Source organism: Triticum aestivum, chromosome 3B (genome assembly GCF_018294505.1).
Source record: "Triticum aestivum cultivar Chinese Spring chromosome 3B, IWGSC CS RefSeq v2.1, whole genome shotgun sequence".
In the NCBI taxonomy this organism is placed as follows: domain Eukaryota; kingdom Viridiplantae; phylum Streptophyta; class Magnoliopsida; order Poales; family Poaceae; genus Triticum; species Triticum aestivum.
The window spans coordinates 198,969,034-199,041,122 of NC_057801.1; the positions used below are offsets into that span (position 1 = coordinate 198,969,034).

A 72,089-nucleotide genomic window follows, 5' to 3' on the forward strand; every position below is an offset into this window, starting at 1 on the left:
AATATCATCCAAACTGCCTCATGATCAAGATATGCAAGCTCAAAGCAATGTTGTATCTGCGCTCCAGACACAAGTCCATTCCCTAACAGAGGCCCTTTGTGAAACAAGGAGAAACATTGCTCAATGTTGTCAAGATATGCATGGTTTTGAAACCAGACTATCAGACATTTGCTATGTTGTTCAGGAGCCTAGGGGAAATGAAGGCGAGGGTTATGGTGTTCCATAGGACAATACAGCATGAAAACATAACAGTCAGGTCAAATGAACTGAGCTTCTGAACTTCTGGTGGTGCATTTATCTGCTAGACTGTTAAGTTTTATGCCAACCTTCCTTTTGTTATATAGTTGTAATTTGTTTTGGTGCGATACAGAATTTATTCTTAACGTGCAGCCACCGGCTGAAGAAAATAGCAAGCCATTTTTGTATAGCGTAGGGTGTTCCCTATATTTGCACTGGTGGCGATCTTTGATGCCGAGTGGATGTAATCTGTGCAATCGCCTTAATAGCCTAGCGTTAGTTTGGGCCTTATTTATTTCCTAGTCTTCTTTTTCCCTGGTTTGCTAGTGGCCTCAACTACCCATGGGCCATATACGGGCCGTAGGATCCATGGGTCTCCTACGGGCCGTCGATAAATGGGCCTGTAATCGGTGGGCCTCGGGCCGTCGATAAATGGGCCTAGGGCCGTCGGATAAATGGGTCTACATGGGCCGTAATCGGGCGTAATTGGTATCGGCCCAAAACGATAACGAGCCGTTAACAGGCCATAGGACTGCAAAAGCTTAATTCTGTCACAGGCATAACGGGTCGTTAATGGGCCAGAATATAGGACGGGCTGGCCAGAAACGGGTCGACTCTTGCCATGGGCCAAATTTAGCCCATTAGGGTAACAGGCCAGTAACGGGCCGACTCTTGCCATGGGCCGAATTTGGCCCATTTGGGGAACATGCCAGTAACGGGCCGACTCTTGCCATGGGCCAAATTTGGCCCATTAGGGGAACAGGTCAGTAACGGGCCGGAAGTAATCGAGGGCCGAAAAGGAGCCCAAGAATGTATGGGCCGTCAATAGGCCGAAAGCTAACATGAGCTAGAAACGGCCCATGTAAATCACGGGCCGTTAACGGGTACAAAGAAAATTACTCTTCATTATGGGCTAGAGTCACCGTGGGCCTGTAAAGGGCCGAAAGATACGAAGGCCTCATATGGGCCGAAAGACATCGTGGGCCATACATGGGCCGAAAGTGAAATGGGTTGGTGTTATATTCGACGGGCCACATGACGTTGTTGGGCCGATTTCCTTTAGTGCCTAACGGGCCATAAAATGGGCTATTTGCAAAGAGATGGTTAACAGGCTTTTCATGGGCCAGCCCGTTAACTTTTGACAAAGTCAAATGGGCCGGCTTTGTAAGCTAAATGGGCCAATGGTGGGCCGTGGCATGTGTCGACATATCATAGGCGCCTATCTGACCCACTGACGAGCTGACACGTGTTTCGTCCGGCCAATAAAAAATTTACACGTGGAAATTTCCCATTGGTCGGGGCTGTTAACGGGTTATCGGATCCAAAGCCCGACCCGCGTGTTCTGTTATGGTGGATGCCACGTGTCGGGCACCCTTGACGAAAGCACTTCTGTGACGCGTGATTTATCGTCATGGAAGTGGACACTTCTGTGATGATAATTTTGGTAATGTCATGGAACACTTCTACGACAGCATAGATATGACTATCTTGATTCTGTCATAAATTTGTCATGGATGTACATGCATAACAAAAAACGCAACCTGCTGTGACAAACACGTATCATCACGGAAGTGTATTTTTTTTTGTAGTGCGACCTTCGTCATTTCTCTCTCTTCTGCCGTGGTCAGGTCTTGAGTCTTTACTCAATACTCACACCTTATAACACAACCAAGAACTCCTTCTTTAGTGATCTATTTTGAACTCCTTCAAATCTTGTCACGGTGCGGTCTCATTTGAAAGTACTATCAAGCGATTTTGATCTATCCTTATAGATTTTGATGCTCAATGTTCAAGTAGCTTAATCCAGGTTTTCCATTGAAAAACACTTTTCAAATAACCCTATATGCTTTCCAGAAATTCTACATCATTTCCGATCAATAATATGTCAACAACATATACTCATCAGAAATGCTATAGTGCTCCCACTCACTTCTTTGGAAATACAAGTTTCTCATGAACTTTATATAAACCCAAAATCTTTGATCATCTCATCAAAGCGTATATTCCAACTCCGAGATGCTTACTCCAGTCCTTAGAAGGATTGCTGGAGCTTTGCATACTTGTTAGCATCTTTTAGGATTGACGAAACCCTTCTAGTTGTATCACATGCAACCTTTCCTCAAGAAAATTGTCGAGGAAACAATGTTTTGACATCCTATCTGCAAGATTTCATAAATAATGCAGTAATTGCTAATACAATTCCAACAGGCTCTTAGCATCGCTACGAGTGAGAAAGTCTCACCGTAGTCAACTCCTTGAACTTGTCGGTAAACATCTTAGCGACAAGTCGAGCTTTCTTAATGGTGACACATACCATCATTGTATGTCTTCCCTTTTAGAATCCATCTGTACCCAACAGCCTTACGACCATCAAGTAGTTCTTCCAAAGTCTACACTTTGTTTTCATACATGGATCCTCTCTCGGATTTTATGGCCTCGAGCCATTTGTTGGAATCCGGGCCCACCATCGCCTCTCCATAGCTCGTAGGTTCATTGTTGTCTAGCAACATGACCTCCTAAGACAGGATTACGTACCACTCTGAAGCAGTACACATCCTTGTCGACCTACGAGGTTTGGTAGTGACTTGATCCGAAGTTTCATGATCAATATCATCAGCTTCCACTTCAATTGGTGTAGGCGCCACGGGAACAATCTTCATGTGTCCTGCTACACACTAGTTGAAGTGACGGTTCAATAACCTCATCAAGTCCCCACCATCCTCCCACTCAATTCTTTCGAGAGAAACTTTTCCTCAAGAACGGACCCGATGTTAGAAACAATCCCTTTTGCTTTCGGATCTGAGACAGGAGGTATACCCAACTGTTTTGGGTGTCCTATGAAGATGCATTTATCCGTTTTGGGTTCGAGCTTATCAACCTGAAACCTTTTTCACATAAGCGTCGCATCCCCAAACTTTTAAGAAACGATAACTTAGGTTTCTCCAAACCATAGTTCATATGGTGTCGTCTCAACGGAATTGCATGGTGCCCTATTTAAAGTGAATGTGGTTGTCTTTAATGTCTAACCCATAAACGATAGTGGTAATTCGATAAGAGACATCATGGTATGCGCCATATCCAATAGGGTGCAGTTATGACGTTCGGACACACCATCACACTATGGTGTTCCAGGCGGTATTAGTTGTGAAACAATTTCCACAATGTCTTAATTGTGTGCCAAACTCGTAACTCAGATATTCATCTCTATGATCATATCATAGACATCTTATCCTCTTGTCACGATGATCTTCAACTTCACTCTGAAATTACTTGAACCTTTCAATAATTCAGACTTGTGTTTCATCAAGTAAATATGCATAGCATCTACTCAAATCATCTGTGAAGCAAGAACATAACGATATTCACTGCGTGCCTCGGCACTCATTGGACTGCATACATCAAAATGTATTACTTCCAACAAGTTGCTTTCTTGTTCCATCTCACTGAAAACGAGGCCTTTCAGTCATCTTGCCCATGTGGTATGATTTGCATGTCTCAAGTGATTCAAAATCAAGTGAGTCCAAATGATCCATCTGCATGGAGTTTCTTCATGCATATACACCAATAGGCATGGTTCGCATGTCTCAAACTTTTCAAAAACGAGTGAGTCCAAAGATCCATCAACATGGAGCTTCTTCATGCGTTTTTATACCAATATGACTCAAATGCCAGTGCCACAAGTAGGTGGTACTATCATTACTATCTTATATCTTTTGGCATGAACATGTGTATCACTACGATCGAGATTCAATAAACCATTCATTTTAGGTGCAAGACCATTGAAGGTATTATTCAAATAAACAGAGTAACTATTATTCTCCTTAAATGAATGACCGTATTGAGATAGACATAATCCAATCATGTCTATGCTCAACGCAAACACCAATTAACAATTATCTAGGTTTAACACCAATCTCGATGGTAGAGGGAGCATGCGATGCTTGATCACATCAAGCTTGGAAACGATTCCAACACATATCGTCATCTCACCTTTAGCTAGTCTCTGTTTATTCCGCAGCTTTTATTTCGAGTTACCAACACTTAGCAACCGAACCGGTATCTAATACCCTGGTGCTACTAGGAGTACTAGTAAAGTACACATTAATATAATGTATATCCAATATACTTCTATCGACCTTGCCAGCCTTCTCATCTACCAAGTATCTAGGGTAGTCCTGCTTCAGTGACTGTTCCCCTCATTACAGAAGCACTTAGTCTCGGGTTTGGTCTCAACCTTGGGTTTCTTCACTAGAGCAGCAACTGATTTGCCATTTCATGAAGTATCCCTTCTTGCCCTTGCCCTTCTTGAAACTAGTGGTTTCACTAACCATCAACAATTGATGCTCCTTCTTGATTTCTACTTTCGCAGCGTCAAATATCGCGAATATTTCAAGGATCATCATATCTATCCCTAATATGTTATAGTTCATCACGAAGCTCTAGCAGCTTGGTGGCAATGACTTTGGAGAAACATCACTATCTCATCTGGAAGATTAACTCCCACTCGATTCAAGTGATTGTTGTACTCAGACAATCTGAGCACAAGCTCAACGATTGAGCTTTTCTCCCTTAGTTTGTAGGCTAAGAAACTCGTCGGAGGTCTTATACCTCTTGACGTGGGCACGAGCCTGAAATACCAATTTCAGCCCTCGAAACATCTCATATGTTCCGTGACATTTCGAAATCGTCTTCGGTGCCTCAATTCTAAACCGTTTAACATTACTGAACTATCACGTAGTTATCAAAACGTGTATGTCAGATGTTCACAACATCCACAGACGACGTTCGAGGTTCAGCACACCGAGCGGTGCATTAAGGACATAAGCCTTCTACACGGCAATGAGGACAATCCTCATTTTACGGACCCAGTCCGCACAATTGCTACTATCAACTTTCAACTAAATTTTCTCTATGAACATATCTAAAACAGTAGAACTAAAGCGCGAGCTACGACATAATTTGCAAAAACCTTTTGACTATGTTCATGATAATTAAGTTCATCTTATGAACTCCCACTCAGATAGACATCCCTCTAGTCATCTAAGTGATACATGATCCGAGTCAACTAGGCCGTGTCCGATCATCACGTGAGACGGACTAGTCATCATCGGTGAACATCTTCATGTTGATCGTATCCACTATACGACTCATGTTCGACCTTTCGGTCTCTTGTGTTCCGAGGCCATGTCTATACATGCTAGGCTCGTCAAGTCAACCTAAGTGTTTCGCGTGTGTAAATCTGGCTTACACCCGTTGTATGTGAACGTTAGAATCTATCACACCCGATCATCACGTGGTGCTTCGAAACAACGAACTTTCGCAACGGTGCACAGTTAGGGGGAACACTTTCTTGAAATTATTATGAGGGATCATCTTATTTACTACCGTCGTTCTAAGCAGATAAGATGCATAAACATGATAAACATCACATGCAATCAAATAGTGACATGATATGGCCAATATCATTTTGCTCCATTTGATCTCCATCTTCGGGGCTCCATGATCATCATCGTTACCGGCATGACACCATGATCTCCATCATCATGATCTCCATCATCGTGTCTCCATGAAGTTTCTCGCCAACTATTACTTCTACTACTATGGCTAACGGTTTAGCAAAGTAAAGTAATTACATGGCGTTATTCAGTGACACGCAGGTCATACAATAAATAAAGACAACTCCTATGGCTCCTGCCGGTTGTCATACTCATCGACATGCAAGTCATGATTCCTATTACAAGAATATGATCAATCTCATACATCACATATATTTCATTCGTCACATCCTTCTTGGCCATATCACATAGACGACATATGCTACAAAAACAAGTTAGACGTCCTCTAATTGTTGTTGCAAAATTTTACGTGGCTGCTACGGGTTTCTAGCAAGAACGTTTCTTACCTACGCCAAAACCACAACATGATATGCCAATTGCTATTTACCCTTCATAAGGACCCTTTTCATCGAATCCGATCCGACTAAAGTGGGAGAGACTGGCACCCGCTAGCCACCTTATGCAACAAGTGCATGTCAGTCGGTGGAAACTGTCTCACGTAAGTGTACATGTAAGGTCGGTCCGGGCCGCTTCATCCCACAATACCATCGAAACAAGATAGGACTAGTAATGGTAAGCGTATTGAACAAAATCAACGCCCACAACAACTTGTGCTCTACTCGTGCATAGAATCTACGCAATAGACCTAGCTCATGATGCCACTGTTGGGGAACGTAGCAAAAATTCAAAATTTTCTACGCATCACCAAGATCAATCTATGGAGATACTAGCAACGAGAGAGAGGGGAGTGCATCTTCATACCCTTGAAGATCGCGACGCGGAAGTGTTACAAGAACGCGGTCGGTGGAGTCGTTCACGAAGCGATTCAGATCGCGGCCAAATCCGATCTAAGCACCGAAGAACGGTGCCTCCGCGTTCAACACACGTGCAGCCCGGTGACGTCTCCCGTGCCTTGATCCAGCAAGGAGAGAGGGAGAGGTTGGGGAAGACTCCGTCCAGCAGCAGCACAATGGCGTGGTGGTGATGGAGGAGCGTGGCACTCCAGCAGGGCTTCGCCAAGCACTGCGAGAGACGAGGAGGGAGAGGGGTAGGGCTGCGCCAGGAGAGAGGGAAACTCATGTTCTTGGCAGCCCCAAAACCCCCACTATATATAGGGGAAGCGGAGAGGGGTCCGGCCCCCTCGAGATCCCATCTAGAGGGGAGGGGCGGCGGCCAGGAGGGGAGGCTTGCCCCCCAAGCAAGGTGGAGGCGCCCCCTCCCCTAGGGTTTTCAACCCTAGGCGCCTTGGGCCCTTGGGGAGGGGCGCACCAGCCCACTAGGGGCTGGTTCCCTCCCATATCCAGCCCATCAAGCCCCCCGGGGCAGGTGGCCCCACCCGGTGGACCTCTGGACACCTTTCGGTGGTCCCGGTACAATACCGATAACCCCCGAACTATTCCGGTGACTGAAACTGGACTTCCCATATATAAATCTTTACCTCCGGACCATTCCGGAACTCCTCGTGATGTCCGGGATCTCATCCGGGACTCCGAACAACATTCGGTAACCACATACAAACTTCCTTTATAACCCTAGCGTCATCGAACCTTAAGTGTGTAGACCCTACGGGTTCGGGAATCATGCAGACATGACCGAGACAGCTCTCTGGCCAATAACCAACAGCGGGATCTGGATACCCATGTTGGCTCCCACATGTTCCACGATGATCTCATCAGATCAACCACGATGTCAAGGATTCAAGCAATCCCTTGTCAATCGGTATGTTACTTGCCCGAGATTCGATCGTCGGTATCCCAATACCTCGTTCAATCTCGTTACCGGCAAGTCACTTTACTCATTCCGTAATGCATGATCCCGTGACTAACTACTTAGTCACATTGACCTCATTATGATGATGCATTACTGAGTGGGCCCAGAGATACCTCTCCGTCATATGGAGTGACAAATCCCAGTCTCGATTCGTGCCAACCCAACAGACACTTTCGGAGATACCTGTAGCGCACCTTTATAGCCACCCAATTACATTGTGACATTTGGTACACCCAAGGCATTCCTACGGCATCCGGGAGTTGCACAATCTCATGGTCTAAGGCAATGATACTTGACATTAGAAAAGCTTTAGCAAACGAACTACACGATCTTGTGCTATGCTTAGGATTGGGTCTTGTCCATCACATCATTCTCCTAATGATGTGATCCCGTTATCAATGACATCCAATGTCCATGGTTAGGAAACCATAACCATCTATTGATCAATGAGCTAGTCAACTAGAGGCTCACTAGGGACATGTTGTGGTCTATGTATTCACACATGTATTACGGTTTCCAGTTAATACAATTATAGCATGAACAATAGACAATTATCATGAACAAGGAAATATAATAATAACCATTTTATTATTGCCTCTAGGGCATATTTCCAACACATTCATGGCTGCATCCACTCTGGTCGGTATATGTGATAGAACCTCTTCCATACCTATAGTTCCCTCTGAAGCATACAGATTAGCATAAAAAGAACCAGTCATATCTGCCAGTTTGACTAGGTCCGTACACATCGATCCATCTTGGCGCTGCAATTGCGTAATATTATTTTATTTCTCTCCTAGAACTAGCTTTCTTTTGAAAATACTGGGTGTTAATGTCCCTCGCTGAAAGCCACCGAATGCGCGATATCTGTTGCATCATGATCTCCTCTCGGTAAGATACTTCAACTATGCGATTTTGGATCCTTTTCTCCTCCTTGCTTGGACGAACTCGAAGAGGATCAGCACGCAAGGCAGCTAGCTCCTGCCTGAGTTTCCTCAACTCTTGGTGCACAGAGCCGAAAGTGGTCTTCCCCCGGTGTTTTAGAGAAGATGCAACAGCGGTGAAAGATCGAGGATGTCACCTAGAGGGGGGTGAATAGGCGCTTTAAAATAATTACGGTTTAGGCTTGAACAAATGCGGAATAAACCTAACGGTTAATTTGTCAAGCACAAAACCTAAAACAACTAGGCTCACCTATGTGCACCAACAACTTATGCTAAGCAAGATAAGCAACTATGTGATAGCAAGATATATGACAAAGAACAATATGGCTATCACAAAGTAAAGTGCATAAGTAAAGGGCTCGGGTAAGAGATAACCGAGGCACACGAAGACGACGATGTATCCCGAAGTTCACACCCTTGCGGATGTTAATCTCCGTTTGGAGTGGTGTGGAGGCACAATGTTCCCCAAGAAGCCACTAGGGCCGCCGTAATCTCCTCACGCCCTTGCACAATGCAAGATGCCGTGATTCCACTAAGGGACCCTTGAGGGCGGTCACCGAACCCGTACAAATGGCGACCCTTGAGGGCGGTCACCGAACCCGTACACTTTGGCAACCCTTGGGGGCGGTCAGCGGTACCCGACAAATTGCTCAGGGCGATCTCCACAACCTAATTGGAGACCCCGATGCTTGCCCGGAGCTTTACACCACAATGATTGAGCTCCGAGCAACACCAACCGTCTAGGGCGCCAAGGCACCCAAGAGGAACAAGCTCTAGGGTGTCCAAAACACCCAAGAGTAACAAGCTCAAGGGTACCAAGCACCCAAGAGTAATAAGCTTCTCAACTTGTAACTTCCACGTATCACGTGGAGAACTCAAACCGATGCACCAAATGCAATGGCAAGGGCACACGGAGTGCCCAAGTCCTTCTCTCTCAAATCCCACCAAAGCAACTAATGCTAGGGAGGAAGATGAGAGGAAGAACAAGAAGGAGAACACCAAGAACTCCAAGATCTAGATCCAATGGGTTCCCCTCACATAGAGGAGAGAAAGTGATTGGTGGAAATGTGGATCTAGATCTCCTCTCTCTTTTCCCTCAAAACTAGCAAGAATCCATGGAGGGATTGAGAGTTAGCAAGCTCGAGGAAGGTCAACAATGGGGGAAGAACACGAGCTCAAAGGATAAGGTTCATTGGGGAAGAAGACCCCCTTATATAGGAGGGGAAAAATCCAACCGTTATGTGCTCAGCCCGCACACGAGCGGTACTACCGCTCCACGAGCGGTACTACCGCTCGGGCGGTAGAAGCAGGAAAAGGAGCAGTAAAACATGAACCTTGGGGCGGTAGTACCGCTTATAAGCGGTACTACCGCTCACCCCAGCGGTACTATCGCTGGAGGAGCAGAACATGGGACTAAATGAGGCAGGGCAGAGCATCGAACGGCGACAGTAATGCAGTAGCGGTACTACCGCCCGACCGCGGAACTGCCGTGCAACAACTGCTAAACCCAACACGAAAAGAGCAGAACCAAAATCGAGGCGGTAGTAGAGCGGTACTGGAGCGGTACTACCGCTTGACACTACAAGTGGTACTACCGCTGCCACCGCGGTACTACCGCAGGAAGTCATACATATACCAATAAGATATTTGCCTGGAAGCATAGCACATGGCTAGATATGGTCTTATTGTATATAAATGAATTCCTACCGCACGAACATCAAAGACATCACAACTAGCAACAAGAGATCATCGTTGGGATGCTTTGAGAAAGGAAACAAGTATCACAAGATATGAAATGAATATCATGCCAAGATGCAACCTACACAAGGTTGAATGCAAGAGAGGAAAGCATGAATAGATACTTGTTACCGAGATATCATTGGAAGGATGTAGTAGATACCAATTGAAGGTAGATAGTAGTTCATTGATCATCCTAGCTTGACTCCAATATGCACATGGTGACAACACTTTCCTTGTGAGTGAGCCGAGCATCCAATGCATCTCCAAATGTTCCTAGAAGAACAAGACAAACTAAATGGTACCCAAACTCATTGGGACCACATAGTTAGAAACACCAATACATAGGACAAACTCCACATAAATATGTGCATAGAGATATGAAAATAAATATCATGCACATCTAATCCAATTTGAGACTTGGTGGAGTTTCCCCTATATATTGGGTCAAAGAAAGAAAGCATGCCAAATAAAATACATGAAGTAAACATGCATGCCCAAAACTTTCAAGAACCGAAACCAAATGAAAACGGAATGCCAAGTGAAAAAGGATACCAAATAGATAAATCATCACTTGGAAGATATCATTAAAGATACATCAAGGAATGAGATATCCATTGATACACACTAAATTAAAGATGTCAAACTCCCAAAGAGAGGATGGTTCCAAACAAACCAAGCTCTCAACAAAGTTTCATGATGACACTAGGTACCAAAAGAAAACGGCTTGCCTTCCACCAACACACACTTGATAAGGATCACAAGATGAGCATTTTTATAGAAAATAGGATAGCTCCCCCACGAGCTGTGCATTATAGAGAATTTGCATTTGAGTACACAATGCACAAGGTGAGATCACCACTTTCACTATATCTAGAAAACACTAGACAAGAACAATAAATTAACAAGATCCACAAGTGGTATGGAAGACAACGGGAGTGACACAATCCTTGGCAAGAGAAAAGGCAAATAAAAACAAAATCCAATTAAAGATGATCAATAAATTCTACCACACATAAGTGACTACCAATTGTCAAAAGACAAGAAGTATTTGGAAATAATTCCCGGTGGTAGATAACAAGGATATCCAACATCATCTTCACAACAAACACAAGCAAATTGCAACTTATAGAGCTAACATGCCACCTAGGAACAAGATAATTTACAATATCAATTCTAGGTGACAATATCTCAAATGTACACATTTTCTAGGCTTGTAATATGCACTTAGCATATTACTCCCCCATAATGTGATACCAATAAGAACTTAACAAGAGGCAATAAGAGGATCCAACACGAGATAATCAATGGAATTTTTAGAATTTGAATTTCTCATGAGAGATATACCACCTAGCGACTAGATAATCTTGTAATATCAATACTAGATGGTATTCCTCATGTACACACATTTATAGGATTGTGAGGTGCACAAAGCACATCACTCCCCCAAAATGGGATGTTCCATTAATCTCTCACATGAGCCAAACTAGGATACAAACAAGAAGCAAAAAGGCTCAACGCACGACGCACACGTACATGATGTGCAAACAAACACACACATAGTTGATTGCTCAAGATAAGCAAGTTGGAAGCACAACATATACAAACACATGCAAGGAACAAAACCAAAACATGCATGGGGGCAAGTAACTTTCAATGTAAACAATTAAAGTACAAGTTACCGCAAGGAGGCACATTGGAGATAAGATAGAAACTTGATAATCCAATTGACTTGGCTTGAGACAAAAGGTATGATCAAGTCCCCTTAATTCTTCATGATGTTGCCAAGTCTCCAATGCCCTCCATACAACACCTATTGATCAAGTTTGAGCTCGGTGTTCCCCAACCAAGTTGGGTCCTAAGAGGTTAGTAACAATAGGCTTGGCTACCCAAATGGTTCTTTTCTTGACACCATTTTGAGTGCCAACAAACTTGGCAAACACATTGCCAACCTTATCCTTCACAAGAGAATAGATATAATCAATAATAATTGGGTTTTATAAGTTACCACTAGTGCATGAAGAAGCGACGTGGCCTTTCTCACGACATAAGTAGCAACGTCTACTCTTCACTTTCTTCTCACCTGATTTCTCAACAAGAGAAGCATTAACTTGAGTCTTCTTGGGAAGTGGACTTTCTTCAACTTGAGGTTGAGCATGAGATTGAACTTGTGCCCTCTTCCCTTGTTGCTTGACACTAATGGCCTTCTTCTTCAATGGGCAAGATCTAACATGATGCCCTTCTACTTTGCACTTGAAGCAAACAATCTTGGCCGAATTCTTGACTTGTTCTTGGCCCTTCTTTTTGATCATCTTGGACTTCTTATTCTTATTGGAGTTGAATCCAAGTCCACCTTTGTCATTGGGGGATTTTTGCACACTCAAGATATTGTTGAGTGTGGATTTCCCTTCATGACACTTTTCCAAGTCTTTCTTCAAAGAAGTGACTTGGGCCTTGAGCTCTTTGATTTCCTCTACATGGTTAGTCTCAACACAAGTACTAGAGGAAGTATAAGCTTCATTGTTAGAGCAACAAGGCAAGGAAAGCAATTCATCACAAGATGTACCAACATTGTGAGTAGATGAATTACAAGGACTAGCACATGGAAATATACTATTTTGACTAGAAGTAGTGCTAGTATCCACATGAAGCTCACTAGATGTTACCTTAGCAATCATGGCCTCATGAGCTATCTTTAGCACATTATGGGATACTAGAAGATCATCATGAGAGCTTGAGAGCTTTTCATGACTTTCTTCCAATTTCCCATAATTTCTAGATAGCACCTCAAGTTGAGCCCGTAGCTCAACATTCTCCTTCAAAATGGATGTTTCACAAGTAATAGAGTTAGTAGCACAAGCATCATAATTTACAACAACAGGAGAGGACAACTTGGCAAGCTCTTTTAAATAAGAAGCTTCAAGTTGGGCATGAGACTCGGTGAGTTTGATGAGCTCACCCTTGATGACCCTTGAGCCATTTTCGAGGTGCTCAAAATCCTCAAGGAGTCTAGCATGAGAAACTTCAAGCTTAGCATTTTTAGTTTTGAAATCATTGGACACCTTAAGAGCTCTATCATGAGATTCCCTCACTCTAGATAATTCTAGAGACAAGTCTCCTCAAGAGATTCGGAGGTGGTTTGTTCATGTTCAAGAGCTTGAGATAGCTCCGCGATCTCATTTGCATAATCACTCTCATGAGCTTCCATTTTCTCAATGATGACCTCATGCTCCTCTAGATGAGATTCCAACTCCTCAATGTATTTCTTGCCATCAATGGCAATGGACATTATTTCCATGAAGTTGGAACGAGCAATTTTATTTTTATGAAGAGCTTTAAAAATAATTTCCCCCTTAGTTTTTAAGGAGGCAACATTATCATTCTCTTCATCATTATCCTCATCATCATTAGCATCAACATCATCATCAAGAGACATATTGGGGTACAAAGTAGGAGATACCTTTGACGCCTTGGCCATAAGGCAAAAAGCAATAGATTATGATGTAGGATCCCTTGGGGCACCATTAAACACCACATCTTGTTCCATGAAGTGTTCGGTTTCCTCTACATTGTTAGCACAACAATTCGAGGAAATAGATGCATTTTTATCATGGCAACAAGACATAGCAAGCATATCATCATGAGATTTAGTCAAGCAATTTCTACATGATATGCAAGGACTATCAACACAAGCATGTGAAACATTTGGAGTGCTCGAAGTGTTAAAGCCCAAAGAAGGAGCATTGCAATAATAGAGTGATGAAGGATCATCCACAATAAGCATAGTATCATCATTGCAATGACCAACACTACTCACCATATCATTACCTTGTGGCAAACCACATGTAGGTGACGTAGAAGAAGTTGAGAAGACTATACGACCGGAGGTGGAGGGAGAACAATCATCCCCACAAATCTTGGACACACCATATTTATCTTGAAGCTTCGTCCACAACTCATGAGCATCCCGGAACGGCATGAGTTGAATATAACTACATTGCTCAAAGCATCGAAAAGCACATTAAAAGCTTGAGCATTGAGATAAGAGTTTTTCTCATCCTCTAAAGATAATCTTTGGGGATCCTTTAGAGGAGAAAAACCCATATCTACAATTCGCTCTAAATTTGGGTCCATGACCCTAAAAAGATTAAGCATGCGAATTACCCAAACATCAAAATTTGTGCCATCAAAACTAAGAGTGTTAGAGAATCCTAATCCCCTAGTCGACATCTTTACTCTCTAGGTGGTAAAGCCCAACAAAGAGAGACGAGGCTCTGATACCAATTGAAAGATCGAGGATGTCGCCTAGAGGGGGGGTGAATAGTCGCTTTAAAATAATTACGGTTTAGGCTTGAATAAATGCGGAATAAACCTAGCGGTTAATTTGTCAAGCACAAAACCTAAAACAACTAGGCTCACCTATGTGCACCAACAACTTATGCTAAGCAAGATAAGCAACTATGTGATAGCAAGATATATGACAAAGAATAATATGGCTATCACAAAGTAAAGTGCATAAGTAAAGGGCTCGGGTAAGAGATAACCGAGCACACGGAGACGACGATGTATCCCGAAGTTCACACCCTTGCGGATGCTAATCTCCATTTGGAGCGGTGTGGAGGCACAATGCTCCCCAAGAAGCCACTAGGGCCACCGTAATCTCCTCACGCCCTCGCACAATGCAAGATGTCGTGATTCCACTAAGGGACCCTTGAGGACGGTCACCGAACCCGTACAAATGGCGACCCTTGAGGGCGGTCACTGATAATCCCCAAGTGCAGGGAATCATCGTAGCAATTCCCAAAGGTGGAAGTGATAAGTATGGAGTGTCGAACCCACAAGGAGCCAAAGGTAAGATCAATATTCTCTCAAGCCCTATCTGCCACTGATACGACTCTACGTGCACCGAACGTTTGCGTCCAACTAGAAACAAGAAATAAAACTGTGTTGTGGGTATAAAGAGGATAACTTTGTATGATATCGGAGAGCTAAAATATGAAAGTAGGTGCTGTTATCATAAATTTAGAATATTTTACTAAATAATATAAATAGCGAGTGTGGAATAATGGTGGATCGGTGTGCAGAATTGTCCTAAGCAATTGTTAACAAGATCGATAGTCGTCATTGCAATTTCATACGAGGGAGAGGCATAAACTAACATACTTTTCCTACTTGGATCATATGCACTTATGATTGGAACTCTAGCAAGCATCCGCAAATACTAAAGATTCATTAAGGTAAAACCAACCATAGCATTAAATCATCAAGTCCCCTTTTATCCCATATGCAACAACCCCCTTACTCGGGTTTAAGCTTCTGTCACTCTAGCAACCCACTATAAGCGAATCATGCACGTATTGCAACACCCTACAGCAGGAATCCCTCACGCTTGCGCGACACGGAGGGCACCATTGGACAACACCAAAATAAGACATACAACTCGTACCAATCTAGACCATCAATCAACCCAAGGACAAAAGATATCTACTCAAAACATCATAGCATGGCAACACATCATTGAATCATAATATGCGGCATAAAGCACCATGTTCAAGTAGGGATTATAGCGGATTGCGGGAGAGTGGACCGTGTAAAAGAGATGAGGATGGTGATGATGATGGTGATGTTGATGAAGACGATCACCGCAGCGATGATTCCCCTCCCGATGGCACTCCGGTGCCACCAAGAGAGAGGAGGAGAGGTTCTCCCCCTTGTGCTTCCTCCTCCATGGCTTTCCCCCTCTGGTCCTTGGCCTTCATGGCGATGATGGCCCCTCCGAGATCCTCCTCCATGGCCTCCGGTGATGATGGCCCCCTCCGGCAGGGTGCCAGAGAGGGCCTAGATTGATTTCTCATGGCTATAGAGGCTTGTGGCGGCGGAACTTCCGATCTAGGTTAATTCCCAAAGGTTTCTCTATTTATAGGAATTTTTGGCATTGGTTTCACGTCAGTGAGGTCTCTGGGCTGTCCACAAGATAGGAGGCCACGCCCTAGGGGGGAGGGCGCGGCCCCCACTTTCGTGGGCAGCCCGGGACTCTTCTGGCCCAACTCCGATGCTCCGTGGTCTTCTTTTGGTCCATAAAAAATCCTCAAAAACTGGCACGTCAATTGGACTCCGTTTGGTATCCCTTTTCTGTAAAACACAAAAACAAGGAGAAAACAGAAACTGGCACTAGCTCTAGGTTAATAGGTTAGTCCCAAAATTCATATAAAATGACATATAAATGCATATAAAACATCATAGATGGATAATATAATGGCATGAATACTTCATAAATTATAGATACGTTGGAGACGTATCAGTCACCGAACCCGCACACTTTGGCAACCCTTGGGGGCAGTCACCAGTACCCGACAAATTGCTCGGGGCGATCTCCACAACCTAATTGGAGACCTCGATGCTTGCCCGGAGCTTTACACCACAATGATTGAGCTCCGAACAACACCAACCGTCTAGGGCGCCAAGGCACCCAAGAGGAACAAGCTCCAGGGTGTCCAAAACACCCAAGAGTAACAAGCTCAAGGGTACCAAGCACTCAAGAGTAATAAGCTTCTCAACTTGTAACTTCCACGTATCACGTGGAGAACTCAAACCAATGCACCAAATGCAATGGCAAGGGCACACGGAGTGCCCAAGTCCTTCTCTCTCAAATCTCACCAAAGCAACTAATGCTAGGGAGGAAGATGAGAGGAAGAACAAGAAGGAGAACACCAAGAACTCCAAGATCTAGATCCAATGGGTTCCCCTCACATAGAGGAGAAAGTGATTGGTGGAAATGTGGATCTAGATCTCCTCTCTCTTTTCCCTCAAAAACTAGCAAGAATCCATGGAGGGATTGAGAGTTAGCAAGCTCGAGGAAGGTCAACAATGGGGGAAGAACACGAGCTCAAAGGATAAGGTTCATTGGGGAAGAAGACCCCCTTATATAGGAGGGGGGAAATCCAACCGTTATGTGCTCAGCCCGCACACGAGCGGTACTACCGCTCCACGAGCGGTACTACCGCTCAGGCGGTAGAAGCAGGAAAAAGGAGCAGTAAAACATGAACCTTGGGGCGGTAGTACCGCTTATAAGCGGTACTACCGCTCACCCCAGCGGTACTACCGCTGGAGGAGCAGAACACGGGACCAAATGAGGCATGGCAGAGCATCGAACGACGACACTAATGCAGTAGCGGTACTACCGCCCGACCGGAGCGGTACTACCGCTTATAGGCGGTACTACCGCCCAATCGGGGCGGTACTACCGCTTATAGGCGGAACCGTCGTGCCTTACTGCCGTGCAACTACTGCTAAACCCGACACGAAAAGAGCAGACCCAAAATCGAGGCGGTACTGGAGCGGTACTACGGCTTGACGCTACAAACGGTACTACCGCTGCCACCGCGGTACTACCGCAGGGAGAAAAACAGAACTGCCATAACTTCTTCATGTGAGCTCCGAATTGAGCAAACTCAAGCTTGTTTGAAACAAGACAACGAGTAGAGGCAAGGGAGGTATGCCTAACAAAAAGAGGAGAGAAACCTCCAACAGAGAAGAACCCGTAGAACCTCCAACATCGAAAACATCATAGAAGAAGCATGTGAACTCCGTTTTCGATGAACTCGAGCTTGTCAAGAAAATGACCATAAGCTCCAAATCTCACAAGGAGAAGAACCAAACAAGAACCAATAAAGATGATGCAAGGATGCAATGGTTTGAGCTCTCTACGAATGATACAATCAAGTTACTCATCGATAGCCCCCCTTGATAGTACGACAATCGATCCTAAAACCTGGTCTCCCAACTACCACCATGAGACCGGTAAAATAGAAAATCTATCAAGGGCAAACCTTTGCATTGCTCATGGTCCACTTGCGCTGGATGAAGACGATCTTGACTCCCTCAAGCTGGACCACCTTTCTTGAATGTGTTGGCTCGGTGAAGACTAGTAGATTGCTCCCCCATACTCCACTATGGGTGAGCCGCTCTTCGACACATCTTCGCAAGTCCACTGCCACCACAATGGATGGCAAGCTTCAAGCATATGATCTCTTCGTGATGATCCTACTTGAACTTGCACACCGCAACCTAACCCCACAAAGAACTCTCACAAAGACCATGGGTTAGTACACAAAGCGTAATTGACAATGCTTACCATACCATGGGATCGCTTGATCCCTCTCGATACATCTTCTATGCTTTGTGTATTGATCAACTTGATTCACTCTTTGACTTAGTCTTGATCAACCTTTAATCTTTCCAACTCTCTTCATTTGGATGATGTCTTGAAGGTAAACATGAATGATCACACACTCTTCTTCTTCAAGACATGCTTGCTATAAGCTCAACACTCATATGACCAATCTTTGGATAATTCCTTAATAGCACCTTGGTCATCACAAACTCTCCTTGAGACCAATAAATGGACTCCAAGAAAAGCCTATGGACAAACCCTTCAAATATAACTCAAGGCAACCATTAGTCCATAGAGATTGTCATCAATTACCAAAACCACACATGGGGGCACCGCATCTCCTTTCAAGCGGTCAACCTAGCTGCAAGCTCAGCTACCGTAGTAGCAGGATGATCGGCCCACCTAGCTTGTTCCACAGTATCTCTGAACGAATCTTCAGTTTCCCACATACACTCATAATGAAACGACCTCTTTAGTGCAATCCTCAAGTTACTAGCTTCCAGCTCATTTAGCAAAAGAATTGGACAGTGATCTGATTTTGCCGTCGTGAGATGTTCCACTGAAGCAAAGGGAAACATAGCCGACCATGACGGAGTTGCGAGGGCGCGGTCAAGTCGAACCCGGCAATATTCTCCTCCTACCATTCTTTTTTCAAACGTCCAATCCAGGCCTTTGTATCGATCTGCAAGCTCGCACACGTCGACAGCCTCTCTGAAACCCGCTATCTGTGCGCTATCCCTCTCATTTGGTCCCATCTGCTCCTCTGGACGGAGAATTTCATTAAAATCACCCATGCAAACCCACGACAGCGTATTTTCTCCTCGCAAAAACTTCATAGTGTCCCAAGTTTTGTATCTAAGACTCCTGTTTGCAGCTCCATAGAAGCAAGACAAGTGCCATGGTTCTTTGCCCGGATCTTTAATTACCGAGTCAATGTGATACTGAGAAAAACTTTTTATTTTCAGGGCAACAATATTCTTCCAGTACAAGCACAAACCTCCACTACGACCACTGCTAGCTACTCCAAAACTACCACTAAAACCCAGACTACCCGCCAAACCTTCCACCCTATACTTCGCAAAGCTGAGTTTCAACTATGCAAAGCACATCCGGTGCACAAGCCTCCACTAGATCGCGGAGCTCACGAACCGTCGCGGGGTCGCCAATCCCACGACAGTTCCAACATAATGTCCTCATTTGGCCCGACGGTCCCCCAAATCAGAGGTTGCCTTAGTGCCTAGCTCCATCTCCTCTGCTCCTTGCTCATCCCCCCGCTTCCTCCTCTTTACTATTGGTGCCTTCTCTGGGATTGATGCCGAAGCTGCATTGGCATCATGAGTTGCTCCATCCAACCCATTTTCCAGCTGCAGAACTATCCCATCAAGGTTTGGTATAGGCTGCCCACGAATGTTCATAGTCCCATCCGAAGAGACCAACCTCTTAAGAGCATTAGTGTTGTCCGATAGGTTATGTTCATAAACAGCATGCTCCATCGCTTCCGTTTCAGAATGCTCCTTCGGCCTTCTCCTCTCTCCCATCGATCCCCCTCCACTTTGTCTTCCTCCCCGAGCTCCTCTTCCCCCCGATCTCCCCCTAGCACTTCCATCCATACCTCCCCTCCCCATAGAGCATAAGGCTGGCTGGCCCGGGTTCCACAATAACCATTCACCCCACTCGCAGGTGCGTGGATCATGCGCGCCGTCACCACACTCTTCAACCGTGTGGCCCATCAGACCGCAGAAGAAGCAATAATATGGTAGCTTGTCATAAAACACTAGGTATTTCTTCCTTTCTTTCAGAGTGATCGGGACAAATCTCACCAAGGGAGTGTTGACATCCACAAAGACTCTAACTCGCAAATACCAGCCGGGTTTATTTTGCCCTCATTCACAAGCACCGTAAACGGTGGTTCTCCCACCTTTGCGGCCACCCGTTCTGCTAGTTCTTTTTTGCTATAAGCCCATCAGGCAACCCTTTTATCCTTGCCCTCACCGGCAGTTTATTCAGCTTATACTCAGCCACATCAGTAAAGCCATCGTACTCTTGAAGGATCACTGGAGCATTTCGAAAAATTCATGGCCCTCCTTCCATCACCCTCTTCCACTCTCCAAGGCAATGACACTGAACTAGGAACAAGTTCAGGCCCTTCACGTTAATTGTCACACCCTGTGCAGACGCCCACACGTTCCTCATCTGCCTGAGCAGCGCAGCATGGCTGAAGGGTTTGGTAGTGTGAACCCTAAACAGACTTAGCCAGCGCACTCCTTCAATCAGGTCTTCAACCTCGCCCGACAGGTCCAGATCGTCCTCCTCCTCCCCATGTAGATGCATACCTGTGAATTTGTCCTCCAGATCTGGTTCTGGGCCATAGCCCCAATCTTCATCTTCATCCTCCCCGACTGCCGCGCCAAGATCTGCTCCCGGCTCCACCGGCGCCCTGCCATCTCCAACTCCATCCGCCAACTGGCTTCCCTCTCCTATCTCCATCTCCTTCCCTGCATCATCTACTTCCTTCCCTCTACTAACTCTACCCCCCAGCTCCATCGCCAAAGGCGTCGGTCCTGCCATGCAGCCTGGCCTGCAAAACTCTCTCGATTGATAGGACTTCAGGCCGCCGAACGGATCTGGCCACCGTGAAGGATTGACGTGGACTCCGCCATCACCGCTGGAGGTCAGGTTGGAACCCTAGATGGGGATAACTCTTGTTTCTACAAAAAAAAAAAAACAGGCGTTAGTTTCTGTCGCTAGCTCTGACTGTGCTCGCTGGGCCAGGCCCATGTCACGCATGGGACGCGAGCGCACCATCTCCCTTTTCGTTCGTCTTGTGCTGGCCCAAACTAGCCTTCCACAGCCCAATATAAGCCTCTCCGTTCCAAGGTGTCCACTCCTCTCGGTCCCAAAACCCTAGCAGCCTCTCCCACCCCGCGCCATCCCACCCCCGCCGCAGCCGCAGCAGCAGCCGTAGCCCGATGGAAGTCGACAGAGCCCCGACCGCTGCCGCGGCAGGAGGATCCTCCTCTGGCGCGATGGCGGTGGACGCGGCCGGCGGCGTGGAGAAGCCGCGGTTCGACGCCCTGATGCCAAGCGAGATGAGCGGCGGGAGGCCACAGTACCGCAAGGTCCAGGTGCCGCCGCACCGCTTTGCGCCGCTGAAGAAGGCGTGGCTGGAGATCTACACCCCCGTCTACGAGCACATGAAGGTCGACATCCGCATGAACCTCAAGGTTGGTAACCCGGCTGCGTTTTCTAATGTCCCGTTGCTGCTTCTCTGAATAGTAAGAGCAAGTCCGAATTCGTGTGACCTGTGTTCCCTTCCTCTCATTTAAAACGCGTCATCCGGTCAGTAATTGCGGAGAAAATTATTGGTCTGCTGTTGATCATCGTTTCTTGTACTGTTTGGTTCAAGCACTTGTGTATTATGGAGAAAATCCGCACTAGCTTGTAGCACCTGTGGTTAATGGGGGACAACTTGTAAGATATCTCTGAATGTTTAGCATTTAGCTGTCTCCTTTGTAGCAATTTCATTAGTCTGTTTTTTTTCATCAACAGGCAAAAAGGGTTGAGCTGAAAACAAGGCATGATACACCAGATGTGAGCAACCTTCAGAAGTGTGCGGACTTCGTGCATGCTTTTATGCTTGGATTTGACATTGCCGATGCCGTTGCCTTGCTTCGTCTTGATGACCTGTATGTGGACTCCTTCGAGATCAAGGATGTGAAGACACTTCGAGGGGAGCATCTGTCGCGTGCCATTGGCCGCCTATCAGGGAAAGGAGGCAAGACCAAGTATGCCATTGAGAACTCTACCAGGACTCGCATAGTTATCGCTGATACGAAGATCCACATACTTGGATCCTTTGTTAACATCAAGGTTGCCAGGGATTCACTCTGTAGTCTTATCTTAGGTTCTCCTGCCGGAAAGGTCTATTCGAAGCTAAGGGCTGTATCTGCTAGGATGGCAGAAAGGTATTAGTTGAGTCTGGGTCACATTATATAGCTGCAGTTTTGGCCTTGTAAGGTGTTGTATCCGCTGATTTGTGTCCCTGTGCTATGCATTGTCTTGATATGAAGAACAACTTGGAAGTGCCGAGAGATCTGTGGTGATATTCCTTGTGTTCTGTTCTCGGCTTTTTCTTGGGAAAATGCTGTTCTGATACATGTTATATGTTTGCTTCGACTACTATTTATATATGCCAAACACTATTGTGTAAGTTGTGTGGTCTCTTTTTCTTCGAGTGTGTATTTTATACTCTATAGCATGGCTATGGATGTGGAGAATGATCAAGTTAACCTAGAATCTTGAATTGTCAGATTTGGTTGATTTACCCTTAGAAATGGACCACAACAATGGTTGTGAATCCTACAGAAAGTTTTGCATTTCTCTTGAGCAGTATGGCGAGCCCTTCGCACAGGAGGCTCACCCAAAACATATAGCATTGGTACAGTACTTTATTGCCATGTAAATTCATCTTAGCTTGGCTATGTTTGTTTAGATGCCATTGTTTTTCTCTTTGGTGCTTTGTTCTTTTAATCTTGGATTACCATCCTGTGCATGCACTGCGGTGCTTCTGCAGAGTTTGAGCTGGATAACAGTGCTCAATCTCCTGCCTCCAATGGTCCTTTACACTACAGTGACACCTATAACCAATCTGTCTCTCTTACGTCGTCACAGTCAGTAAGAGTTAGGATCAGACTTTGGAGAAGGTAAACATGTAGAGCATAATTGGTTTGCTACCAACATTTGGCATTGCCAATATTTGGTAAGCCAACATTTGGCAAAAACAAAAGTTGCCAACTTTTGGCAACTTTTTGTGAGATTGGCAACAAGAATTGGCAAGCAACCAATCTCTAGCCAATATTTGTAGTTCCTCAGCTACTATTCATACATATACCATGATTTTAGTTCCTCAAATTATAATTATAATTTCAGCTTATCTGTAGAAACTATTGAGAAAAGAATTATCTTAGTCTTCCACTATATTTTTCTTAGTTTTGTTGCTATAAATATTTATTGCAATTTAGGTTTATAGATGTTGTAAAGTGGTGTGCATCACGTGGTACCAAGAGAAATTGTTTCTTGGTTGTTTGATGAGTTCTCCAACTGTTTTATTTGACACCAGAAATCTTAATTCTAATTGATATGTTTAATCTGTGTAACCATTTGTTACGTCTTATAGCAATTGGAACCCTTTGGGGAAGATATGATATGTTTAATCTGTGTAATCTCGCGAGTGACATCACCACAAGGTTTAAAAATCCTGTTTGAAAATGCCAAGGGTGTTCCAACAAATGTTACTTTAAATATTATCTACAAGCAAATAATTAATGCTTTATAGGTAACTAGGAACGAATTATCTGGCTGGAGAAAACTTTTCCTTTGCTTAATTGTTTGCTTCTGAATTGTTTTTTTCTAGTAGGAGACTTTGTTTTCAGGCTGGCAGTACGAAGGCTCCAATTCAGACGGGCTTTTAGTGGTCACGCTGGCTTTATCAGCTGCGTTGTTCACACAAGACTACGCTGGTTTCATCAGTTGCACTTATTATTCTCCTATGGTTCTGTTCTGTTCGATATAAAAGAGAAGAAGCTTCTGCTCTGTTAATTCACTGAGTACTAGAATATCAATTTGTAGATCAATGGTATTCTGTTCTTCGTACTCTTGCCTGTATTTTGGTGTTCAGTTTTAGGAATCCAGCAGATTTTAGTGTTCAGTTTTTTGAGCCCAGCAGATTAGTTCTCCCTATTGTTTCCTTTCAGGCAGGGGTATTATTAGATGCATTCTATACTATGGGCCTTGCTACCAGCTGAGGAAACAAATGTAATGTTGCAGATTATACAAGCTACGCTGTATGACAAAAATAAATACATGGTTGTAGAAATCTCCAACGAAAAGAGTAGGCGGGCTTTTCCACGGGCGCGGCTTGCGCCGCGCTTTTTGAATAGTTATTCAATTTAAACTTTAAATATCAAACACTAGGAAGAGATTAAAAAAATTAAACCAACATTTCATCCACTTAGATTACTTGTACAGGCCAACAACAAAAGGATGTATTTATGAAACCTTCTGGTGGAGTATCTTTTTTCTCACACCCCAACAGAGTAGAGCATAGATGACCCACTATATTTTCTTTTCCAAACTAATGGACAGGCCAAATGATCTTCCTATTTCTTATTCTTTTCTTTTATTCTCTATGAAATACAAATAATCAGTTTTTATTTAATCATGCATTCTTCAAAAAAATAGTAATATTTGTAAAAAGGTCAGATCTTTTTAACACTTCCATCGGTCCCTACTATGAACCAGAGCACCATGCTCTGTGCCCCAAGCAGGCGTCATCGACAGTGCAACGGATCAAAGGTATCGATTTTCTCAGATTCTTGACTGCATGCATTTGTTAACTGTGAGCATAATTTGCCTGTCTACTTTATTTGGTCCTGAACTTACAAACTGTTTGCCGCAGATCTTCTTTCCTTCTGCATTTTCTTGCATCTTTCCTCGTACCTGTTGTTCCCCTTTCATGCCAGTGGCTGTAGATAATTAGCTCATACAGACACGTCGTATGCCTTCTTTTTTTCCATGCAGTTCTAAGATTGTGAGCAACAACATATACAATCTTCGGACCAGATAAGAAAGACCGTGCACATATCTACAAGATAATACAAATTTCTTTTTTTTTCTTTTTTCGAAAAGGGGGGACTCCCCGGCCTCTGCATCAGAATGATGCATACAGCCACAGATAATACAAAGTTCTTAACCCTTTCCTTTTTTTTATTTTTCTTCTTCTTTGTACAATATCATCCATGTCGTCATTCTGGCTTGACCAAACTATACTCTACTACTGAATGTCTGAATATATAGACCCAAAAACGCTCTAAAAGACTTTCCCATACATGTTTTTTTGCATACTTTTAACACCCTTTCAACGTACTCCCTCCGTTCCTAAATATTTGTCTTTCTAGAGATTTCAACAAGTGACTACATACGGATGTATATAGACATATTTTAGAGTGTAGATTCACTCATTTTGCTTCGTATGTAGTCACTTGTTGAAATCTCTAAAAAGACAAATATTTACGAACGTAGGGAGTATATATTATTTGAACATATGTGATACAGTTGCTAGTAACAAGATATTGCAGTAACACCAGGAGAAATGCAGTTGATCTGAACTGATGATTTATCCGTGCAGTTTCACATACTTCCACCAGCATCGCTTCCCTCCCTCCTCTGCCCCTCAGCAGAAAACAGGCCGCCATCACCAAATTCCTTTTTTTTTGGAACGAAGATGCTAGGAGCGTCCGGCTATAAATTAATAAAGCCACCAGGCAGCATCCACACATAGTTTAAACCTTACAAACCGAGAAGTCAACAGTTCGTCGGGCTCCAGGGCCCGGAATAAGCTAAGGTAAAGCAACAAGCAGTTTATGATCACAAAAGCGGAGCATAGCATATAGTGCATTGGAAAAGACTCAAGCTGTCATATCTCCTTGGCGCGCCTTCACCATAGTCAGCTTGATCTGCTCCATGATCTCGTTCATATGGCCCATCTTAATTACTAGGAACTAGGTGAGGATCAGTGGAGTTTAACAGGAAGTCCATTCCGTATTTCATACTGAGACCCATCTTTCTTCATATGGCCCATCTAACAGCACACACTACAGAGACAAAAATCAAAGCCGATGACCTACTAATATTTCGGTTAGTTTTGCACTTTTGCTTTGCTTTTCCCCGTTGTGGTAATTCCCTTCGGGAGTCGACATGCCACTGGTGGAGACAAGGGCAAGACTGCCAGCCCTGCTGCCCTTTATCCCGAGCAGTGGCCGTCGAGCCTTAGGTCAATGGATTTCTTTTCTCTTTTTTGGCTTTATTTATAAAGGGTTGGATGACCAAACAACAGAGCGCACCACACCAGCATCGGGACTCAACTCCACCGCCCAGTCCACGTCCGTCGGGGCCGTGGATGTTTCATTCACGGCGAACTTTTGTAACATCAGTGAAGGGCTCGGTGCAAGTGCGCCGTGGAGCACCGAGTAAAACATTATTGCAGAATGATGTGCATGTCTTGAGGACCAAGACACGAGCTGGTTGAAAAAAAGATACCACTATGCTCACTGTTTTTCCTTCTTCCGACAGGCTATGTATGACCTATGAGCACATGATCTGATCACTCTTCTTCCTACCGGCGGCTACTCCGAGCCGCTCCATGGCTGTCTGATCCGAAAGCAACGTAGGCATGAGAATATACGCGGGCGGGCGGGCGGGCGGCAGGCGAGGATATGGACATGTGCAGCGCAGAGAACCGGCCGAGACGAGATACGCACAAAAATCCGAAAAGGTTGCGTTGCGTGGGTTGTGCGACGGGGATGGGCCACTAGCGGCCACTCGCGTGCATGTGCCATTGTGCATCGGTGGATCATGTGGGCATCGCGAAAGCAACGGCCACCATACATCAGACGACAGGAAGGAAGGCGAACAAAATCCTAGTACGTCCTCTGCCTCTCTACTTTATCACCTTTGCATAATGTTGTGGAAATGTAAGACGAGTTGCTCTATGCATGTTTTTTTAGAGCAACCACGTAATTCATTTCACTGATAGAAAATTAAGTTACATGGCCAAACACACCTGTAAACTACTCCCTCCGTCCCATAATGTAAGACGTTTTTTGACACTAGTAGTGTCAAAAAACGTCTTACATTATGGGACGGAGGGAGTAAAAGATTGACCAGGAAACCACGACTGACCCTGAAAGTTTGGAGATAGACCCTTAACAGATAGAAAAATACAGAACTATCCCTAGGGTTTTCCACACTCGCTGGGCCGCATCCCCGATCCAATGCCGCCAAAGCGCACGCCAGAAGAGACGTCGAGCCTCCACCATTGCCAGATCCAAAGAAGCACCATCACCAACAAGGCTTTGTAATTCGATGAACAGACATGCCGCAAGCAGCGAGGCACATGTCGCTGTGTCACGTCGATCGGGGGACGTCCCCGTGCTACCTTGGACCAAGATCCGCCACATCCCATCGACGAGGTCGGGGAAGAACGATAGATACACCACTATCGGACCAAACTCCTCGCTCCAGAGCATCCTTCTCGCCCTGGCCTCCAGCGCATCCATAGATAACGACGAATGCCAGCGACACACCGAGAAACTGATCTTGCCAGATCTAATGAACGGCGAGAAGACCAAGCTGCCGATCTGAAAGATCGACAAGCACACATCGCCATCAACTCCGAGACGTCACCGGTGTGGGAGTAGAGTTGAGGCAGATTTATTCGCCTAGCCGCTGCTCCCACCACCCTAACGACGACAACAGACAAACCCTAACCCTAACTACTAGGCTAGAACGGAGGAACGAGATCCCCTCCCTCCTGCCGCAAGAGCGGCAAGCGGAGGGAGAGGGGACCGACACCCTCGCCGGCGAAGATCTAGGATGGGAGTTGGTCGCCGCCTGTCGCTTGCGAGAGGAGGCACGGCGTAAATCAGTCCGTAAGAGGATTTACAAGTCCTTGCACGTTTCTCTATTCCTTCGATGAACCGTGTTTAAGGGCAGGGTTCATGCAGTGCAGTTAGGGGGGGGGGGGGCCTTTTTTTGCCTCGACTAGTTCTTGATATTATGTCATTGCAAATACCGGATGTAATTGTTGTCATCTTGATGCTAATATATTGTCTTCGTCGAAAAGAGCTTTCGCAAAGTGGAATTATCAGAAAATTAGGAGCCATCGGAATCATTGTAAGGAATCAAACAACTTGCAGAATAGCAGGGGGTGATGATGCTACCAACGTGTCCGGTTAACTTCATGTCAATCGTGGATTCGGTGTCATATTGCCTGGTGAGGCCATTATTCTTGGGGTAGTAAATGAGAATAATCCTTCGCAAAAGATTAACAAATTGTTTCCTAATTTCTTTATAGCAATTGTTTCGTTATCCTTTTCGCCATAGCCAACACGTACGCATACTCACTCTACCTCTATGATTACTTCATGAGGCTGAGCCAGCCTATGCCAAGTGTAGGATTTGATCACAGGTAGACTGGCTTCACCATAAAAAACCCTAACCATCTTTGAACTATGCTTAGCTCATAATTGTTTCGTGATCTTAACTGAGACCTTTTTTTTCTCTAAAACATATGAAGCCAGGGCAACAACCGCCACAATGGGCCTTGTGTCTTGACACAATTCTTTCTGAGAGGTCGGATGCAAATCTGGGGCATTCATCAATCACAACAGACCATATATTTGTCTAAAAAAAACCAGACCATATAGATTTTTAATACTCATTTTACCATCACCTTATTCTTCTTTCTGGGAGGACAGTAAGAGCATCTACAGCAGATATGTCAAATATGGCCCCTCAAATGCCCACAGACGTGTCCGTGGGCAGTGACCGGACACGCCTTAAATTTCAGTAGTTGCATCCAGACATCACATACTAGATTCTTAAATCCATACAAGGACATGCAAATGAAATAAACTTACGTACTATGTCGATCACCTAGCTATATCGTCAGAGATGTCGATGATCTCCGTGCCCGGCTCCGGCAGCATGGGCGGCAGCTGCAGCTCCGGCTCCTCCGCCTGCCCCGCTCTGGCCTCCTCCACCTCTATCTCTGCGCCGAGTTCTGCGAAGAGCGCGTCGGATGCCGCCTGCTCCTGTTGGAGGAACGCACAATTGGCCTCCACATAGGCCTCATCCTGGATGGACTCTAGGATGGACTCCAGGATGGCCTACTGCTCCGCCATCTCCTCCGATTGGGCGATGTCGAACTCCGCCCCCGTCTGCTCCATGTTGAAGCCCGACAGCTCCTGCTCCGGCTGCTCCGCCTCCTCCACCTTCATCGGAGCCAACTCCTCTTCCCCCGGCTGCTCCTCCTCCTATGCTCCGGCGAGTCCGGAGGCAGCCCGACATTGATGCGGGCGGCACGCACGGCTTGTCTCGCCCAGATCTCCTGCTGGATCTCGTACCGGTGCTCCGACGTGAACATTATTTAGTAGGTGATCTTGCTCCGGACCATGACGGAGCGCATGAGCGTGGACAGAGCGCCGGTGCGGGAAAGGGAGGAGGTGGATGGACTCGGACTGGTGGCGCGAAGAGGGGAAGGTGGATGGGCTAGGGTTGCGGGATGCCTGTCGGGTTAAATAGGCGGATTTGGTCTCGGGCGGTGAGCCGGAGCGGCGCCACGCGACGTTCACACTGCAACGGCGGAGGAGGCGTCCATTGGACCGCCGGGTTTCCGTGCGAGTCCGGGTGGGACCCCTTTGCCAGTCATACATGGCGGTCGCTTCCAGGCACCCCCCATATTCGCCCCATATTTAGGCTGGATATGAGGGGTGCCAGTCAGCCTGGGCGTTTTAGGCCGGTTTGAGGGGTCGTCTGGGTGAAAAAATCATGACCGATCAGTTACCGGGCGGTCCGCCCGAACGTATGAGACGGGTTGGAGACGTCCGGCTGAAGATGCTCTAATAGACATGTATGCATGGAACGTCTTTGTTTTTCTTTGAAAATGAGGCCTGATGCTGGCCACACAACACCCTACTACTGTTCGTGAAACAAAATGACACAGTTTAGCGCTCCATCTGTTTCATAATATAGTGCTTATAAATTTTGTGGAAGAGTTACATTTAATAAACTTTGATCAAATATGTAGAAGAAAACGTCTACATTTAAAATACCAAATACTCTCTCTTTTCCAAAATATTTGTTGTGGTTTTAGTTCTTCGTATTTTTAGCACATATGATTAGGTTCATCGTGAGACACACATTCATATTGTATATATTTGGTATTGTTAATATAGATACTTATCTCAATAAATTCCATTAAAAATTGTAAAGTTGGACTTTTCACAAAGTTTATAGCCACTACATGATGGAGCATAGCTAGTATTTTGTGTGTACGTGTTTTGAAAACAAAGGACCAGACTTGCCCAGTTGTTGTTGATTGACCACTCGTTCCATATGTGCGTGTTTGCAGTTCAGTGCACGTCATGCAACGTATCCTGACTGGTGCGAGGGAATGGAATGCATGGCCTTGCTTGCACACCCATCGGCTTCAGCTCGATCGAGATCATGAGTAAAAATCAAGGTATCAATGTAGGAAAATATCAAGATCAGTTAAATCACTCGCAATGTGAAAGTCAAGCTCCATCGGCATCATCTTTGAATGGCCGATCATGTACCAATCATGCGCCCCTACTTTAGGCCACTTTGGATTAAGAAAAAAAAGAAGAAATGACAAAACATGCTAGGGAGTGCTGGCCCATCAATTTTAAGGTTTTTTTTTCTTACTCTCCCTTTACCCGGACATTTGTTCTCAGAGCTGTTCTCACATCCCGCAGTTTGATCAAATGTTAGATTGGATCGATTAGGTTTATCGGCATAGCTTCCACTGGGGTGTATATTTATATGTATCACAAAATATTACACATGTGGGCTAAAATAAGCGCTAAGATAGTTAAAATCCTTGTGGTGAAATCAACCCATTTGGTTCTAAGTCTTATATTCTAATGCTTGCATTTTTCTAGACTTATGATGTTTCTTGGACTATGAGGCACCCGCAGTGATCAGTTAATTAATCTCAAGATTTACTGGCCCGATCTCTTAGAGATGGTCATATGGATAGGGTGAGTGTGCTTGTGTATTACTTTATCATAATTTGCCCAATTTAATTGTCCTTCCTCTTCAATATTGTTTAGAATATGCGTCATTGAGATACATCAATTTCATGGACAAAAGGTCGACCCCTACATCAATGCCCACTCAACTACTCTATAAGAATTATACTTTTTCTTTCCCCTCTCGCAAGGCGACTAGGGAAAGGCTTCCTCCACTCGATCTCCACCGACGAGCCCGTGGACTCGCCTCCCCTCCGTCTGCTGCTGCGGCGGCCGGTGGCGGGGAGGAGATTTCTGATGCCTTGTCTCCAGCTAGTAGATAGGCAGGGTTTTAGTTCTCGCAGGGGCGCGTTTGGACGGATGACGGGCTTCTTCTTCGAGTCAGTCTTTCGGACTCCGATCCTCCTCAAATTTGTCCGCTGCGAGAGATTAGACAGAGATCTGGCATAGATTTATGCTAGCTCTTCAGGGCGGCGAGGTTAGGGTTTCTCGCCATGCGTAAGTAACGACGATATTTTGTGTCAAATTCCTCAGATCGATTCAAGGATTCAACAACGATGACGACTGCGGCTACGGGATGCTGGTCCTTAGGGGCACGTACACGAAGACTTCCCGCCTGTCATCAACAAGGTTAGGCTGGCTCCGGTATGAGAGCGGCGACAGCGGCGCGTCGATGACTCGTTCTGACAGCGGCGCATCGGCGAACATATATGAAATTTATATCATTTGATCCATCATAAAAAGTACTTTCATATTTTATCTATTAGGTATTGTAGATATTTTTATTTTATTTTATAATCTTGGTCAAACATTCAATTGGTTGACTTGAAGGGAAATCAATACACCTTATATTCTGGAACAGAGGAAGTAGATCTGATCGTTTCACAAAAAAAACTACTCTATAGGAATTGACCTCGTCACCGCCACTGCAACACTGGCGCCTCCCTGGAGTCCACCGATCTTCTTCAGCCTTGATCTTAGCGTGATCACATACATCGATTCCAAGACATGAAGGCAATGTTTTTGTGGTGTCGCGAAATGCACCCAAAAGCTAAAAATGATGTCCATGTGTTGAAACATACTATCCACCATTCTCGACTTTGGATGAATTCAATATGTCATCGAAACCAGAAGATCTCAAATTGAAGAGCCGACCAACGTACTATTTAATAAATGTTCTAGTCCACATCGACCCACATTGTCTGGATGTTAGGGGGAGGGGGGCTACCCTCGCGAGGTCCAGACTTGAGAGGAGCTCCACCTACACCCCGCGATGATGTCCTCTTTGCCTATCAAAGTTGGAACAGCTCGCTAAGCGCCACTCCATCTAGATTAGACATAGGCATTCGTTGGGCCAGTGTTGAGTGAAGATGTACTCCAATGCTTTTTTTTAACCAAATTCTAAAATTCTTGAAAGAACCATCCCCGTTTTCCCCGCTCGATCTTTCTTTCTTCCTGAGGTCATACCTCTGCCACTTTACCATGAGTTTCACTAAGGCATATAACCTCATTCGGGTAAGAGGAGCAAGGAGTGGGGAACATCTAATTATATGCTCTTTAGCAATTTGTAGCATAGATGTGTCAAAATTTTAGGAAAAAAAAACATAGCCTCAAAGACCCAAAGGTTTCCTTTTCAGATCTGAGTTATTCATTTTTAGGAACTTATACATTACTAAAGATATACTTGCGCTTTGCCGCAAATAAAAAATGTACGAAACAAATTGTTGTCGTTGTCGACATAACTACAGATTAGGAGGTGACGATGGTAAGCGATTGCAATGAAACGTAAATGTATGGTGTGTAGGTAGGGGGGGTATATGTGGATGTTGCCACACTACATCGATAAAAGTTGACATGTCATGCTTCTTAAATAGGGTCGATGTATCATAAAAAAAAAATCGATGTGTATATGAGCGCTTGTGTCTGTACTGATGTTAAAAAAAAAAAGAGTTGATGCGAGAGACAAGGCCGTCGGTCCGAGCATTATCTTCACCCTTGTTACAGTACTTATTTACTCCTACAACCCTAGGGAAACAAATTATTTCAGACGAACCCAAAAGGACACACGTACCACCGCCGTTTGCACCGTCTTGAGAAGATGGCTTGTACGCGTCGTCTAGCTATGCCGACGGTTGTTGCTAAAAAAAAAAATCTGTGCTGGCGTGGGTTGACTCGAAGTCCGCGCCGGCACCTGGCTGCTGCCGGCGAAGCGACGCCGCCTCGCTCACACTCACCTCGTGTTTCTGCATTCGTGCTACACGCATGTCACGTTTTTTTTTTTTTTTGGTTTCGTGAGTACTACCTGAAAGGAAGGTGATGCAACTAATTTTCTAGTAACATAAAGAAGACGACTGCAGTGGAATCATCGATCAGCAATTCACAGAAGCGGTAAGCACGGTACGCTTTATTGTGGATACATATCCAATCCGATCGACCTGATCTGATCGCAAGCATTTATACGAATCAATTCGTCCACTGCTTTAGGAAAGCTGCCATTTTTTCTCGCGGGAAAGCTGTCATTTATGAAAAAAAAATATATGAGACCAGGTCTCATATAAACCAGGTGAGACCCGCCCTGATGGATGACATGTGACATTCACAAATCACAAAGCATCTAATCTCTTTCCCCCTGATTTCATTTTAAATGAGGGGTGGGATAGATGCTTTGTGATTTATGAATGTCACGTATAATCTATCAGGATGGGTCTCACCTGCTAACCCGTGAGACCTGGTCTCATAAAATTATTTTCCGCCATTTATCAGGACACTACTAATCTACTTGACATTGTGAGGGAGCTGCACGGCCCAACGGGTCATGCTCCTAACATGCACCCGCAGAGACTTCCCCCTCAAGCCACGAGGCACACCTGTCGCCTGGAAGGAGAATCCCCGCCCCACCCCGCCACTTACAAAGTAGGCCCGTATATCCCAGCAAATGGCCTTCGCCATCAGCGCAACCGTCGCGTGTAATCCCGCCGCGTAATCGCGATTAGTATCTTGAGCGGCAAGGGAAACCTGACGAGGCGGGGTCCACCCGGACTCCTCTGCCCACTGACATGCGGGACCACCTGAGCCCTGGCCCACCGGCCAGCGACGGGCGGGCTCGAGATGACGGGGCGAATTAACGCGATTCTCGTGAACTCATTTGACGAACCGGAAAGCGCGGGCAGGCCGCGCCGCGTGACGTGAAGGTAGTCGCACGTTTACCGGCCACGGCGGACAAAATTACTGTTTTGACCCTTAAGCCAAAGTAAATCCCGATTTGACCTCGGTTCGAAAAAAATTTCATTTCTGACCTTTTTTGGTGACGCCAAGGTCCCTGGCGTCTGGGTTACGAAGCAGACGCCAGGATCCCTGGCGTCTGGCCCCTGGCCCGCACTGCCCGCCTGCCAGTTGACCTGCTGACGTGGCAAAGGGGCCAGACGCTAGGGACCCTGGCGTCTGGCCCCGGTAAGTGGATAACCCCCGCGGGCCGAGCCCACCCACCCACCCATCTCTTTCTTCCTCCCTGCGGCGCATGAACATAGGAGGTTTCTCCTTCGCCCCTCTTCTCCCTCACACCAATCCCCCCCTTGACCTACTTCATCCTCCACCCAAAGTTGTGGATCTGAGCCCCCCAAGCTTCTTTGAGGTATTCTCCCCCATTCCCTCCAATTTGTTTTGCTTTTCCCCTCTTTTGTTGGATGCATTATTTCACATTAGGTGATGTTAGATTAGTAGATGGTTTCTTTGTTTTAGGAAATAGTTTGTAGTTGATAGATGATTTGGTAGGTAGTGTAGTTGCTAGATGTTTGTAGTTGTCCACCAATAGACATAGTTTGTGAATTTTTTTTGAATTATAGATGATATATGCATATGCTAGTGGATTTGGTTCTTCTCCTTTGTGAATCCATCCTCGTCCAACTGTTCAACTGGACCCTCGTCATCCGAGTCATACGCATATTGACGCCTAAAAGGCAAGTCACGATCCATGTCCTTTTGCGCTATGTACACATCCAAGTCACCAACATCATTGCCATGAAACCCTTCCTCTTGCTCTTCGTTGTCATCATAAGCATCTTCATCCTCTTGAATTACTCCGTCACTAGCAATCACCTCAACTTCATTTACTTGGCTAGTTGGTGGTTGGCTAGAAGCATTGGGGACATACAACTCAACCTCATTTGCTTGGCTAGTTGGTGGTTGGCTAGAAGCATTGGGGGCATACAACTCAACCTCATTTGCTTTGATAGTTGGTACACGGGGACGTGGTGGGGGATAAACATTGGGGGCATCAACCACAACCCTATGCTCAACAAGTGGCACCATTGTCCTCTCGCTCATGTCATCCATTGGGGAAGAGACATGCCGGTTCAAATCAAAGGTAAACCGAGGAGATTCAACCTTGGTGGCAAACAATTCAAGTGACTTGTCTTCTGATTGGGATACTTTTTCCTTGTATACATCCCAATGCAAATCCGAGGTGATAGGCATACTTTTCAAGCGAGATTTGGCTCCAACTCCAACATCATACCTTCCTATTAACTTAACATCAACATTGGTGTCCATCCATTTCAAGACTTGTCTCACTTTTGCAACAACATCCTCATAGCTAGGGCTTCTATCAAAAACCAATGGTTCCTCACCCGTGTCGGCATTGTTACTCAAGAATGCCTCCTTGTCAATGTAATGAACATTAACAAGTCTCTCCATCTAAAAATAACATGAATGCATTTAAGACTTCAATGAGAATTGGTGTTTATCCAAATACATCTTATTATATCCAAATCATATCAACACTAAATTATTGGTGATGTCCACAAAAGTATCACTAATCACTAATTAACACACTAAGCAAAGTTAACCCTAATCACTAACTAACCCTAACCCCCAATCTTTCTACTCAACAAACATATATTCCTACTATACACCATGCATAGCACTATATTATCAAAGTTAACCAAGCCATTCACACTAACATAAGGGGGAGAAAACATGAACTAGGGTTCCACCAACATGTATAAAATGCAACCAAAATAATAAGACTTAACAAAAAATAATTGGATGATTTGGGAGAGATTAACAAGAGCAACAAAGTGATGGAAAGATCCACCTAAGGGATGTACCTTTTGGAGAGGATTTGAGGGGGGAGCTTGAGGGGTGAGAGAGAGTGGGGAGGCAACAGCTCTTCTTCAAGCTCGGGCTGGATTGGGGAAAGTGTGTGGGGTGGGACCCACACACTCTCCCGGTGGGGTTATCCACTTACCGGGGCCATACGCCAGGGTCCCTGGCGTCTGGTCCCTTTGCCACGTCAGCAGGTCAACGGGCAGGTGGGCAGTGCGGGCCAGGGGCCAGACGCCAAGGACCCTGGCGTCTGCTTCGTAACCCAGACGCCAGGGACCTTGGCGTCACCGAAAAAGGTCAGAAACAAATTTTTTTTTGAACCGAGGTCAAATCGGGATTTACTTTGGCTTAAGGGTCAGAACAGTAATTTTGTCCGCCACGGCCGCGCTGTCGCGCCTTTCCTCGCGCTTTTATTCCGCAGCCTCCCGCCCCTCTCCTTCCTCCCGCCGTCGTCGCGCCGGGCTCCACCTCCACGCACCCACCACACCATTAGAGGCTCCACTCGCCGCCAACTAGTGCTGCTACGTACTGCCACCGGTCGCAATCCCCGCTCGGAATTCCCCACCACCACCGCCACCGCGGGCGGAAAGCGGGACCTTCTTCCCTTTTCGCTTATCTTTCGCTCCGCTCCTTCCGTTTCTCGCTCAAGCCGCTGCCGCACTAGGAGCAGTGCTGCAGCAGCAGCAGTACGTAGCAAGTAAGCAAACTGGGCTTCTGATGTCGTCGCCGCCCGCCGCGCCGGGCCCGGCTTCGCCGCCGGGGAACCGCACGGCCCCGCCCCCGGCCTCGGCTCCGCCCGCTACCAACTCGACGCCCCCTTCGCCGCCGGCGCCAGCGGCATCCTCGCCGCCGCCCTCTTCTCCCCTGCCACCGCCGTCGACGCCCGCCGCGCCGCCCCCGTCCTCCGGCACCACTCCCGCGACGCCCTCCCTCCCGCCTCCCACGGCCCCCGGGGCGCCCGCCGCGCCGTCTCCCCCGTCGACCACGCCGTCCCCGCCGACCGACCGTCCGACGCCGTCCGCCCAGGCCTCGCCGCCGCCGCCGAGCTCGGCGCTCAACACGGCCACGGTGGCGGGGATCGCGGTGGGCGGGCTGATCGCGCTGCTGCTCGCCAGCCTGCTCTGCTTCTGCATGCTCAAGAAGAAGAGGCGGCACCACCCGCACCACCCTCCGCCTCCCCCGCCGCCCCACCACCTGCACTACTACGGGCACCCGCCGCCGCCGCCGCCCCCGCCGCCGTTCAAAGGTGAGATGGCAGCTGTGCACCCTCCATGACTCTTTGTCTCGGAGCAGATACAGTACAGTACAGATTTCATGTGCGTTCTTTGTCTCACTAGCAAGTCACATCGCTGTCGCTTGCAATTATCCCGCTGTTCTTGGCAAATGTGCGTTGGCTTATGACGTACAAGTATGACTTACGTTCCAGTTTTCTGGTGCCTTCAAGATGGGTCCTCTTTTAATCATGCTATTATGGCGTCATGGACATCAAAATACTGCTCCCTCCCTTCGGAATTACTCGTCCAAGAAATGGATGTATCTAGATGTATTTTAGTTATAGATAAATTCATTTTTATCCGTTTTTATGACAAGTAATTCCGGACGGAGGGAGTAGTAATTTCCATCAGAAATATATTATGTCTTAACTTATGCTTATTAAATATGGCTAATTTTAGTAGTACTATGGGGTAGTGATCACAGGAATCTTCATCTGTGTTTGAGATAATCCTAATGGGAATTTTGACAAAAGAATAAAATAATGAACGTTAGGTCCGATTATTTCTTTCATTCTTCTTCATGGAATCTGATTTATACTCCCTCCGTTCGGAATTACTCGTCAAAGAAATGAACGTATCTAGATGTATTTTAGTTGTAAATACATCCATTTTTGTGACAAGTAATTCCGAACGGAGGGAATACAAGGCAAATCTGTGAGGGAAAGTATGTCTTAACTTATGCTTATTAAATATGGCTAATTTTAGTAGTACTATGGGGTAGTGATCACAGGAATCTTCATCTGTGTTTGAGATAATCCTAATGGGAATTTTGACAAAAGAATAAAATAATGAACGTTAGGTCCGATTATTTCTTTCATTCTTCTTCATGGAATCTGATTTATACTCCCTCCGTTCGGAATTACTCGTCAAAGAAATGAACGTATCTAGATGTATTTTAGTTGTAAATACATCCATTTTTGTGACAAGTAATTCCGAACGGAGGGAATACAAGGCAAATCTGTGAGGGAAAGTATGTCTTAACTTATGCTTATTAAATATGGCTAATTTTAGTAGTACTATGGGGTAGTGATCACAGGAATCTTCATCTGTGTTTGAGATAATCCTAATGGGAATTTTGACAAAAGAATAAAATGATAAACATTAGGTCCGATTTTTTTTTCATTCTTCTTCATGGAATCTGATTTATACAAGGCAAATCTGTGAGGGAAAGTATGTCCTCCTTTTCGAAGTGAGTTAGCAACTTAGTATCAGCATTGAAAATGTGTTTACTTCATTCTTAAACTTCGTGCAATCATTTCTTGTTTATTAGATTTTGCAACAGGGAATCCGTTTGTAATTGTTATTGTTCAACACGAATCACTCTCATCTTTAAGTACGATTCTTGTTCTTCTGCAGGGGATCAATATGGGTGGCAGCATAATGCCCCTCCACCACCCCCTGATCATGTCGTGAAGATGAATTCACATCCTTCCTCTAAACCGCCACCTCCTCCGGTCAATGTAAACAGCAGTGGTTCGGGTTCACATTTCTCAGGTGGTGGTGAGAACAGACCCCTGCAATCACCGTTTGGCAACGCCCTCAGCTTCTCGAAATGCACTTTTACTTATGAAGAGTTGGCCGTGGCGACCAATGAATTCTCCGATGCTAATCTTCTCGGGCAAGGTGGTTTTGGGTTTGTTCACAAAGGGGTGCTGCCAGATGGCACAGAAGTTGCCATTAAGCAATTGAGAGATGGAAGTGGGCAGGGAGAGCGTGAGTTCCAGGCAGAGGTTGAGATTATCAGCCGAGTACATCATAAACATCTCGTGACGTTAGTTGGTTATTGCATTTCTGAAGACAAGAGGTTGCTTGTCTATGAGTTTGTTCCCAATAACACATTAGAATTCCATTTACATGGTATGGTTTCTCACTATGGTTCAATCATGATTGTTTCTTCTCTTTCAGACTGCTCTTTAATCTTGTCCGAGAAAGTGAACTATGTCATCTTTTGTTTTTTTGGTTCCATATTTTGTACCCATAAATATCCTAGCTATTGCCAGTTTATCATTACCAGTTGCTGTATGAGTTGTTGGTTAGTAAATATCCGGGTGATTTACAAAGTTAAACCTGTGATAATAAATGATTTAAACTATTATTTTGGCTATGAAAAAATAGACCTTGTTCGCGTAAATTGACAATCTAACCAGTTACATTGTTCAGAAAATGAAATGCCATGACTGCAAGAGAGTTTCTTCAATGGTAATAATAAGCACAACCAAACCCATCTCAGAACATGTCAGCTTTATCGCCACCTTTTCTTCAGTCTTTAATAACTTCCGCCGATTTTGTCAAACTGGGAAGATACAACTTTGTTTTTGCTACCACCCGAAAGGGACAATGCTTTCCAGGTTTATTGGTTACCTTTTTCTTGAAGATTCAGAAAACATTGCTCTGAAGCTCCTGTCGTGCAAAAAATCTTCTGTCTTCATTTGGTTTGCATTCTCTTGAGCATTTGTTAATGTCTTCAGGTTATTTTTCACCTCTTTTTCAGGAAGGCGTGGACCAACTATGGACTGGCCTTCAAGACTACGTATTGCTTTGGGTTCTGCGAAGGGATTGGCGTATCTTCACGAAGACTGTGAGCTCACACACACATACCTACTCGTTATGCTTTTCTTTTTCTTTTTCACGTTCAAAAAGGTATGTAGCTGTTCTGTCATGATTTTATTTCTGTACTTCGTAGGCCATCCAAAGATCATTCATCGTGACATAAAGGCATCAAATATTCTTCTGGATTACAGATGTGAAGCTAAGGTATGATACGCATTTTCCTTTTTGTTTCATTTCTACTTGAATTCTGAGACCGTCTTTCTTCCCCTGGTCCCAACTAAGTTTAGCTGCTAGTGTAGTGTAAAATCTTGAATGTCCGTGGTTGATATGAGTAAATTCAGAAACTAAGGTTTACAGTTTTGATAAACTGATGTCTAACCAATCATCATGAAACATAGTTTTTCTTGCGGGATCATAAACATAGTTAATATCAGCCTACTAATACAAAACTGTTGGACGTGTAATTCAGTAAGCAAACCTCTTTTTTACAGGTGGCAGATTTTGGACTTGCAAAGTTAACCTCTGATAATAACACCCATGTTTCCACCAGAGTAATGGGCACATTTGGGTAAGTTCGATCTTCCAGTGAAACTATTTTTTTGCTTTCCGGGACAGTGAAGCAGTATCTCAAATGCTTGAAAATGAGATCAATCATGATGATATATATAGTAAGAAATTGACATGTTGCTAAGGTGCAAGATCTGCTGTATGAAAATTACTGCCCTGATAGTCTTGGTTTTCCCTTTAGGTACCTTGCACCAGAGTATGCTTCTTCTGGCAAGCTAACTGAGAAATCAGATGTCTTTTCTTTTGGAGTAATGCTTCTCGAGTTAATAACTGGGCGCCGTCCTGTAAGTTCAAAACAAGCGCATATGGATGACAGCTTGGTTGACTGGGTAAGTTAAATTTGTTGTCCACCGTTCTGTAACTAGCTGGGTCAAATTCATTCTTGTTGTTTCTAGTCCTATGGGTCTTTTTGGAAGAGGAGTATTTCTTGGTAAAGTTTTGTGTTTACTTCAAATTTGACTTAAATGCCAAAACTTTACCATGAAATACCATTCTTCCAAACACCCCCTAAGGGTTTATGACTTGATAAGATTGACTGTAATTAATCCTGTGACTAAATTCCAATTATATCATTGAGGGCTCTCTTGGACTACTTAACTAACAACCATGGGATCTATTCCTTCATAAGTTACTTGCTATTCCTCGCTAAAATGGACTCGATTTTCTCTGTATGAGGTGCCTTGGCCTTTGCACTTCATATTTTACTCGTTGTATTTATTCTTGTCACAGTGTTTACCATCTTCCAACTTTTTGATGCCGAGTACTCTGTGCCTCTTCAACGAGCATCTGTCTGTCCCTTTCTTTGTCAATGTTCAACCCATCTATTTGAGTTTGATCATCTTCCTTTCTCCCTGCAGGCAAGGCCTTTGATGACACAAGCACTCGAGGATGGTAATCACGATGCTTTAGTGGATCCCCACTTAGGAATCGACTTCAGTGATAACGAGATGGCAAGGATGATCGCCTGCGCAGCCGCATGCGTACGCCATTCTGCACGGCGACGTCCACGCATGAGCCAGGTACATTTCTATACCGGTATCTCTTCTTCCCTTGTATCCTCATCTCGTCGACACAAATTCATCACCCTTTACTTCGACCTCATCGCTATTGTATCCTAGACAGAGCTAAGCTAACCTTGATCCTCTGTGACGAACAGGTTGTTCGGGCCCTGGAAGGCGACGTGTCGCTGGACGATCTGCACGAAGGCGTCCGGCCTGGCCACAGCCGGTTCATGGGATCGCACGCCAGCTCCGAGTATGACACGAGCCAGTACAACGAGGACCTGAAGAAGTTCAGGAAGATGGCGCTCGGCACCAGCAGCTTCCAGAGCAGCCAGCTAACGCCGTCCAGCGACGAGCACGAGCGCCAGGACCCGTCCGTCCAGAGCAGCGACGGTCATCGGCAGACGCAGGAGGTGGAGTTGGGGACTACCAAGAGAGACGACGGCGACGTCGAGAGCCAGACTTCCATGAGATGATGACCCACTTTCCCTTTCGTTGGAGAGAGTTAACCTCAGCACATCATTTGTAAATCCACAGCATAGCTGAATTCACATAAGCTGCCATCTGACTTGGCTGCAACGAACAAAAAATGATTTTTTGTTGTTGAGACATATGGTAGTTTTGTTTGTCTTGACCAACTCGACGCAATTCTACTTGCATTTCCAGTGAGATGCGTGATCATTACATTGGCTGCTGGCCGTCTGAACTCGGTGTCATGCTTGGAAGAAAGCTAACTGGCTAACGAGATGCTGTTGGATTCAGAGCAAGAGCCAGGGAGATACAGTAGGCATGGATTCGTTGGACCAGGCTGTATTTGTTTTTGGTGCAGCCGAAGCATCCCAACGTCTGCTGCAATCATGCAGCTGCGGTTGCGTTCCAGTTAGCTAGCGTATATGATATGAACATGATAATACTTTTTCCAAGATAAAACCAAGTAGCATTCAGAATCTGTTGACGAAAGGTGCCGGTCGGTTTATGCAAGACCGTTGAGTTTCAACGGCATTTCCATTAGTACATGCCAATGTTCTTATGGAGCTAACAAACATTAGGTGTGTCGATCTTAGCCCTCAAACCAAACGCCCCCTGCCTGCATTCATTCCAGCTTATCTTTCTTCGCAAAATCTGTAGTAGTAGGTGCAGAACGAAAGAGATTACAGATAGTAGTCGGACTCGGGCAGTACATTGCTCCATTCTTTATAGAAAAAAAAAGTCGGCAGTAGGGCACTCGAGACACCGTGTGCACATGCACATATGTGTCACTCGGACGCGGATGAACCGCGTACAATAATAATTTTAATTTGAATGATCAAGCTCATACTTGTAGGTAGTACAGAGCCATCAGTTGGACTAAATCTGCCTGTCCCAATCAATCTTATTTTTTTAATTAATTATCATGGACGACAAATAATGAAACAATACTGCTGTCTGTCTGTCTGTCGCCACTCTAAAAATCGACGGAATAATAATTCGCCCGCCCGGCAACGCGTCCATCCAAACATACAGATACAGGTGGAGGCGGAGCGGCGAAGCCTTCCAGCAAAACCGATCCTTCTCCTTTTCCGTGACAACGGCGCGCACACACCAATCCCCGAGCAAAGCAAAGGCCAAACCAGACCACAACACAGCGCAAAAATCTTCCCATCTCCTTCCTCCTCCTCAGCCCCCTCCCCCCGCTTCGCTCGCCCCCTCGCCCCAGATCCGCGGCCATGGCGTCGCGCCGGCGAATGCTCCTCAAGGTCATCATCCTCGGCGACAGCGGGTGCGCGCCTTTTCCCCAGTTTTTTTTTCTTCCTTTTTGCGTGATTTTCCGCTGTCCTCTGATCAACCTGTGCGCTTGTGTTCTCTGATGATCGCCATCAGGGTCGGGAAGACGTCGCTGATGAACCAGTAAGGCCGAACCACCAATCTCGCCCTGTCTGATTCGTCTAATTCGGGCTATTCCTGTGCGGGGGTTTGAACGATTTGGGTGGTTGGTTGGTGTGCAGGTACGTCAACAACAAGTTCAGCAACCAGTACAAGGCCACCATCGGCGCCGATTTCCTCACCAAGGAGGTCAAGATCGACGACCGCCTCTTCACTCTACAGGTTCTTCATTCATTCTACTACTCACAAACGGATAATTAGCTCTGGGTGTATTACATCTTGAACACTAACGGATTCTATGCTGTTAGAGATGTGAGTATGTGACACTTGCGTGAAACCGCAAAGTTCTCATTCTCTGGTTAGTGTTCTGAATTCTTGAATAGGTCCGATGATGATCAAGTTTAGTGGCAGTACTAAACTAGGACCCTTGTACTCTGCAGTTTGTTTATGACAGACAGGTTGAGAAGGTTGATTCCTGAGTTATTCAGGTCAACATAAGCCACATTTTTGGTTTATTATAGAGTTATGTACTTTTGCAAACGTTCTGCTGGTAGGTGCTTATCGGATAGGTTAACGCGATTACAGATGGTTGGATTTTTTTTGGGTAGATTTTCCTTACCCAATTCGAAAGGATATACTTTTGCAAACATCCTGCTGGTAGCCTGGTAGATGCTTATTGGATAGGTTAATGAGATTACAGATGGTTGGATTGTTTGTAGGGTAGATTTTCCTTACCCAATCGAAAGGCACGTTATGTCATAAGAAATTACATCAGTTCAGCTCTAGTTCAGTTGTCCACTTGGTTTGCACTACCTCTATATTACAATTTCTCAAGGATTAGAGGACTGAGACCTACTCCCTTAGTTCCTAAATATAAGTCATTTTAGAGATTTCAATACGGACTACATACAGATGTATATAGACCTATTTTACAGTGTAGATTCGCTCATTACTGGAATCTCTAAAAAGACTTATATTTAGGAACAGTGGGAGTAGTTGAGAGGAAAAAATAATAATTAGAAACGATGCAGGGGAATTGCATGTCAGTGCATTAAGACAGAGAGAAAGCTGTCTTACACTTCCAGTGGCCCAACGCTATATGCATGAACAAAGAAAAATAAAACCTGTCCAAGTCCAGAGGAAACATGAATTTTGCAAAGTTGTGGCTTCAGTAATGTGAGTTACTATTAAAAAGCTATGCAATATTACTTATATTGTAGCCATCGGTCCTATCCTTTTTTATCATACTCTGGGGTCTCTTTCTGTTACTCTGTTACATATAGTATAATTGATGCGCCCCAAATCCTCCAGTACTGTGATCGTCATAAATTGATGAACACATAGGTACTATTTCTCGAACTTTATGGACCATGTACCGACTTGCTTGCTTTGGTTAAGTCTAAGAAATCTCCAGATTTTTATGACTGGGAATGAACTACTTTGTTGAGCTGTTATCTGCTGGCACTCAACTTTCTTAAATCTGGACTAGAGTATTGAACGTTCAGAGACCCTGCCATCTTTTCTATTTAACAGGACAGCAATGAAGCAGCCTGTTCAGTGCATTCTCTATGGCCCATCTCTCATTCATCATATTTGAATCAAGGATATGACCATATGGGATAGCTAAACAATTCATTTATACCTATACCTGAGGTTCAGAAATTTGTCTCTTTATCCCCACCGGATAGTTTATTTGAATAAGCATAAACAAATGATTTTTTTGGAGACCGCTGTCTTTTTAGTTATACAATTCAAACTATGTACTTGGTATGCCTGTTAAAAAAAAACTTGGTATGCTGGTTGATTTGATTTTAGCTATTTTACTTGATTTACAAATTATCTGATGGCTGTGAGTACTAGTTAATAACATCAGATATTTTCTAAGATGAAATGAACTGAAGTATAGATAATAATCTTGACTCCAAGTGAAATTAATTGTACTGTCTTTAAAAAAGCTGGAAACGAATATGAACAACATTCTGTTACGTTTTCGTTAATATCAGTCCGATGATTCTATTACTTAAATTGTGTATATTGCACAATTCAGTGAAGTAACTCTGTGTACATTCACCGGACACTTAATATGGTTGAGTTTTTTTTGCTAGTGCAAATGGCCTAGCAGCTTATAGTTTTTTTTGCTAGTTCTGCTTTTGCGTGTATATTGTTTTTGGTTGCTGTGAAAAGCCTTCATTTTGTAGTGCTTGCTGCTTTGTGTCTTATTCTATTGCGATGAAGCATGGATCGTGTGCGTTATTGCGACAAAAAAAGCAAAGTAACCCCAAAATCTTCACTACCCTAGGTAGTTAATCATTACGTATATCTATGGCCTGATTAATTTATAAGAACACTAGAATGTACATCTGTCTACTTTGTTCCTTGTGAAACAATAGTTCCACTCACATTTAATCTTACCGCATGTTCGTTTTCCTGGAACTTAGATATGGGACACGGCAGGACAGGAACGTTTTCAGAGTCTTGGTGTGGCGTTTTATCGGGGAGCTGACTGTTGTGTTCTTGTATATGATGTCAATGTTACCAAGTCATTTGAAAAACTCAACAACTGGCGTGAGGAATTTCTAATTCAAGTAAGTAGCTTGCTTAGTTGCCGGTCAATCAAATGTACTGCAATATGTATGGTATACTGAAAGTTTGGCCCGTCATTCCTGTTGCAGGCTAGCCCGTCAGATCCAGAGAATTTTCCTTTTGTTTTACTTGGAAACAAGATTGATGTTGATGGTGGTAACAGCAGGACTGTGAGTATTCTTCACGACAAAGTGCCTATTTTTCTTGCTTTCACTTGATATATATACTTTATAATATTTTTGAGATTGTTTGTATTTCAGGTTTCTGAGAAAAAAGCTAAAGCCTGGTGTGCTTCCAAGGGAAACATCCCTTATTTTGAGACGTCTGCTAAAGAAGGCTTCAATGTGGAAGCAGCTTTCGAGTGTATAGCAAGGAATGCCATCAAGAATGAACCTGAAGAAGATATGTAAGCTTACTTCTTGCAGTGGATGCATTGTATACGCAAAAGGAGAATTCTTACTTGATTATTTTCCTCGGAGTGGAGGGCATTTCGAAATAGCAACACAGAGATGCACTAACAGTATGTTAACTATATTGATGTTTTGCTAAATTCTTGTAGATATCTCCCTGATACAATCGACATGGGCGGTGCTGGAAGGCAACAACGCTCGTCAGGTTGTGAATGCTAGAAGATACGGATCCTCAGTGTCGGTGCTCTTCCGGAGTTTGATATATATTTAGTTTGAAAGCTGCTATCTTGTATCGGTTGCTACATATGGTTGTCTAGTATTCACTCCCTTCCAGCGAGATGGGAGAAATTTCATTCGTAAGTTCTGATTCTTTCTATGAGCGTTAGATGATATAGAGCTGGCATTCTTTTTAGTTTTTGCGAGGTTTTGGTTGTCGTGGTGCGTACATATCTCAGAAAGATCAAATATATATTTATGAAGATTGTAAATGTACAGAAGAACGGCCCAACATTCCTGGTTTCCTGTTCTAACCATTTTGATGGTAGATCCAAATCTATAACCATATATGGTTCTTCTTTTACCCATCCTTTTCTTTTCTATTCCCTTCTTCCATGGTATGGAGTATGTATGGATCAGCCACTACGATTTTCATTTCTGTGTATTCATGCCGTAGTTTGCTGCAATGATGTGACACAAGATTGGACTTTGCAGATTCCACTCTTATGTGCTGTGTAGGTCCCTGATGGTGTTCATTTATCAAATTTCTGGATGGATCACGCTCACTTTCAATGAGTGCTACAGTTTGTGTTGATTTCTGTTGTCGACATCTCCAGCGAGAACATACTCGACTACACTGTGTGCCATTTGAACTATTGGATTCGCCTTTCCCGCCAGCGCCATGCATGTGCCGAAATGCAAAACGACCAACTCATTCGTTCCCTACTACAGAGCAGCAACATATCTGGTCTATATTGCGTGTGGTACTCGTCAACTTCTGAAAGTCGTGGTCATGCTGAGAACTCCCAAAAATAAACTGCCAAATCAACAATTTGCCCGCGTCGATCAGAATTAGACGCCACTCACCAAAAGTTGCGGTAGCTACTAAGTAAACTACACCTTTGAAATGCATTCCAAACTGGAGTGGTTTCGTTGAGTTTCAGAAGTTAGGAGGGGGGAAACGGGTAGGAGGTTGCAGTAGCAGGTTTCAACCAGTGTCAGATTTTGGAAAGCTTCAGTTTGTGCAATTTTAAGCCTGACAAGTATGGGCAATTTCCAGTCACAAGTGTCGACAACCTTCCATGTTTCGAAAGGTTTCTGTAAGTGGGATGGAGTTTTGAGGGACAACGACAACCATCGAAAGAAAACAGGGCGAGAATGACATTCATTGAGGTGGCACACCTTGGTTTTGGGGAAATCATGCAAACTGCGATGGTCTACAAGGCCGCTACGAGGTGCATTTTGGGGAACGATGCCTCGGCGCTCTTCTGGACAGACTCGTGGTTGGGCAAGAGGAGGCTAGAACACATCGTGCCCAGGGACGAATCCAAGGGGGGACGAGGGGGGGCTAGACCCCCCCTAACGATTTTTTCCTCCCCTTAATAGCGGTTGGTTGGTTGACTAATTTAGCATCTGCGTGACTAATTCTGCGGTTCTGCCCCCCCCTGTGAAACGCAACGTCACCTGAAAACTCTCAAACTCTCAGGCCCCAACCCATCAACTGCAGACAGAAGCCCATATAGATCAGTTGGAAACCAGCAACACACATGTGGATTGGGCCAGCCGGCCTGGGACTTGGAAAGTGGAAACCATGGTGGCAGCACACACGCGGTTACACAGATCCTGTTCGCCACACCTGTTTCGTTTGTGCTCCTGTTCGCCACTGCCGCCGCCGCCGCCGAGGGCTATTTAGATCAGGCTTGGTTTCCATTGCAGATCGAAGATAGATGGTGAGAAGAGGGCGGTCATGCAAGGCTGCACGGGTGCACGCCCGGCCGGCCGGCCGCTTGATCAAGATGAGCAGGGAGGAGGCAACGAAGAAGAAAAGTTAGTCCACTCTCCTCTTGGATTTTGGTCGTGTTTTAGTTAGTCCTTGGATGATCATCCAACATTAAGTTAGCTTGTATCGAAACTACAAACGGCAAAATTCTATTGGCAAGTGTTCAATCGTTCACTTGTGCCTGTGGACATTAAGAGAACAAAACTACCAGCGAGGTTTTGTATTATAGAAATAATGTAGTTTTTTTTTAGGATTGAAATTATGTAGATTTTTCTATCATGGTGGCCACTGGATCGATTTTAAATTAATAGATACGGACCTAAGGATGCTTACTGTAATATATGACTATATTTTCTTAGATTTTTATGCTTAAAGTTCTCGCCCCCCTCATCCCCATTTCCTGGCTTCGTCCCTGATCGTGCCCAATCTCTTCACTTGCGGAAGAAGAAGGCCATCTGAAAGCACATCGTGTGCGAGGGATTGGATGGAAGGTCGTGGGCGGATGTGACGCCTAACATGTACGAGAGTGTCAGCTCTGTTTTATGAATCTATCCATCCTAAGAGCATCTTCAGCCGTTGACCCCTTCAGGAGGGGCTAAAAATCACCCCCTGGAGGCGCACCGACGCTAACCCGCGCGCTGGGGGCGTGATGCCCCCCAGTCGCGGCGCCCATGGTTTTTTGAAAAATTTAAACACGGCACAAACACGACGCAAATTCATTGCAAACTTCGCGAGTTCGTTCAAACTTAAACATATTTTACAAAAAAAAAGAAAAAACTACTAGGGGCCGCCACTCGCCGTCTGCCTCGCCGCTCCCCGCCGCCCGCCCTCGCAGTTCTACATGCCGAGGAGGCTGTAGAACCGCGTGTAGTCGCCGCCGCCTCCGCCGCCGCCGCCGTCCCTGCTGCATCCCTTCCCTGGTTGGCGCGGCGGGTTGGACGGTCCGGGGGCGTCCTCGCCGTCGTCGCTGTCGAGGATCACGACGCCGTGCTCGTCCTCGCGCCCGCGCTTGCGGGCTTCGATCTCCTCTAGGGCCCGGCGCTGCCGGACCATCTCGTCGCAGAGGTAGTCGTCCCGCGCCCACTGCAGGGCGTCCTCGTCGGAGAAGCTGCACCGGGCTATCTCCTCGTACTCCACGGGGAGGCCGGGCTCCGGCTTGGGCTCGACGAAGACGAAGCGGCCGGATGGGGGGGGGGGTGGAGTCGCCGATGCGGACGCCGGAGCTGCGGGTGCGCGCGCTAACAGGCGTGTCCTGGGGCTCCGGCTTGACGGGGCGGAGGCAGGGAGAGCCCGACGAGCGCCCGGGCGAGGAGGAGGACGCGCCGGGCCGCTCCATACGCCTCGGCATCCAGGAGCTCCCACGGCGGCGTGAGAAGGACGAGGGAGCGGGGTACTCGAGGCGCGGCGTGTTGCCGCCCTCGATGTACTCGAGGACGGCCTCCAACGTGCAGCCGGGCACGCCCCACCACCGGCGCCGGCCCTCGGAGTTGAGCCTGCCGGAGGGCACGACACCGTTCGTCGCCTCGAGCTGCTCGACGTGTCGGCGGCGGAAGTAGGGCTCCCAGAGCGGGCTGTCGGGGGTGTACCGCGGGCCTTCCCTCGCCGCCCGTGGCAGGGACGCGCGGATACGTGCGATCTTCGCATGCCGCGCCGCCCCGGTGGGTGGTGGTGGCACCGGCACGCCGCCGGCGCTGATCCTCCACGCCCCGGGCACCCGCATGTCCGGCGGGGCCGGGTACTCGGCCTCGAAGAGGAGGCGAGCCTCGTCCTCGTGCAGACGGCGGCGCCTGAAGCCATTCGCCGCCACGCCGTCGCCTGGGAAGTGCTCGGCCATCCTTCTGAGCTGGAGACGGCGAGAGGAGGAATGGGGAGAAGTGGGCGCGTCGGCGGTGGAGTGTTTGTGCGTGTCTCCGGCGCACTGGTTCTCGGCTTATATAGGCGGAGGCGCCGCGCGTAGGCTTGGCCGGCGCGTTACGCGTGGCGGGAGGCGTGGTGGGCGAGGGGACGCGCATCGCCTTGCCTTCACTGCGCCGCACGTGAGGCATCAATGGAGGCTGACCGGCGCGGTAGCGCGCGCAGCTTTGGCATTGATTCGCCGCGGGAAACAAGGCGATGAGGACGACGAAGCGGCGAGAAGCGATTCGAGTCGCTGACGCGGCTGGCCCACGGCGCTTTCGCGCCAAAAAATATTCGCCCGGCACTCTCGAGCGCCCCCAGCGCGCCGGGTTCGAGTTGGGTCCGCCGGCGCCAATTTCGGCCCGAGCCGGCGAAAAATGGGCCCCTGGGGGCGCGACTGGGCCGATTTTTTGGCGTCGGCGGCCGAAAAGTCGCCTGGGGGGCCTTGTTGGGGACGCGGCTGGAGATGCTCTAAGTTGGAATGTGCGCGGGCTGAACAACCCCGTGAAAAGGAAGGTTGTGCGATAGTTCGTGTCTGATTTGAGTTGTAACATTGTTTGTTTGCAAGAGACGAAGATTAGTGACCTGACAAATGGGCTGGTAATAGAGACTCTAGGGCCAAGATTCAGCGACAACTTCGTTTTTCTGCCGGCGGTCGGCTCAAGAGGGGGAGTTCTTATTGCGTGCTCAGATGATTTTGAAATTGTTGCCGCTCCCTCGGTTGTCCGCGTTCACTCTGTTTCAGGAACCGTCAGATATAGAGCGGATGGGACAGCTTGGTCGATCTTTGGAGTTTATGGGCCGCAGTTGGAAGCCGAGAAAATTCTGTTCATTGATGAGATGAAGGGATTAAGCCAGCTAATGTTGCCGTGGTGGATGATCCTAGGAGATTTCAACATGATCTACATAGCCAACGATAAGAGCAATAACAGACTGAACCTGCATATGATGGGTCGCTTTCGGGCTGCCATCGAGGACATGGAGCTGATTGACTTTCCGCTCCTTGGAAGGCGATTTACCTGGTCAAACGAGCGGGAAAACACCATGCACACCAAAATTGATAGGATTCTAGTGACTAGTGATTGGGAGGCTTCCTTTCCACAGTATCATTTGTCCCCCGCCTCAACAAACATTTCTGTCCACTGCCCAATTATCCCGAGCAAGATGGACTACCCACACTTTAAGGCTTTCAGATTTGAAAACCATTGGCTCAATGCCCATGGTTTTGCTGATACTGTCAGCCAGGCCTGGAATAAGGCTGTTCAATCTGCTGACCCAGTGAGAGTGTTGCATACCAAGCTCTCAAGGACGGCGAGAGCCTTGCGGTTGTGGAATAAGAAGAAGATGAGGTGGGATGTTTTCATGTCCAAAGTGGCTAGTGAAATCATTTTCAAACTTCACTTGGCCCAGGAGGAGAGATCTCTATCTGACGCGGAGAGGCGTCTGCGTGGTCTGCTCAAAGCTAGGTTGCTGGGACTGGTGGCAATCGATCGAGCGAGGCGGCGTCAGAAGTCAAGACTGACGGAAATCAAGGAGGGTGACACAAGCACGAGATTTTTTCATCAATGAGCTAGCGGGAGGCGCCGCAAGAATCACATTCCAGCGCTCAAGGGGAATAATGGGATGGTTACTGATCATGTTGGAAAAGCAAAAATCCTCCTTGATCGGTTCCAGGGGCTCATGGGTGCTCCTTTTTCAAGCACTGTGAAGCTAAATTGGGATTTCCTCGGTTTGCCGAGAAGGGACCTGCAGCACCTGGATGACCCTTTCACCGAGCTTGAGCTCAAGGCGGCAGTCAATGAGACACGCGGAGAGAAGGCACCGGGGCCTGACGTTTCACTGGAGCCTTTTGATACGTCTCCAACGTATCTACTTTTCCAAACACGTTTGCCCTTGTTTTGGACTCTAACTTGCATGATTTGAATGGAACTAACCCGGACTGACGCTGTTTTCAGCAGAACTGCCATGGTGTTATTTTTGTGCAGAAATAAAAGTTCTCGGAATGACCTGAAAATCCACGGAGACACGTTTTGAATTAATAAAAAATATTAGCAAAAGAATTAGCATCAGGGGGCCCACACCCTGTCCATGAGGGTGGAGGGCACGCCCCCCTGTCTCGTGGCCCCCCTGGGACTCCACCGACCTCAACCCCAACTCCATATATTCACTTTCAAGGAGAAAAAAATCAGAGAGAAGGATTCATCACGTTTTACGATATGAAGCCACCACCAAGCCCTAATCTTCCTTGGAAGGGCTGATCTGGAGTCCGTTCGGGGCTTCGAAGAGGGGAATCCGTCGCCATCATCATCATCAACCATCCTCCATCACCAATTTCATGATGCTCACCGCCGTGCATGAGTAATCCCATCATAGGCTTGCTGGACGGTGATGGGTTGGATGGGATTCACCATGTAAGCGAGTTAGTTTTGTTAGGGTTTGATCTCTAGTATCCATTATGTTCTAAGATTGATGTTGCTATGACTTTGACATGCTTAATGCTTGTCACTAGGCCCCGAGTGCCATGATTTCAGATATGAACCTATTATGTTTTTATGAATATATGTGAGTTCTTGATCCTATCTTGCAAGTGAATAGTCACCTACTATGTGTTATGATCCGGCAACCCCGAAGTGACAATAATCGGGACCACTCTCGGTGATGACCGTAGTTTGAGGAGTTCATGTATTCACTAAGTGTTAATGCTTTGGTCCGGTACTCTATTAAAAGGAGGCCTTAATATCCCTTAGTTTCCAATAGGACCCCGCTGCCACGGGAGGGTAGGACAAAAGATGTCATGCAAGTTCTTTTCCATAAGCACGTATGACTATATTCGGAATACATGCCTACATTACATTGATGAACTAGAGCTAGTTCTGTGTCACCCTATGTTATAACTGTTACATGAGCAATCGCATCCGACATAATTATCCATCACTGATCCATTGCCTACGAGCTTTTCACATATTGATCTTTGCTTAGTTACTTCTCCGTTGTCACTGTTACGATTACTACAAAACTGCTACTGTTGTTTTGCCACCGTTGCCGTTACTTCCATACTACTTTGCTACAAATATTTTGCTGCAGATATTAAGTCTTTCAGGTGTGGTTGAATTGACAACTCAACTGCTAATACTTGAGAATATTCTTTGGCTCCCCTTGTGTCAAATCAATAAATTTGGGTTGAATACTCTACCCTAAAAAACTATTGCAATCCCCTATACTTGTGGGTTATCAAGACTATTTTCTGGCGCCGTTGCCGGAGAGCGTAACTCTATTCTTTGAGTCACTTGGGATTTATATCTGTTGATCACTATGAGGAACTTGAAAGATGAAAGAACCAAGATTTTTCCCTCAACTACGAGGGGAGGTAAGGAAATGCCATCTGGCTCTGCACTTGATTCACCTTCTATTTTGAGTAAACTTGCGACACCTGCACCTGCTATTGATTCTGATATGTCGCATGTTATTGATGATGCCACTTTTCTGCTGTGCATGATGCTTATGATGAAACTACTTCTATGCTTGATAATACTGTGCCATTAGGTGAATTTCTTGATGAACAACTTGTTAGGGTTAGAGAGAATGAAATTATTGAAAGTGATAATATTGATGAAAGTGATGATGAAGATTCTCCCCCTAGATATGCATTGCCTGATGTGCCTGAGGGTTATGTTATGGATGAAGAAACTGCTAGAGACCTTTTTGCTCGCAAAGATAGATATGATCTTAAGCTAAGCTGAAAGAAAAATCTCTGAATGCTAGAATGAAATATGACCCTGCTTTTGCTACTTCATCTATCTGTATTTCTGATAAGGATTATGATTTCTCTATCGATCCTGAGTTAATTACTTTGGTTGAATCTGATCCTTTTTATGGCTCTGAATCTGAAACTGTTGTAGCACATCTTACTAAATTGAATGATATAACCACCCTATTTACTCATGAGGAAAAAAATTCGCTATTACTATATCCTTAAGTTATTTCTATTCTCATTAAAGGGTGATGCTAAAATATGGTTTAATTCTCTTGCTCCTGGTTGTGTGCGTAGTCCCCAGGATATGATTTATTACTTCTCTGCTAAATATTTCCCCGCTCATAATAAACAAGCTACCTTAAGGGAAATATATAATTTTCTGCAAATTCAAGAAGAGAGTCCCCCACAAGCTTGGGGGAGGCTTCTTCAATTACTTAATGCTCTGCCTAATCATACTCTCAAGAAAAATGAAATACTTGATATCTTTTATAATGGACTAACCGATGCTTCCAGAGACCACCTGGATAGTTGTGTTGGTTGTGTTTTCAGGGAAAGAACTGTTGAGCAAGCTGAATTTCTATCGAACAATATATTGAGCAATGATAATGATTGGACACTTCCTGAACCAACTCCCAAGCCAACTCCGAAGAAAAGGGGTATTCTATTTCTCAATCCTGAAGATATGCAAGAGGCAAAGAAATCTATGAAAGAAAAAAGGTATTAAAGCTGAAAATGTTAAGAATTTACCACCTATTGAACAAATACATGGTCTTGATAACCCAACACAGGTAGTAAAGGTAAATTCTCTCTATTGATTTGATGAAGGTGATATTCCTCGTTATAAGTCTGCTAGCCAATGCTTGGATGAGTTTGGTAATTTTATTGTTAAACAAGAAAACTTCAATGCTTATGTTGGTAGACAATTGAAACGTAATGCTTATATGATTGAACACTTGAGTGATTATATGTCTAGAGTTAAAGGCGATCTTAAGATTATTAGTAAACATGCATCTATGGTTACCACTCAAGTAGAACAAGTACTTAAAGCACAAGATGATTTGCTCAATGAATTAAATAATAAGAAAAATGATAATGATGTTAGAGTTATGACTAGAGGTGGTAGAATGACTCAGGAACCTTTGTATCCTGAGGGCCGTCCAAAGAGAGTTGAGCAAGATTCTCAGAGAACTAATGTTGATGCACCTAGTCTTTCTAAGAAAAGAAAAAGAAAAATGATAGGACTTTGCATGCTTCTAGTGAACCTGTTATAGACACACCTGAGAATCCCAATGATATTTCTATTTCTGATGCTGAAACCCAATCTGGTAAAGAACATGAACCTAGTGATAATGTTGATGATGATGTTCGTGTTGATGCTCAACCTAGTAATAACAATGGTGTAGAAATTGAACCTGCTGTTGATCTTGATAACCCACAATCAAAGAATCAACGTTATGATAAGAGAGACTTCGTTGCTAGGAAGCATGGTGAAGAAAGAGAACCATGGGTTCAGAAACCCATGCCTTTTCCTCCTAAGCCATCTAAGAAAAAGGATGATGAGGATTTTGAGAGCTTTGCTAAAATGATTAGACCTATCTTTTTGCGTATGCGTTTGACTGATATGCTTAAAATGAATCCTTATGCTAAGTATATGAAAGATATTGTTACAAATAAAAGAAAGATACCGAAAGCTAAAATTTCCTCCATGCTTGCTAATTATACCTTTAAGGGTGGAATACCAAAGAAACTTGGAGATCCAGGAGTACCAACTGTAAGTGCATCTAGTGCCACCCCTAGTTGGTTTTGGAGTATTGACGACAAAGTTGGTTGAGGGACTAATGTGTTTGTGAGAATTGCAGGATAACGCAGGTGGTGTCCCTCATTGATTCGGTTTACCTACCGGAGATGACCCCTAAAAATGTATGAAGACATTGAAGACAATGGTGGTATGAGAAGATATTCATATTGAAGACTATGACATGAGAAGACATTGCGTGAAGACTATGGAGCGCGAAGACTGTGTGGTTTCGTAGTTTCCTTTTCTTCTTTGTTGAGTCATAGGAACCACCGTACTGTTAAGTGGGGTCCAAGTGAACTAAGTCAGACTGACTGAAGTGATGCTCAACTCAAATCCTATGTCTTCGAGCGAAGATAATGAGAGCAAATCTTATCCAGAGCTGGACGAGTCAGCTTTGCTTGTAGCCCAAGTAAAGTTGCCGCGTGTGTTTGAAATCTGACCGTTGGAACACGTGTCAGTTCCTTAGTGACCCAGGGTCATTTTGGACAAATCAGGTCGGGTTGCCTAGTGGCTATAAATAGCCCACCCCCCTACACCATAAATTGGTGGCTGCTCAGAGTTTGTGCACGACTTTTGTCGTTTGAGAGCAACCCACCTCGAAGCATTTGAGAGAGAGAAATCCTTGCGAGGACAAAGCCCAAACACCCAGAGCCAAAGAGTGTTAGGCATCACTAAAGTCTTTCTGTCTGTGTGACCTGAAGACTTATTACACTTGAGGACTGTGAATCCTCCAGCCGGTAGGCGTCGCGTTCTGAGCATCCAAGAGTCATTGTGGATTGCCGGTGAACGAAGTCTGTGAAGGTTTGGAAGTCTCCCTTGAAGACTTACCAGAGTGATTGGGCGAGGACTGGGTGTCCTTAGCTCAAGGGGAATAAGGTGAAGACACAGTCTTCTGAGTTAAATCTCAGCCTCCCTAACCAGACGTACAGTTGTCACAACAACTGGAACTGGTCCAACAAATCCTGTGTCTTCAACAAGCAACTGGTTCTATCCCTTCCCATCCTTACTTTAGTTTGTCTTCGGGAAGTCATTGCCTACATGTGTATCTGTTTATCTTCATTGCTTGACTACTACTATTGATTGGCTTCATACTATCTTCCATCCTGATCCTTACTACCTAGCTGCTATTAGTCCCGTGCTCTCATATCTTTGTATACTTGACTATGGCTTGCTTTGGGTAGTTTATCTTCCGCTGCATTACAATTAGGTCATTTCTGTTGTTTGTCTTCGAAACTTCCAAGTTTTGAAGACTTTCATAAAAATCGCCTATTCACCCCCTGAGGGAGTCCTGGACTAAGGGGTGTCCGGACAGCCGGACTATCATCGTCCGCCGGACTCCAAGACTATGAAGATACAAGATTGAAGACTCCGTCCCGTGTCCGGATGGGACTTTCCTTGGCGTGGAAGGCAAGCTTGGCGATACGGATATGTAGATCTCCTACCATTTAACTGACTCTATGTAACCCTAGCCCTCTCTGGTGTCTATATAAACCGGAGGGTTTTAGTCCGTAGGACACAACAACCATTACAACAATCATACCATAGGCTAGCTTCTAGGGTTTAGCCTCCTTGATCTTGTGGTAGATCCACTCTTGTACTACCCATATCATCAATATCAATCAAGCAGGAGTAGGGTTTTACCTCCGTCGAGAGGGCCCGAACCTGGGTAAAAACATCATGTCCCTTGTCTCCTGTTACCATCCGCCTAGACGCACAGTTCGGGACCCCCTACCCGAGATCCGCCGGTTTTGACACCGACATTGGTGCTTTCATTGAGAGTTCCTCTATGTCATCGCCGATAGGCTCGATGGCTTCTTCAATCAACAACAACGTCGTCCAGGGTGAGACTTTTCTCCCCGGACAGATCTTTGTATTCGGCGGCTTCGCACTGCGGGCCAATTCACTTGGCCATCTGGAGCAGATCGAAAGCTACGCCCCTGGCCGTCAGGTCAGATTTGGAAGCCTAAACTTCACGGCGGATATCCGCGGAGACTTGATCTTCGATGGATCCGAGCCACAGCCGTGCGTGCCGCACTGTCACGATGGGCATGATCTAACTCTGCCGCCGGACAGCGCCTTGGGGGCCGCACACGAATCCGCTCCGACCCATAGTCCGGAGCCGATTGCGCAGATCGAGGACGGGTGGCTGGATACCTCCTCGGGAGCTGCGACTTCCACGGCGATGGAGCCGAACACTGGCCTTGTCCCTTATAAAGCTCATGACTCCGAGGTGCCGGACTCCCTGCCGGACTCCGAACCTCCTGCGCCCCTGCCAATCGAATCCGATTGGGCGCCGATCATGGAGTTCACCGCCGCGGACATCTTTCAGCACTCACCCTTTGGCGACATCCTAAATTCGCTAAAGCATCTCTCGCTATCCGGAGAGCCCTGGCCAGATTATGGCCAGGATGGTTGGGATGCGGACGACGAAGAAATTCAAAGCCCACCCACCACCCACTTTGTAGCCACTGTCGACGATCTAACCGACATGCTAGACTACGACTCCGAAGACATCGACGGTATGGACGACGATGCCGGAGACGATCAAGAACCAGCGCTCACAGAGCACTGGAAGGCCACCCCAACCCATGATGTATATATGGGGGATACCCCAAAAGGAAGCGATAACGAGGACCAACGGGGCGCGGCAAAGGATAATCCCGCCGTAAACAACCTAAACGGCGACACAGACGCCGCCCTAAGTCCCGCCTCGACAACAACAACGCTCCTAATGACCCAGCAATAGAGCAGGGCAAACCAGTGGACGACGAACATGCAGCCAAGCAACCGTCCGAACAGGACGAATCGGATAATCAATCCATGCCCGGCGAAACCAACAGTCTAGACGACCTCACGCCGGACACACCACCGGAGAATAAGAGCCTTCGCAAAAGACTCGTCGCCACTGCAAGAAGTCTGAAGAAGGAAAAACGGAAGCTCAAAACAGCGGAAGACATACTCAGAATGAGGTGGAGCAAAGTGCTCAAAACCGCAGACAAATACGGCAATGGCCATCAATCAAAGAGCTACCCGAAGCGCAAGCTGCTGCCAGAATTTGACGAGGAAGCCATAGAGCCCCCACAGTCAAAAAACAAAGAGGCCGCCTGGCCGGATAGACGGCCAGATGATAGGCCAAAAACTACAAGCGGCGCCGCACACAAGCCGACTCATGATCCTGGGAAAACAGATGGCCCAGCCAGGTCCATTTTCGGGCCAAACAAGAGGGCCCCACAAAGCAACACAACACGCCAGGTGTTCGAAGACAGCGGTACACCCAAATACAGGGGCGCCGCACACCCACTATGTTTCACCAATGAGGTGCTGGATCATGAATTCCCAGCAGGGTTTAAACCCATAAACATAGAGGCTTACGACGGAACAACAGACCCTGGAGTCTAGATAGAGGATTATATACTACACATACACATGGCTAGAGGAGATGATCTCCACGCCATAAAATATCTACCCCTCAAGCTCAAAGGGCCAGCTTGTCATTGGCTCAAAAGCCTCCCAGAAAACACTGTTGGAAGTTGGGAAGAGCTTGAGGACGCGTTTAGAGCAAATTTTCAAGGGACTTATGTCCGCCCTCCGGATGCAGACGATCTAAGTCATATAACTCAACAGCCCGGAGAGTCAGCGCGCAAATTCTAGAACATGTTCCTTACTAAAAAGAACCAAATAGTCGACTGTCCGGACGCCGAAGCCTTAGCAGCTTTTAAACACAACGTCCGAGACGAATGGCTCGCCAGACACCTCGGCCAAGAGAAGCCAAGGACAATGTCCGTGCTAACAAGCCTCATGACCCGCTTTTGCGCGGGGGAAGACAGCTGGCTAGCAAGATGCAGCACCAGCGACCCAAGTACATCCGAGATCAAAGATGGAAACGGAAAATCACGGCGCAGAAAAGATCAGCGCCGGAATAAAGAGAAAAGCCCAAAGAACACGGCGGTCAACGCTGGATTCAAAAGCTCGCGGCCAAACAACAAAACACTGCCTCTTAAGGACAACAGTGATGAGCTATCCAATTTAAACAAAATTTTGGATCGGATATGTCAAATCCACAGTACCTCCGGAAGGCCCGCAAACCACACCCACCGAGATTGTTGGGTTTTCAAACAGTCCGGCCGACTCAACGCCGAACACAAGGGGCTCGATGCACCAAGCGAGGATGATGACGAACCCCACCAGCAGGGCACCGGAAAATAGAAGACTTTCCCACAAGAAGTCAAAGCAGTAAACTCACTTCATGAGATAACACGGAAAAACAATGCGGCACCCGCTAAGATGGGTCTCGCACGGTCCACCCCAGCGGAACCTCGAGATTGGATGTCAAAACCAATCACTTTTGATCACCTGGATTATTCCAGAAGTGTTCGACATGCAGGATGGACTGCTCTGATATTGGCTGCTATAATTGACGGACTACAATTTACACAAGTCCTGATGGACGGCGGCAGTGATTTAAACCTGCTATATCCGAACACAATCCGCAAGTTGGGGATAGACCTTACTAAAATTCGACATAGCCGCACTTCCTTTAAAGGAGTGACGCCAGGCCCTTACGCCAAGTGCATAGGCTCCTTATTACTAGAAGTTGTGTTCGGGTCACCGAACAACTTCCGACGTGAAAAACTAATCTTTCATGTTGCCCCATTCAAAAGTAGCTATCAAGCACTATTGGGACGTGAAGCTTTTGTCCGCTTTAACGCCATTCCACATTACGCGTCTCTTACACTTAAAATGCCCGGTCCACGTGGCATCATTTCATTAAGAGGGTCATTTAAAGACCCCGGACACGGCTAGACGAGTCTGGCGCAAATAAGCTAGGGGTTCCCTAGCCGCACACCCCTTCACAAGGGGCTGTGCGTATAAGCAATAATGAGCTAATATAGACTCCGCTTTGTTCATTTATTAATATTTTTCATGCACTTTTTCGCATGATTTCCTTTCAAACTAAGTTCCTCTCTTTTTACAGATGAACAACATGCATACCCGTCCAGGACAACGGCACAACAGAGACACAGGCGCAGACATGCAGTAGGGACCCGTCGCAAGGATTCTTTTCAGATTAAGACCCTGCGTAAACCTTTTTTTACTGTCTCTTGTTGCTATAATCCCCTGGTTTCTCATTATAACCAGAGTGGAGACTGACGTTTTGGCATCGGCCGCGTCAGAGGACCTCGCCCGTACCTAGACACTAGGGGCTTAGGGCATTGTTCTGCCCATTATTATAAAGACCGAACACCTTAGGGAGTGTTCGGCGTCTCGAGTTAGGCCTTATATGCATCAGCTCCGAATCATGTCTTTGGTCAAATGTTGGGTTTGCCCGGCTCCTGTGTTTTGCTGCCTTACGTTTCGTATCATCGGCTAACGCGGCACCAGGAGAACTACTGTGATTGTGCCCCAGTTCGGCTGGGCGAGCACCTCAGTAGAGAAAGCCGAAAACTGACTGTCATGATACAGCGAGAGACTGGTCAACCACTCGATCGACCACCGGAATGTTTAGAATTCCTCCGCTTTGACGAAGGACCGTTTCCCGGTCAGGCACACACGCACCCTGAATTCAGAGAGCGCGGTGCCCCCAGGGGCTATATCGTAGTCCCACCCTCGAACTCCAATGGCTAAGTGAAAGTGATAAAGCATCATAGTCCGGTTGCCTCGTTTGCTACACTACCACCTCCTTAACAGGACCGAGACGTCGGATTAAGTGTGAAAATGCGCTATTTTTGCGAACATCCCCGCACCTTGTGCGTGGGGACTGAAGCCGAAGACTGCCATCTTTCAGGTTATACACACGTATACATAAACGGCCGCATAGGAGATATTTCAATACTTGAACGCACAAGTATAAAAAGCGCTTACATCATAAACATTGTTTTACGAAATTAAAACGTTCATTTGAACGTGACATTTTTTGAGCACTGCGACTCTATTACACGAGCACCACGCATAACTTCCCCAAAATAGTGCTCGGCGGGTAACCGGCTTTCGTCCGAACCCTGGGTTGCAACAGCGGTGGCATCCATCTCTGTCCAATGTGTCTTCACACGGCCGAGGGCCATCCGCGCACCCTCTATGCAGGCCGACCGCTTCATCGCCTTGATATGCGGCACCGCCCCAAGAAACTGCTGCAATAAGCCAAAATAGCTTTTCGGCTTGGGCCTCTCCGGCCAGAAATGAGTCATGATATCCGTCATGGCAAGTCCGGACAACCTATTCAACTCAGCCCATTCAGCCAACCGATCGGTCAGCGGAAGTGAATGATCCGGACTATGGAATTGAGACCAAAACAGCTCTTCCGTCTTGTGATCCTTCTGACTTCGGAAGTGCACAACGGCATCCGCCGCACTCGCCGCTAAGTCCAATATGGATCCTCCGGACCCCACAGCTGGCCAAGCTGGGCATACTTTGGATCCGTAAACCTGCGGCGCAGCAGAAAAGGCTTGCCAGCCATAATGTCTCCGGCCTGACGCAGCTACTCCTTTATAGCCTGCATTGCAGAACGGGCATCCTTGGCTTCGGCGGTGGCCTTCCCCAGGTCTTCTCGCTCCGATAGGCGCTCCTTTTCAAGAGCCTCATTGCGGTCGGTAGCATCCTTCAATTTAACGGCCAGTTCGGCCATCTCTTCCCTGCTTCGGCAGTGTGCAGCCCTTTCGGCTTCTAACTCTTCGACCGCCCTCGAGGCAGCCGCATCACTCCTTCTGGCTTGCTCCTTGGCTTGAGCAAGTTCTGCCCGAAGGCTCTCCACAGCAGCAGCACCATCTGCGTCAAGCATAAATATTGTAAGAGGTGGGTTTTGGCTCCCTTAATATGTGACTGCAGAGAAACAACTTACCTTGCGACTCGTCAAGTCTCTTGTTGACTAGCACGATGTCCGCATCCGCAACATTGAGTTGCCGCATTAATTCAGCAACTCCATCAGTCCGGCTAGCCCCCGGACTATCCGCCACCTGCATAGGAAAGGCGACACTCAATACCTGCGATTTTGATCCTCGGCACGCTGTCGCTTTCGACAACCTACCGAGTCTTAGGGGCTACTATCTATACAGGGCGCACTTTATGTGCAAAACTGTCAAAAAGGGGTGTCATTTTTACATACCTCAAACCCCGCCAGCAAACTCCTGACGGAATTATGCAATCCACTTTCGGCGGACGAAATCCTTCCAATCACCATACTCATCAATGCACGGTGATCTTCTGAGATGGACGCCCTCTCAAGCAGATCCTTCAGCTCCCCCGGCCGAACACTATTCGGCGCCGCACTCTTCGGCTCTGCCGGGCTTGGGGATACCCTCCGTGACGACACTTCAGGCTCGTCTGCCCTATCCGATGCCGCAGCAGACGGAGGCGTCTCGCCCTCCATCATCTCCGGACGAAGATCCCCCAAAGACGAGCTCATCTGAGAAGGTCAGAGATCCGAACTACAAGGTAAACAAATTCGGTTATCCTCAGAAGCACAAATAGGGATGTCTCTCATTACCGAACTCCCTTTTTTCTACTCACGGCTCGCTGGAGGGCTGATGCTTTAGGGGAGATCGTGCGGCCGGGGCCTCCCCGGACGCAGGACCCTCTGGTGAAGACTTCTTCCCCCGCTTAGGGGCTTTGGCCTCTGGGTCTCCAGATGCGGTCCTCTTCTCCCCTTGGAGGGAGGGATTCTCGATCCCCCCTCTTTCAAGAGCCTCCTTGGACGAGGCAGTAGCTCCTCTACTTTCCCCTTCGCTTTCTTCTGAAGGCGCAACCTCCAGCATCTTGACCAGCACGGGATCCGGCGCGGTCTCTGGGAGGGGGGCCGGACACCGTATCAGCTTTGCTTGCGCTATCCACTCCTGTTGAAGGATAACGGGTTAAAAGGCGAATTGTAGAAAAGCAAACAAACGGCACTTCCGAATACTGAGCTACTTACTTGAGTATCTGGGCGATTGCAGCTTAGCCCGGCGTCCTCGGTCAATTCCGGACACACCGCGCGTGATCCAAAGAACAACTCGTACATCTCCACGGGTGTCGTACCCATAAAGTGTTGGAGAATCCGTGGTCCCTCCGGATTGAACTCCCATAGCCGGAGAGGACGACGCTTGCAGGGCAGAAGACGCCTAATCAGCATAACCTGCATCACTACGACCAGATCGATCTCCCTTGCCTGGAGGTATCGAATCCGGCCCTGCAATAGGGGCACGTCTTTTGACGGCCCCCAGTTGAGCCCTTGGTTGACCCACGACATCAACCGTCGAGGAGGTCCCGAGCGGAATACGGGCGGCGGCTTCTGCCTGCTGCCCTTCGGAGCGGTAATATAGAACCACTCCCGCTGCCACAAGCCGAGCTCCTCTTGGAAGGAGCCCTCGGGCCACGGGGCATCGGCCCTCCTGCTTATGGCCGCCCCGCCGCACTCTGCTTGACGCCCCCCAATCATCTTCGGCTCCATATTGAAGGTCTTCAGCCATAGGCCGAAGTGGGGGGTGATGCGGAGGAAGGCTTCGCAGACAACAATAAACACGGAAATATGGAGGATAGACTCCGGAGCCAGGTCATGGAATTCCAACCCATAGTAGAACATGAGCCCTCTCACAAAAGGATCCATCGGGAAGCCTAAACCCCAACGGAGGTGGGATACAAAGACGACGTACTCGCCGGGCTCGGGGGTGGGAATGGCATGCCCTTCGAAGGTCCGAAGTGCTCGAATCTAGGGCTCTGGGTGTTGGAACTTGGAGCAAGGAGAGGATTCGATGGAGGATTGCAGAAAAGAAACGAGCCTTGGTCCTATTATAAAGAGGGAGAATACCAAGAGCCGTCTCCGTGACCGTTCGGGACTCGCCTTCGATAGAGGGGGCGTGGCGACGGGCGCGGTTGGGTTACCCACGTCCGTATTGATGAGAATCCCGGAATAAGGGGAACACGATCTCTGCTTCGACAAGACGTGCCAAGGAAACCGCTTCGCTAAACGCGCTGAGGTGGTATGATAAAAAATATTTCAAGTAAAGGCTTGGTAGTGGCGTGACGTCATGCTACAAGATACGTCAGCAGATTGAACTTGTGTACATAATATTCTCTCTACTGTGGAATGTGGAATTTATTTTGCAGAGCCGGACACTATCCTAGTGTTCACAATCTTATATGGATTATTCGGAGGAGGAACCCGCCTTGCAATGCCGAACATTATGCGCGTCGGACTCATCGTCATTGAAGCCAGGTTCAGGGGCTACTGAGGGAGTCCTGGACTAAGGGGTGTACGGACAGCCGGACTATCATCGTCCGCCGGACTCCAAGACTACGAAGATACAAGATTGAAGACTCCGTCCCATGTCCGGATGGGACTTTCCTTGGCGTGGAAGGCAAGCTTGGCGATACGGATATGTAGATCTCCTACCATTGTAACCGACTCTGTGTAACCCTAGCCCTCTCCGGTGTCTATATAAACCAGAGGGTTTTAGTCCATAGGACACAACAACCATTACAACAATCATACCATAGGCTAGCTTCTAGGGTTTAGCCTCCTTGATCTCGTGGTAGATCCACTCTTGTACTACCCATATCATCAATATCAGTCAAGCAGGAGTAGGGTTTTACCTCCGTCGAGAGGGCCCGAACCTGGGTAAAAACATCGTGTCCCTTGTCTCCTGTTACCATCCTCCTAGACGCACAGTTCGGGACCCCCTACCCGAGATCCGCCGGTTTTGACACCGACACTCCCCCTCTAGTCGATAGTAGCACTTTCAATTGGTATCAGAGCAAGGTACTCCCTTGTTCTGTGTGATTCGGTTTAACCACCTGGAGTTTCAGCTATGTCGACTGCAGGATTGAGGAACATATCTTGTCCCACCTTTGACGGTCATGAGTATCCCCGATGGAAGGCCATGATGAAGAAGCGACTCATGTCCATGGATAGCGAACTGTGGACCGTCACTGAGATTGGACTCACTGATCTATGCAAGATGGCTGAGGCTGATGACATTCCCAAGTATACTCTATTGAACCTTACAGCAAAGGATGTCATCTGCTCTCATTTGTCCCGAAATCAGTTCAGGAATGTTATGCACCTCAATCACGCGAAGCTAATCTGGGACCGGCTTTCTGAGGTATATGAATATCATCGCACTCGTCATGATCTGTGGTTTGAGGACTACAAGGAGTCTCTCAAAGAAATGACCTTTGCACCTGAATCATCATCATCCTCATCGTGCCACATGGCAAGGGGTGATAAGGTAACTGAATGCTATCTCTCTGAATCTAGCGATGATGAATCAGGTGATGAATTTGGCCCCAGTTATGACAAGCTTGCTTCCCTTGCCACTAAACAACAAAGAATCTTGGAAAAGGTTCAAGACATGCTTAGTAAGAGTGATGATATGTTGGGTGAAGAAATGGATCAGTCAAAAGCTTTGGCTGATAGTCTTCAGAGACTTCATGCTAAGTTTGACGCCCTTCAAGATCAACATAATGCTCTCTTGTCTGATCATGAGAAGCTTTCTTCTGAATGTCTCCAAAGAAAGCTAGACCTTGAAAAGATAAGAGTGGATTATGAAGATCTTCAGAAGGAGCGAGATTCATTACTTGCTCAACAGATCAGTTCCGCTCAGGAAGGATTTGAACCACCATGTCTAAAATGCATTGAGCGTGATAACGCTACATCTGTTGCTGAATATTCCACTACTGCTACTGTTTCATTGTCTTCACCTACTGATGTGGTTACTAACCCCTCTGCGGAGGATACCACTGTTGTTGCTGATGAAAATGCTATGTTGAAGACATTGCTTGAAACAGGGATGTACAAAAGTTTGAAGGGACATCAGACTCTCTACGATGTCCTCAAAAAGCAGATCCTGAACTGAAACCCTAGGAAAGAGGGTGTTGGGTTCGAAAGGAAAATGAATGTTGATGGCTCGTACTGGAAGCCTGAGCAGTACCCCAAAACCACATGGGTTGCTGCAAAGGAACCTTCAGTAGATCCATCTACCTTATCTGGCTTTACCTGTGCTAATCCTATTATCTTTGATGAATCCTTTGATGCAAACTATAAGCTGTTCAAAAATCAGAATGGTGAAGTGTTTGCCAGGTACATTGGTACTAACTGCAGGAATGGACCACCTATGAAGAAGATCTGGGTACCTAAGCAGTACATTGAGAATCTTCCTGTGAATGTCGTCATGACACCACCAAGGAAGAAGACAAACCCCAGACCTATAGCTTCATTTGGCCCAAAGGCTTCATACAGATACAGGACTCACATGAGTCACCCTAACGCTAATGTTTTGCAGGGAAATCATGCTCAGACTTATGAATATGAGCGTGTATCTTCGAACCGCTATGTTCATAGGACTAAGAACTTTTCTGCTTATTCATATGAGTATCATTCATCTCCTGCAAGGCTATTTGCTAGGGCTTCAAAGCCAAAATTCTCAGATGTTGCACTTAGACTCATTGCTTCTAAGCCACCACTGAAGATGTGGGTGACTAAGAAGAACTAACTCTCTTTTGCAGAAAATGGTCTCCAGCCAGCAATCAATGGCGTCCGATACTATTGCTGGGGACATAAAACTCATTAGGACGCACGATAAAATGTCATTCTATATACTTCACATCTGAATCTCTTATCAGTCATATTATGTCCTAACTTTGATATAAGCTGTGACTGTCCCTATATGTGTCAAATGCATATGCTTCACAACACTTTTGTGAAGCCTATCCTCCTAACTGCACTGTAGGGTACATCACCAAAAGCTTCAGAATGGATTATGGACAGTGGATGCACAAATCATATGACTGGTGATCGAAGTCTTCTCATGGACTCAACTTTACGTCCATCCGACAAGAGTCACATTACATTTGCTGACACTGGTAAAAGCAAGGTATTGGGTCTAGGTAGAGTTGCAATCTCAAGGGATCAACACATGGATAAAGTGATGCTTGTTGAATCCCTTGGTTTCAACTTAATGTCTGTCTCAATGCTTTGTGACTTGAACATGATTATGATATTTGGCAAATATCGTTGCCTTGTACTAATGGAATCTGACAAATCTCTAGTCTTTGAAGGGTATCGAAAAGATGATCTATACATGGTAGATTTCTCAGCAGGTCCACAGCTTGCCGTATGTCTTCTCACAAAAGCTTCAGAATGCTGGCTCTGGCACCGAAGGCTAGGACATGCTGGCATGAGGAATTTGCACTCACTCATCAAGAAGAAGCATGTCATAGGCATCGAAGATGTCAAGTTCAAGAAGGATCATCTGTGTGGTGCCTGTGAAGCTGGAAAGATGACAAGGGCAAAGCACCCCTCGAAGACAATCATGACAACATCACAACCCTTCGAGCTGTTACACATGGACTTATTCAGACCTACTCACTACTCCACCCTCACAACAACTGCCTGTCTCTATGGCTTCGTCATTGTTGATGACTACTCAAGATACACATGGGTTCATATAATTCTTTACAAGACTGAAGTGCAAGATGTCTTCAGGCGCTTTGCAAATCGAGCAATGAACAATTATGGTGTGAAGATCAAGCACATCAGAAGTGACAATGGCACTGAATTCAAGAACACTGGACTTGATCTGTATCTGGATACAATGGGAATCACTCATGAGTTCTCTGCTCCATACACACCCCAGCAAAATGGCATCGTTGAGCGCAAAAACAAAACCCTCATTGAGATGGCTCGAACAATGCTAGATGAGTACAAGACACCAAGAAAGTTCTAGCCTGAAGCTATTGATACAGCATGTCATATCATCAACCGTGTGTACATCCATAAGCTTCTGAACAAAACATCTTATGAGCTCCTTACTGGCAAGAAGCCAAACGTCAGTTACTTCAGAGTATTTGGAGCTAGATGCTGGATCAAGGATCCCCATCACAAGTCAAAATTTGCACCTAAGGCTCACGAAGGCTTCATGCTTGGCTATGGAAAGGATTCACACTCCTACAGAGTCTTCAACCTTTATCTCTACAAAATCGTTGAAATTATGGATGTGAAATTTGATGAAACCAATGGTTCACAGAGAGAGATTCTGCCAAGTACACTAGATGAAGCTCCTTCAAATGAGTCAATCAAGCTGATGGGAACTGGTGAAATCATGCCCTCTAAAGCACAACCTGAAGAGGAACTTATCATCTCTGCACCAAATCAACCTGAAGACAATGCCCAGACCGAAGACAATCCTCCCAATGATGACAATGATCAGCCAGAGCAAAATCTTTGTCCTGTTCATCCTCGTGTTGCAAATGAAGTTCAAATAGAGAAGATAATGGACAACATCAATGCACCTGGTCCGCTCACTCGATCAAGAGCAACATAGCTAGCAAACTTCTGTGGGCACTTTTCATTTGTGTCTATATCAGAACCCAAGAAAGTTGCTGAAGCTTTTATGGAACCTGAATGGATTCAAGCCATGCAAGAAGAACTTCAACAGTTCAAACTGAATAATGTCTGGGAACTCGTCAAGCGACCTGACCCTCGCAAGCATAACATTATTGGAACAAAGTGGATATATCGAAACAAGCAAGATGAGCATGGTCAAGTCGTCAGAAACAAAGCACGTCTTGTGGCTCAAGGATATACTCAAGTTGAAGGAATTGACTTCGATGAAACATTTGCTCCTGTTGCTAGGCTTGAAGCTATTCGCATACTGCTAGCCTACGCTAATCATCACAACATCTTGCTATATCAAATGGATGTAAAGAGTGCATTTCTCAATGGCAAGATTGAAGAAGAAGTATATGTCGCACAACCACCTGGCTTTGAAGATCCAAAACATCCTGATATGGTGTACAAGCTAAACAAAGCACTGTATGGCCTCAAACAAGCTCCTCGTGCCTGGTATGATACAATCAAAGACTTCCTGAAGAGCAAAGGCTTCAAACCTGGATCCCTCGATCCCACACTCTTCACGAAGACATATGATGGTGAACTGTTTGTGTGCCAAATATATGTGGATGACATAATCTTCGGCTGCACCAACCAGAAGTATAGTGATGAGTTTGGGTACATGATGCAAGAGCAATATCAAATGTCCATGATGGGTGAGCTGAAGTTCTTCCTTGGTCTTCAAATTCGTCAGCAAAGAAATGGCATCTTCATATCTCAAGAAAAATACCTCAAAGATTGTCTGAAGAAGTTTGGAATGGAAGACTGCAAAGGCTACACGACGCCAATGCCAGCCAAACACCATCTTGGTCCCGACGACAATGGTAAAGAGTTCGATCAAAAGGTATACCGCTCCATGATTGGTTCTTTGCTTTATTTATGTGCATCTAGGCCAGATATTATGCTTAGTGTTTGCATGTGTGCTCGATTCCAAGCGGCACCAAAGGAATCGCATCACTTAGCTGTGAAGCGAATTCTTCGATATTTGGCTTACACCCCAACACTCGGATTATGGTATCCCAAGGGCTCAAAATTTGATTTGGTTGGATTCTCGGATGCTGATTATGCTGGTGACAAGGTGGATCGCAAGTCTACATCAGGCACATGTCATTTTCTTGGTCGATCACTTGTCTGTTGGTCTTCAAAGAAGCAGAACTGTGTATCACTCTCAACTGCTGAATCTGAATACATTGCTGCTGGATCCTGTTGTGCTCAGCTTCTATGGATGAAGCAAACTCTCAAGGATTATGGCATCAACCTGAAACAAGTACCTCTCTTCTGCGACAACAAAAGTGCCATCAAAATAGCCAACAATCCAGTCCAACACTCGAAGACAAAGCACATTGAAATTCATCATCACTTTCTCAGAGATCATGTTATGAAGAAAGATATCGATATCATTCACGTCAACACTGAAGAGCAACTGGCAGATATCTTCACGAAGCCCTTGGATGAGAAAAGGTTTTGCAAGTTACGGTGTGAGCTAAATATCTTGGAATCCTCTAATGTCCTGTGATCAGGCACACATCCTAACACTTATGCATGTTGATGACTTAGATGTGCAACACACAAAGTAATGTATATCTTCAATCAATGAAGATTTACACTCTGAGTGTGAATACATTAACATGGAATTTGACTTCAAAGTGCCACGATAATTGTGCGCCTTGTCTGGGTCTAATACTTCCTATACGGTGGGTAATGCCACCACCAACTTTCTCTGTTTGAAGTGTTTCACTCATGGCGTTATATTGCAATGACTTCGCATTTGGTTTGTCTTCAGTTTCAATTTGTCTTCATGACTTTCTACACTATGATGATTTGATTGCTTTCTGATATATATATACTAGTGTTCTGTCCTCTACAACATTCACTTATAGCTATGTCTTCAAGATTGGGTCTTTTGAACTAAGTGAATGTGATCGGACCCCAACCTCTCTATGCTTCCTATCTCAAACTCTATCTGTCCAAATCATATGCATTCTATTGAAACTATCAAATGTCTTCTCTGCATCCTAGTCAGCAGAAGGCAAAGAGACAAACATTAAATCTATTTTAATAACATATCTTTATTGTTGAAATCTGGAGAAGCCGGAACAACTCTCCGACATGCCTGGCAGGCGTGGGAACGTGGGACAACTCTGAGTATGCTGCATGCTTGCCACGTGCCCCTCAGATGTGAACCGCCAGGGGCACCAGTGTAATTGCGCCATGTCTCTCGCCTACTTATAAATACTTGTCCCCTGCGGTAAAGAAATCCTTCTTCCACCTCTCCACCTCCATCAAAACCGTAGCACCACCACTAGCTCGCGACGACGCCGGCAACGAAGCGCTTAGCTGCCGCGACTTCTCCGACGCCGTCCTCACGCCGGCCGCGGACATCGTCCTCTCCGCCGTCGCCATAGGTGTCCTCCATCGCCAAGTTAGGGCACGGTGGGCTGAACTACTCGGTCTCCTATTCTTCCCATCTAGCAGTTCTTCGTGCGGTAATTATAACTCTATTTTACCACCTTTTTGATCTTCAAGATTCTTTACCAAAAGTAGTTTCTGCCTATTCAAGTTAGATCTATTCTGTCTGCATCTCATACTGCCTAGTCAGTTCACTTAGATTTGCTGTCTAGTTTGATTCCTCACCTGTACTTATTCAGGGATTGGTACAAATCTGGAACCAACTCACCCATATAAGTGAATGTCTTTGCAACATGAGGTCAATGTCTTCAAACTTATTTATCTTCAAAATCTTCTGAGAATGCATATGACCTCTTCCCCTTCCCTCGCATCTCTAATGCTGTCACAGGTACATGTCCGTGGGAGAATCCCTTGGTTCTCATAGTCTGCATTCGTTTGCAGAATACTTACAGCATCATATCAATTCTCCTGAAGCCAGTTCCTGCTTGACCAGCAAGCGTA

General features: G+C 46.0%; 3 protein-coding genes across 4 annotated transcripts; all 3 read left to right on the forward strand.

Annotated features, from left to right (window-relative positions):
- Positions 1-21,286: 21,286 nt before the first annotated feature.
- On the forward strand, positions 21,287-22,626 carry LOC123069341 (RNA-binding protein pno1). The gene is made up of 2 exons (XM_044492171.1): positions 21,287-21,640; positions 21,966-22,626. The coding sequence occupies exons 1-2, from the start codon at positions 21,386-21,388 to the stop codon at positions 22,386-22,388; spliced, it is 678 nt and encodes a 225-aa protein (XP_044348106.1). The 5' UTR covers positions 21,287-21,385; the 3' UTR covers positions 22,389-22,626.
- A 13,938-nt stretch (positions 22,627-36,564) lies between these two features.
- Positions 36,565-42,191, forward strand: LOC123069342 (proline-rich receptor-like protein kinase PERK1). Of its 2 annotated transcripts, XM_044492173.1 has the most exons (8): positions 36,567-37,376; positions 38,761-39,261; positions 39,896-39,982; positions 40,088-40,158; positions 40,446-40,522; positions 40,703-40,850; positions 41,379-41,540; positions 41,678-42,191. In XM_044492173.1, exons 1-8 carry the CDS (start codon positions 36,848-36,850, stop codon positions 41,996-41,998), a joined length of 1,896 nt encoding a protein of 631 aa, XP_044348108.1. In that variant the 5' UTR covers positions 36,567-36,847; the 3' UTR covers positions 41,999-42,191. The 2 variants fall into 2 exon arrangements, with proteins under 2 accessions (XP_044348107.1, XP_044348108.1); XM_044492172.1 differs by having other exon boundaries at positions 36,565-37,376; positions 39,896-40,158.
- Positions 42,192-43,027: 836 nt separating this feature from the next.
- Positions 43,028-46,958, forward strand: LOC123069343 (ras-related protein Rab7). Its single transcript, XM_044492174.1, has 7 exons — positions 43,028-43,281; positions 43,383-43,409; positions 43,508-43,607; positions 45,824-45,970; positions 46,058-46,138; positions 46,229-46,374; positions 46,528-46,958. The coding sequence occupies exons 1-7, from the start codon at positions 43,229-43,231 to the stop codon at positions 46,595-46,597; spliced, it is 624 nt and encodes a 207-aa protein (XP_044348109.1). The 5' UTR covers positions 43,028-43,228; the 3' UTR covers positions 46,598-46,958.
- Positions 46,959-72,089: the final 25,131 nt, after the last annotated feature.

Bases quoted from the DNA above. Each gene is read 5' to 3' on its own strand.
- LOC123069343 (XM_044492174.1), top strand. From the start codon at position 43,229: ATGGCGTCGCGCCGGCGAATGCTCCTCAAGGTCATCATCCTCGGCGAC. The intron at 45,971-46,057 runs GTAAGTAGCTTG...TTCCTGTTGCAG, and splicing joins GTGAGGAATTTCTAATTCAA to GCTAGCCCGTCAGATCCAGA. The intron at 46,139-46,228 runs GTGAGTATTCTT...TTTGTATTTCAG, and splicing joins ATGGTGGTAACAGCAGGACT to GTTTCTGAGAAAAAAGCTAA.
- LOC123069341 (XM_044492171.1), top strand. From the start codon at position 21,386: ATGGAAGTCGACAGAGCCCCGACCGCTGCCGCGGCAGGAGGATCCTCC. The intron at 21,641-21,965 runs GTTGGTAACCCG...TTTCATCAACAG, and splicing joins ACATCCGCATGAACCTCAAG to GCAAAAAGGGTTGAGCTGAA.
- LOC123069342 (XM_044492172.1), top strand. From the start codon at position 36,848: ATGTCGTCGCCGCCCGCCGCGCCGGGCCCGGCTTCGCCGCCGGGGAAC. The intron at 37,377-38,760 runs GTGAGATGGCAG...GTTCTTCTGCAG, and splicing joins GCCCCCGCCGCCGTTCAAAG to GGGATCAATATGGGTGGCAG. The intron at 40,523-40,702 runs GTAAGTTCGATC...TTTTCCCTTTAG, and splicing joins AGAGTAATGGGCACATTTGG to GTACCTTGCACCAGAGTATG.